The sequence below is a fragment of the Plecotus auritus genome, assembly GCF_963455305.1.
Source record: "Plecotus auritus genome assembly, chromosome: 1".
Lineage (NCBI taxonomy): Eukaryota > Metazoa > Chordata > Mammalia > Chiroptera > Vespertilionidae > Plecotus > Plecotus auritus.
In genome coordinates this window covers 39,142,880-39,203,827 of record NC_137770.1, presented here as the reverse complement: position 1 = coordinate 39,203,827, position 60,948 = coordinate 39,142,880, and the positions used below count along the sequence as shown (strand labels likewise).

The 60,948-nt window shown below is 43.1% G+C and overlaps 1 protein-coding gene across 2 annotated transcripts; it reads left to right on the top strand.

Moving 5' to 3' along the window:
- The first annotated feature begins 316 nt into the window (after positions 1-316).
- On the top strand, positions 317-10,520 carry DACT1 (dishevelled binding antagonist of beta catenin 1). Of its 2 annotated transcripts, none has more exons than XM_080663866.1 (4): positions 317-803; positions 2,928-3,060; positions 3,787-3,942; positions 7,604-10,520. In XM_080663866.1, exons 1-4 carry the CDS (start codon positions 462-464, stop codon positions 9,388-9,390), a joined length of 2,418 nt encoding a protein of 805 aa, XP_080519992.1. In that variant the 5' UTR covers positions 317-461; the 3' UTR covers positions 9,391-10,520. The 2 variants fall into 2 exon arrangements, with proteins under 2 accessions (XP_080519992.1, XP_080519991.1); XM_080663865.1 differs by having other exon boundaries at positions 7,493-10,520.
- Positions 10,521-60,948: the final 50,428 nt, after the last annotated feature.

The following is a 60,948-nucleotide window of genomic DNA, read 5'->3' as shown; positions in this document are numbered from 1 at the left end:
GGGTGCAGTCAACTCGAAAAAGGGGCGAAGAGACCCGCGGGAAGAGCGGGGGAGGAGAGAGGGCGGAGCGGGGGGGCGGAGCGGGGAGGAGGCCGGCGCTGAGCGCGCGGCGCCCCTGACAGACGAGGGGGAAGCCGGGGGGAGCGGGCCTCGGAGCCGAGGGGCCGGCGCGGGGAGGCGGGCGCCAGGCGGGGGTTCGCCCGGCCGCCGCGCGTGACGTAGCGCCGGGCAGGGCGTTATCAGCTGCGGGGCCGCGGCGGGCGACGCGCGGCGCAGCGGACGGCGCCGCTGGGGCCGGGACGGCTGCAGCCCGCGGGCCACGAGCGCTCCCGGCCGCCGCCCCCGCTGCTGTGTCCCGCCGCCCGGGCGGCATGAGCCCGCGGCCGCAGTTCTGAGCGCCCCGCTCCTCCGTCCGGACGTTCCGGCCGAGGTGACGGGTGTTCGCTGCAGGGCTGGGGGCCATGAAGCCGAGTCCGGCCGGAGTGGCGAGGGAGCTGGAGCCGCAGGCGCCGGCCCGGGGCGAGCAGCGCGCGGCGGAGCCCGAGGGGCGCTGGCGGGAGAAGGGCGAGGCGGACACGGAGCGGCAGCGCACCCGCGAGCGGCAGGAGGCCACGCTGGCCGGGCTGGCGGAGCTGGAGTACCTGCGCCAGCGCCAGGAGCTGCTGGTCCGGGGCGCACTGCGCGGCACTGGGGGTGCGGGCGCCGCGCCCCGAGCCGGGGAGCTGCCAGGGGAGGCGGCGCAGCGCAGCCGCCTGGAGGAGAAGTTCTTGGAGGAGAACATTTTGCTGCTGCGGAAGCAATTGGTAGGTCGTGCCCGGAGGTGGGGGCACGGCTGTCGGGCAAACGGGTGTGAGCCAGGCAGGTGACCTGGGGTGGCGCGGGAGTGCCTCTGGCTGGGGAAATTCTCGCAGTTCCCGGGACCCCCGCCTTCCTTGACCCCCGTTCCTGCCTGCGCCCTGCTTTGTGCCAGGTGAGGGGCTGGCGACCCCGCGCGATCTGCGGGGAAAGGATGGCCTCTCTCCCTTCGGGGTTCTTGGAGTGGCCTGGATGTAACCTCTCATCTCTCTAGTTAGACGAGTGAATGCACGCTCTCTCCCCGAAGGTTTGCAAAGCCCTCATTTAAAATGCCATCTCCTCTGGAGGCCGCCTTAGCTTCAGGTCGTCCCACCGAGAGGGGACAAAAGCCGAGGAGGGGGCCTGTGGCGAGGTTAACTGTCCGATGCTGCATTTTACGATCACACGGAAGCGCACGTAGGAGCCCTGCCCCTCCCGGGGCTCTCCTCAGCATGCCAGCTTTTGCTGGGGCTGCTGCTTAATTTCAAATAGAAGCCCTTTGTACCAGGCAGCTGAAACAGACGCAACGGATGGAAATTTGGCTGGGAAAAGTGCCCCTCCCCTTATATTTTATACGTACTGCTGGCTGTAACGGGTGGTGGAGGTAGGAGAAGAGAGGACCTGCTCGCAGGGAGCATTTATGTTATTGGAGTCCTGCCAGCGCCCCCGTCATTCTATGTCATCTTCATTAACGGGGAAGAAAAAGAACTTTGGCGCTTAATGTATCCGTGAACAGCTTTTGACCCCGCCTCGGAATGATGGCGGCAGCTTTGTTTCAGAGACCTCAAAAATGTAGTTTTGAAAGCAGCAGCAGGAAAAAAAACCCAAATCCTTATCTGACCATGTGATACGATCTGAAACTAGACACATGCCAGATAATGTCCCGTCTGCAGACAGGAACGCGGCGATGCTGTGTGGTTGTCTTGTATTATCTCTTTTCAGATAATTTCTATCTTTTTTGAGCCTCAAAGTGCTCTTACTCGTTAGGTTCATTTTTTTTTTTTTTCCCTGAAGAAACTCATCCTAGCAGACAAGCATATGGTTTATACCAACGCTTTTTAAGTCAAAGGACACAGGAGTAGCAATTCATGAATCTATTTTGTAAGGACGTATGCACATCATGGTTCGTGTAACACCTCTATTTTGGCATTTTACTGTGTTTCGCTGGGATTAGACCAGATATTAGGATGTAACATTGACTTGAGCCAGTGCTTGCCAGCGATGCCTGGTCGTTGACATTTCATGCATTGTCCTGTACAATAGCACCTTTTTGTCTTTATTAGTCTCGGGATTGTGAGTGGCACATTCCCGTTGTCCCTGGAGGGGAGCTAGGCAGCAGCGTGTCAGGAGAATTCCAGTCCAGTCAGTGTTTGTGGCACTATTTTCATTTGTAGACTTGGCATTTGTGATTTGAACCAGATGCCTTTTGAGTGTGTGTTTCCCCCCCTTTTCCAGCAGCAGGAAGCACTAGGTGGCGGTGTGAGTTAGCGCTACAGATCGGTCACCTTTGGAAACCCGAGTTGAGTTCAGATCTGGATGGACCTTCCCTCGAGGGTTTTGAATTCTGCCAGCTCACATTTTACTTGGCACTGGCTATTAGTATTAGTTTCTCACTTTCAAAGGCCCTAAGACCGATTAAACTCCACAAAGCAACTAATAGAAAACAAAGCTCTGCAGGACATTTGGCCCGCAAGTCTCACCTAAGTAAGATAGGAAATCTGTTATACTCCGACTTCAAATTAATTCAAATTAAGGTGTTGACTGTGAAGTGCTAGTTTGTAAAACATGGACGCCATGCAGATGTTATAAAATCTCAGTGCATGTTTTCATTCTTCCCTAATTTTGTATATACTAGTTGAAACTAAGAGCAAGTATTGTTTTTATGAAGAAACTTTGTATCACCATCAAGTGTGAGAAAGTGGAATTAAACATAGGACTTGAAGTTTTTCTTTATTTCAGGTCATGCAGTAAATTTTAGTTTTGGAAGATTTAGTGAACTCTCTAAATGGTCGTTCGAAGACTTAGAGCAGCCTTTCTGGTTCTTTGTCACCAGAATGTGTTCGTTTTTCCTTTCTCCATTTCTCCCTAATCAGAATTGTTTGAGGAGAAGAGATGCTGGTTTGTTGAATCAGTTGCAAGAACTTGACAAGCAGATAAGTGACCTGAGGCTCGATGTAGAAAAGACATCTGAAGAGCACCTGGAGACAGACAGCCGGCCCAGCTCAGGTGAGTGTGTGAACACAACCACAGCATCTCCACGCAGGCGTTCTACCTGGGCCCTGTGCTGAACATTCCCAGCCCTGCAAATGGCAATGGAGTGTGTTAACAGTGCAGAGAGAATCCACAGGCTGTCTGCCTGCCATTCGGTTGTAGGAGAGGGAACTAAAACCAGACTACAACATTTTTAATAATGCGCTTGATCTGACTGGAGTCCCCTGAGTTTAAAAATAAAAGGTTCTATTCAAATTTCTGGAAGAGCGGTCCTCCTTTGAAATTTGAGAAAGTCAGAACTGGGCTAGAAAATTAGTCACACTTCAACTTCCTGAGACCACTTTGAAAGTTTTTTTTCCTTTTAAACCATTTGGCTCCTTAAGTAGACTTGTTTTCTCTTCAAGTTATTCTTTCTGAAATTCTCATGATAATATTGGGGCTGTGATAGATCTAAGTCTCTTTCCTTGCACATCTTTAAAGGTTGGGTCAAGGGGGATCAATTTGACTGGGAGAGTAACTTTGAAATGTATCCATAGTTATGAGCTCTTTGCTTTTTCTAAGGATTGCTTGAAATAAAACCATAAAATCAGGACACTAAGTCCAGTGAGCCAAAATTGCCACCCCCTCACCCAAGTCTCCCATTCTTACCTTTTCTCGAAGATTATCCTTTTTTCCCTTTAAGCACAAATGTGTATGATTGCATGACATGATCCTAATTCCAAATGGTGTCTTTCTTTGTAGGGTTTTATGAGCTGAGTGATGGGGCTTCAGGATCCCTCTCCAATTCCTCTAACTCGGTCTTCAGTGAGTGTTTATCCAGTTGTCATTCCAGCACCTGCTTTTGCAGCCCCTTGGAGGCAACCTTGACTATCTCAGATAGCTGTCCCAAATCTGCAGGTAAGCCTTTTTAGAATTAATACACATTTTTTTTAATTGGAAGGAGTCAAAGATTCCCTAAAGGTTACGTAGCTTCAACCCCTTTTACTGATGAAAAACAAAGGCACCGAGAATTCCATCAGCTTGCTGCATTTAGTGCCCAGTTGCATCTAGATTAGAACCAAGATGCCCACTATTCTGGTCTTCGTAGGGTGCCACGCGGCTTTATATTCAGCTCATCTTTGGAAATCCTGTCCCGATGCAAGTTTTGAGCTCTGTTTCTGAGCCTTTGCTTAACAGGCTTTGTTAGGCTTTAACTTGTTTGTATTTTCTTTTGAAAACCATTTTGGATCTGTTTTCTTCTTTCTTGAATAATTTAAAGCTAAAGCTTACATTAAGTTAAATATATCTGTCGGCCTGGCCACGGGCTGCTTGGCACTTCAGGGAGCCGTGGCGCTTCCATGTTCTCCAGAACGCTTCGTCTGATGGCAGCGCTCCTTTTAGCGGGCGCGCGGGGTGACGTCCCCTTAGGCCATGTGCCCGTTTCTCATTCTGGGCTGTCCTTGCAGTTACTCTTTTTTTTTTGTTTTTAAATATATTTTATTGATATTTTACAGAGAGGAAGGGAGAGGGATAGAGAGCTAGAAACATCGATAAGAGAGAAACATCGATCAGCTGCCTCCTGCACACCTCCTACTGGGGATGTGCCCGCAACCAAGGTACATGCCCTTGACCGGAATCGAACCTGGGACCTTTCAGTCCGCAGGCCGACGCTCTATCCACTGAGCCAAACCGGTTTCGGCGCAGTTACTCTTTTTGAAAGACTCATGCTATGGTTGGTACTGGAAGAGTTTCTGCATTCCTGCTCTGCAGCACTGTCACTGTACTGGAGAGTCTGTGTACTTTTATCTCCTTTGGCTCCTCCCAGCAGTTGTGCAGGATGCAGGTGCTGTTAGCTCCACTTTATGTATCCGCAAATGAGGCCTCGTGAGGTTAGATTAGGTAAGTTGTTTAAGGCCAAATAGCTAGTGAGTGGCAAAGGCAGGATTCATGCTCTGGACTAACGGCCAGGTGCATGATTTTCCATCACATCACACCAAGGGAATTCAGACGTTGTTGGTGTTCCAACGTTTTCGTTGAAAAGGGGGGAAGTTTGGATTTAGATGCTGTTTGTCAGAGGCTCCTCATCTGCTGAATGGCAGAGTTGTTGCTGAAACTCGGGACTCCTTCCTTAGTTCTGCTTTGTTTTGATTCCTCAAAAGAGCAGAGGAAATATGGAGAGTAGAGGAGCTGTAGGTGCTGGCACAGGTCACGGCACTCTTGGTTTGTGTTCTCCACCTGGGTCTAAGGCGGAGTTCTTCAGTCCAGGCAATGCACACCTAACACCAACAACTGAAGCTGCTAATTGGCTGGTGTCTTTGTATTTGTACAGGGTGCGTTGTCAGCAGCAATCATTTGGGGAAGCAACAGATCAGTGTTATCTAGAAGGTCTGGACCTCAAGTTCATTGGTAATTGCTCCCCTTCACTCTACAGATCTGGTTTCAGAGGGAAACTTTAAAACCCATTAAAGGCACTTTGGTATAGGTTTTCCTCAAAGACAGACCCCTCTCCCAAATGCTACATCTTCACATAATTGAGACAGTTGGGCTGGGTCTTGGGGGCTGGGATGTCTGTCTTGTTCCTTAACTCTAAGTAGGGAAAAGGGAGAAATGGTGAAGTGTAGGTTAATGTGGATTTAAGCAAGGCAGATAGGCCTTAGGGTAGTAGAGGAGGAGGGATGGGCAAGGATATTAGCAAGAGATGGTTCTCCTTACAATAAGCTACTTATTGGGAGTGGAAGTGGAGGGGGGAGTGGACATGGCTCTTTTATAATGATAATTTCTTTAAAAATTAACCATGTTACTTCTGAGTCGAGACTATATTTTCCCCGAAACTGCTAATTATCATTAAGGTTCATGGAGCGTTCCCTTAAAATTAACATAGAATCTGGCACATAGTAGGTTTCCAACATTGAATGAATAAATATAATGGAGGACAAATTATATAATGATAAAAACTTTGATTTTTTATCTCTAACTCAAGGTCATTTAAAGGGACTTGAAAGTTATAATATTCACCAAGATAAGAGATCAAAATTGCTTAATTAAGCAAGAAAGCTCGATTTCATAGTATTTTGGCTTCTATATTTTTATGATGTGAACATTTATTCATTAATTCCACTACTTAATCTATTAAAGTGTTATCAAGAATTCCTTCTTGCTCTAGCCGGTTTGGCTCAGTGGATAGAGCGTCAGCCTGCAGACTGAAGGGTCCCAGGTTCGATTCCAGCCAAGGGCATGTACCTTTGTTGCGGGCATATTGATGTTTCTAACTCTCTATCCCTCTCCCTTCCTCTCTGTAAAAACATCAATAAAATATATTTTTTTAAAAAAAGAATTCCTTCTTATTTAAAAAATACTGTTTTTTATGTTAGTGTCACTATTAAAATATATTATTATTTAAATTTGATTAGTCTGTATTGAAACTTGATTAATTTCCCTGATCTTTCAATAGACAGTAATATTTGAACATATGTCATTAAGAATTAGGTCTAAAAAATACAATATGAGAAGAAAGTCCATAGAAAGTATAGTTTATCTGAAGTATTTTAAAGCAAAACCAGGAATAGAACACAGAGGGGAAAGTAGTCCAGAGGAAAAATGACTCAAAAATTTATTTTTCCAGTTATAATACAGTATATATATTTATTGAAAATTTAGAGAATAGAAAACAAAGGAGAAAGTTCATGCCACTTATTTTATTACCACACTAAGATGCTACAATTAGCAGCTGGGTGTGCTTCATTTCAGACTTTTTTTGCATCTATTCAATCTTAATAAAATTATAATCATAGTTTGGTATTATATCATGATTTTCACTATACTTTAAAGTGTTTCCCCATATTATTTGATAATTTGAAAGTATTTTTGGCTTTGGCCCAGATAGCTCATTTGGTTAGAGCCGTGGTCGGCAAACTGCGGCTCGCGAGCCACATGCAGCTTTTTGGCCCCTTGAGTGTGGCTCTTCCACAAAATACCATGGCCTGGGTGAGTCTGTTTTGAAGAAGGGGCGATAGAAGAAGTTTAAGTTTAAAAAATTTGGCTCTCAAAAGAAATTTCAATCGTTGTACTGTTGATATTTGGCTCTGTTGACTAATGAGTTTGCCGACTACTGGGTTAGAGCATTTGTCCCGATTTGCCAAAGGTCGCGGATCTCCAGTCAGGGCACATACAAGAATCAACCAATGAATGCATAATATATATAGATAGATATAGATATAGATACAGATAGATAAACATTTTTAATGGCTGAATATTTTTCCTTCAGAGGCTACATCATATATTAAAATTTTCTTTGTGAAATATTTTCCCCCTCCTCCAGTAGTCTGCACTGTATGTAAAGCTCATGGAGTATTTGTTGATTCTTGGCATTCTCTCTCTACCCATGAATTTGTCTTCCTAGGAGTTGGCCAGAGTCAAGCTGGTGCTGACCAGTTCATTTCTTCAGAGTGTACCTTTAAATGTTTTTCAGATCTCATAGGATGGTTGGACTATACAGAAGGCCACTGTGAAGACCAGGCCTCAGAGGCAGTTTGCTGTTTCCCCTCCACATCACAATTTAATTCCCTTGGTGTCATTGCAGATGTGAATCCCAAGTACCAGTGTGATCTGGTGTCTAAAAACGGGAATGATGTCTATCGCTATCCCAGTCCACTTCATGCTGTGGCCGTGCAGAGCCCAATGTTTCTCCTCTGCCTGACAGGCAGCCCTCTGAGGGAAGAGGAGAGGCTGGGTAACCACGCCAATGACATTTGTGTCGGATCTGAGCTGGACGCCATCAAGACGGAGGCGTCCTTACCGTCTCCAAGCAGTGTGTGGTCTGCTCCCCATCCCTCATCCAGCAAGAAAATGGATGGCTACATTCTGAGCCTGGTCCAGAAAAAAACACACCCTGTAAGGACCAACAAGCCAAGAACCAGTGTGAACGCGGACCCCACGAAGGGACTTCTGAGGAACGGGAGCGTTTGTGTCAGAGTGACTGGGGGTGTCTCCCAGGGCAATACTGGGAACCTTAAGAATTATAAACAGGCGCCTCTGCCCTCGGTCGGAGTTCCCTCTCTGGACAATGGGACATTCTCCCCACTGAAGCAGTGGTCGAAAGAATCGAAGGCAGAACAACTGGAAAGCAAGAGGTTGCCCTTGCCAGAGGGCTGCTCGCCTGGTGCCGCCCCTGAACTTCAAAGTAAGCATCCACCCAAAAATGCCAAGCTAGCCTCCCAGGAGCATGTGCGGTGCCCCACCACTGTGCTAGAGGAGGCCCCCAAGGAAAGCAGCCAGATCCCAGCTGCCTCTCCAAAAGAGAGCCCTGGGAGAGGCCTCGCCCCGCTGCAAGAGAACAAAGTTGTCCAGCCACTGAAAAAGACATCACAGAAAAACAGCCTGCAGGCCGTCCCTCCGGCCGCGCCCCCTCCTGCCCCGCCGGCACCCCCATCCTCAGCTTTCCCCGTGGAAGAGCGGCCTGCCCTGGATTTCAAAAGCGAGGGCTCTTCTTCTCAAAGCCTGGAAGAGGGGCCTCTGGTGAAGGCGCACTTCGTCCCTGCGCCACAGCCGGGCGTCAGGCCGCACCGGGGCACCCGGACCGCAGCTGCCCCCCGGGGCTCCGCCCTGAAGCACAGGGCCCAGGCCCTCCACGGCCCCGACGGCGCCTTGCCCACCGTGAGGGAGAAAACCCGGGCAGCCAGCAAGAAGTGTCGGTTCCCCGACGACATGGATACAAATAAGAAACTCAGGAAGGTCTCCGCCAAAGGGAGGAGGAGTGGGGGCGGCCATGCCGAAGCGGGTCTTCCCAGCCGGCCGCTGGGGGCTGCACACCGGCCGGGGAGCAGGGCGCACGGCCATGGGCGCGAGGCGGTGGTGGCCAAGCCCCGGCACAAGCGAACCGACTCGCGGCGGTGGAGGTCGGCCGCCGAGGTCTCCTACGAAGAAGCTCTGCGGCGCGCACGGCGGGGCCGGCGGGAGGGCGCGGGGCTGTGCGCGGCGGCCGTGGCACTGCCCTATGCCAGCCCCTACGCCTACGTGGCCAGCGACTCCGAGTACTCGGCCGAGTGCGAGTCCCTCTTCCACTCCACCGTGGTGGACACCAGCGAGGACGAGCAGAGCAACTACACCACCAACTGCTTCGGGGACAGCGAGTCCAGCGTGAGCGAGGGCGAGTTCGCGGGCGAGAGCACCAGCACCAGCGACTCGGAGGAGAGCGGGGGCCTCATTTGGTCCCAGTTCGTCCAGACGCTCCCGATTCAGGCGGTCACAGCCCCGGACCTGCACAGCAACCCCACCAAAACCTTTGTCAAAATCAAGGCTTCCCACAACCTCAAGAAGAAAATCCTCCGCTTCCGGTCTGGCTCTTTGAAGCTGATGACCACCGTTTGAGGACGTCTGTCGCGGGGGAAGGAGAGGTGGCGTCTTAGTTCGTGTGTGTAATGATTTCATGGAATGCTTTCCCTTTGTGAAGATTAAACCGAAGTAAATTAATGTCTCGTCTTCATTATGTATGGACACTAGTGCCTTGAATGGAAGGTGAAGAATGTTTTGCTGGTTAGAAGTAAATATTGAGGTTTTAAAGGGTGGTGAATAATGCATACATTTTTTGTGGTATCAGCTGACTTTCGTTTTAAATTTCCTGAGCATCTGTGATGGTTTCATTGGGATGAGACCTTTTGATCTGAAGGTCAGGTAGATGGAATTAGAGGACATACATTTGCTTCTTGGTTCTTTAGGGCAGTGTCTCCGGGAGGGCTTTCCTGTTGAGGGGCATCACATAATTGTGTGAAGTAGGTATGAGGGAGCGTGTTCGTTTTCTCTAATTTTTTATACAGTCTGCATTTCTCAGACAGTCAGACACTCCCATTCTGTCGTCTCAGAACTGTGTGGTTTACTCAGAACTTGAAGACCAGGCCCTAAATCCAGAGAGCTGGTGACTTGGATAGAGAGGCTGGTAATACCCTTGAAAGGATTCACTAAACTTGTGCCTAGGCCCTGGTTAGGGTAACCATTTTTAGGGCTGTTTATCCAACATTTTGATGCCTTTTTCCTCCCTAATTTGCAGCAAATCCAACCATTCCTCCCTCGGAGGACTTGCCTTTGGGATAAAGTTTTGGTCCGTGGGTGCAGAGAAATTCACTCCTAATGAAATGACCTTGGGCATGACTCCAAGCTCACTGAGCACTGTGCCACCTACGCCTTGGCCCACACGTGTCCGTGCAATCCAGTCCAGACTGGACCACTGACCCTGTCTGGAAGGAAGGGCTTTTTTTAAAAAAAAGAATTGTTTTTGGTAAACAGTATTGTGTAAAATTGCTTTTTTATACCGATACAAGCATGTTTTGTGCATGAGTAGTATTTGTTTTGATATTCCTGTTGATGTTAAATTACTGTGTGATATAAACAGTATGTGTTTTTATATATCATTGTGTAAATTTAATATAACATTATATGCTGTAATAAATGATTTGTTTTACTGCTGTTAAGTTTGTTATTTGGGCATAAAACCAGATGTTTACACCTATAACTCTCGTACTGATTATTGTGGGATTTATATTGGGCCTAGTCTAGCATTAGAATATTATTTGCAATAATTAAGGCAGGTTTTAGTACTTTTCTTCAAATGGATGGTAATAAGGAGGGAAAGCAAACCACTTCTTTAAAACAGTTAAGGTACTTCTTTAAAATTTAAGGTAAATTTGATAGATGCGGTTTAAGGAAAATATTTCTTAGAATTCCCTCCAACTTTTTACTATAAAATATTTATAACATGGAAACGTTAAAAGGATAGTACAATAAACACTTGTATAGAAACCACCTAGATTCAATAATTGCTAACATTATGCTGTTCTTGCTTTAACTCTTTAATGTATTTATTAGGTTAAACCATATTGCTGGTTTTGAAGGTCAAAGACAGATTTTGGCCATCCTCACCATACAGCTGTACTATTTTAAAGTAAATTTCAGGCATCATGATATTTCATTTCTAAAAATTTAAGCATTTATTTCCTAAGAATGGAAGAGTCTCTTATATAACTACAATATGATCTCACAAACCCAAGGAAAATTGTCAGTAATTCTTAATATCAAATATTGTTTGAAGAATTTTTAAAAAAAAAAATATATATATTTTATTTTTTACGGAGAGGAAGGGAAAGGGATAGAGAGTCAGAAACATCGATCAGCTGCCTCCTGCACACTCCCTACTGGGTATGTGCCTGTAACCAAGGTACAGGCCCTCGACCAGAATCGAACCTGGGACCCTTGAGTCCGCAGGCCGACACTCTATACACTGAGCCAAACCGGTTAGGGCTGTTTCAAGAATTTTTAAAAAATCTTCACCCAAGGATATGTTTTTTTATTGATTTTGAGAGAGAGAGAAACATCAATCAGTTTCCTCCCGTACGCCCCCAGACTGGGGAGTGCTCACCCAGACCAGAGATCAAACCTGCTAGGTGTGTGCCTGGACCGGGAGTCAAACCTGCAATCTTTGGTATACAGGAGGACGAACAAACCAACTGAGTCACCTGGCTGGGCTTGAGAATTTTTACTAGCCCCTTCTCCCTTTTTCCCAATGAGGATTTCAGTCAATGTTACTGTATTTGGTTATAGATCTCTAGTCTTTTATTCTAGAACTAAAGGCCCGGTGCATGAGATTCGTGAACTGGTGGGGGGCGTGGCCTGCAGGGATCAGCTGCTGCGGGCGCAGCTGCTCATCCCAGTCAGCCAAGCAGCTGTGGACCTGCCCTCTGAGTGACTGATTGAGCAGCCGCTCATCCCCATCAACCAAGCCACACTCCCACTGTGGGAGCCTCATCCCCATCAACCAAGCCACACTCCCACTGTGGGAGCGCACTGACCACCAGGGGGAAGCTCCTGCATTGAGCGTCTGACCCCTGGTGGTCAGTGCGTGTCATAACAACTGGTCGACCGGTCATTCTGGTGGTTCTGCTGTTAGGTCGCTGTGCTTTTATTATATAGGATAGTCTTCTCTTTTTAAAAAATGACATTGGGTTTTAAAGTCAGGACACTTAACCTTGTAGATGGTCCCACAGTCTGGATTTGGTTGTTTCCTTATATTGTCTTAACATCTAGTCCTGTTTCCTGTAAATTTTGTAAAGCTTGATTGGATTCAGTTTAACCATTCTTAGGAAGAAGATTTTACTAGTGATCTTGTGCACTTATGTTGCTTTACATCAAAAAACATAATATCAGGTTGCCCTACTATTACTGAATTTTAGAGTGGTCCCTGCCCTGACAGGTGTGGTTCAGTTGGTTGGAGCGTCATCCTGTGCACCAAAAGGTTGAGGTTCAATTCCAGTTGGGGCACATACCCAGGTTATGGGTTCAATACCCCTGGTTAAGGCCCTTATAGGATGTTTCTCTCCCCACCCTCCAAAATCAATTTTTGAAAGGGAGAAAGAGACCTTTAAAGGAATAAGGGTGATCCCTTGGCTAAATAGGTAAGTAGAGATTTCTTCACTATAAAGTTTGGTTTTCTTCCTCTTTGCAAATGTTTAGTATTTGTGGGTGATTATTTGGTGCTGTGTGGATACCCTATTTTTCATAAAGGGCTTTAGCTTATATTGCTGATCTTGCCTGAATCAGTTATTGCCTTGGGAATGCAAAATGGTAGTTTTCTAAGTATCTTTTCTACTTTTATTAACTGACATTCTACAAAAAAAGAGATTTTCTTATTATATTCCTTTTTTCTTTTGAATATCACTATGGACTCAAGGATTTTTGTTCATTTGATATGTTACCACCTATAGTTATTGTTCTTTTTGATGCTCAACATGTCTGAAATTTGGCATAGGAGGACAAATTTTGTTAAAAGTAATCTGTAGATCAGCTCAATCTCATATTTCATATGTATTCAATTAAGATGAAATTTTCAAATGCAAATTTAAATAAAACACAAATCTCTTAACTACCCATTTTTTAATTCTGCCCTGGAAAATGTCTTTTCCTATACTTTATAGAAACTCTTATCTCCAAGAAGGATTTTACCTGTAGAACACAGCAAATTAGTTCCTTATTGCTTATAAAGGTAAGACTTTTTTTTCCCAATAAGACATCCTTTTTTTCAAGTAGGCATCTTTTTACCAAGACATCTCAGATAACTCAGTTCTTCAAAATGTTGTAGAGTTGTGTTTTTTAGTATTTATATGTTTTATATGCAATCAGTCATCCTGCTTCAACTAGAATATCTTTGATTACCTGATTAAATCTAAGTCAAGTGCAAGTGAGGAATTATCTCACCATCTTTTTTAGTTCTGTGATCCAATCTCTTTGGGGGCAGGCTATAAAGTTTATTGTGTAAGGCAACTGTGACCTGCAGTCAGTTCTTGAATCATTTCCAAGTTGTTTTCAAAGAGCATTATTAGAAGGGGAAGCTTTCTGAAAACCAGCTTCTGAATAATTACATTTTTGGTGACAGAATGCCAAATGAAGAGAAGCGTGAAAAACAGGAATTTTTTTTTTCAAAGAACACAGGGTTTGTCCTTTTCTGTCTATTGCTTGACTTCCCTGGAGCTAGCAGTTGTACTGCACTTGGAAATTTGGGTTTTGTCCATTATTTTCAAATGACAAATAGCTGCTATTATTCTGACAAACAAAAGTGCTCTTTAAAATATTTCCCTTTATTTAAATAAATTACAAATGCTCATTGTCAAAGAGAAAAAATATATCTGAACAATGCACAGGTGTTTAAACTTTTGCTTCATCCTCCTTAAATTCTACTCTTCAATAAGTTTGGTGTATATATTTCCATACTCTGTTATATGCACATACAAATATATGGCCTTTGCATTTTCCCCTTCAAAATGAAGATTCAATCTACATATATTCTGTAACTTGCTTTCTTCATTTCATGGACCTGTATAGTGGGTATAATTCCCAATTCTTTTTAAAAAAAATATATTTTATTGATTTTTTTACAGAGAGGAAGGGAGAGGGATAGAGTTAGAAACATCGATCAGCTGCCTCCTGCACACCCCCTACTGGGGATGTGCCCGCAACCAAGGTACATGCCCTTGACCAGAATCGAACCCGGGACCCTTTAATCCGCAGGCTGAGGCTCTATCCACTGAGCCAAACCAGTTAGGGCCCAACTTTTTTTAATGGGGTTCCAAGTCTTTCCTCCCTGAGAAAAAAGGTACCAAATTTTATGGGCTACTTACTTGCCTTGCTTATAAAAATTCCAATATTTAACAACAAAAGTGTTACCCAAGTGCTATACATTTGCACACATATTGCCTTTCCAGTTTTCTTATGTTTTGTTACTTTCTTTGTATTAAGAGTCCACTTTAAGTGGATATTATTGTCAGAATCCTGTGAGGCTTGCCTAAGGATTTTGCCAAACCGAGAAGCTAGGTATTTGTTTCTGCCAGGTGCCTCAAGGGGACCTCCAGGTTGGACCACTTTTTAATTTATCTACTTTGGGTTTATCTGACCACAGAGGTAGTAGACATTCAAATCCTAAGCCCACATGAGGATAGGCTGTGGTTACATGTTTTTAAAGGAGATCATTTCCAAGGCAGAAGAGTTTCCTATTTTCATCCTGGGCCAGCAAGTGGATTTTTTTCCTGGACTAACCTTCCACTGAGCGTGTAGCCCTTCGGTGCTCTCAGCTATGTGGGAGTCTCAGTCCAGATCCTGCCCTGTGAAGGCCAAGTCCTTGTCCCTGAGTGCCTGTTGACGTCAAAGTGCCTAGCTTAAGGAAGGAACCAGCAACCTCTCCTCCTACTCTCCAAGGGTGGGCCAAACTTGGATGCCTTTCTTTCCAGTGGAGTCAATGTACACGTAAGCGAATGTTTGCTAATAGTTTATCCACCATTCCTGTTTTACAGTGAGATGATTTATCTAGTTCACCATATGACTGGTAACAGATACCACACAGCTACCCATTGCCTTTGCCAGGAAACTGGATTCTCCTCCCCTTGCCCCCTGGATTTTTGGTACAATTTTATTGAGGTACAATAAAATGCACATATTTGAAGTGTACAATTTGACCCGTTTTGACATGTATATACCTGTATAACCACCACATCAATATAACAAACATTTTCATCATTATCGAAAGTTTTCTTGAGACTCTTTGTAATCCATCTCTCCCTCCACTCCATTTCCCCCGGCCATCAGGGATCTGCTTTCTGTCACTATAGATTACTTTGTATTTTCTATTATTCTGTTTAAATGGAATTAAACAGTGTATGCTGTTTTTGCTTGAATTTTTTATTCTGTATATTGATGTTTAGGTTTGTCCATGTTGTTTAATGTCTCAATCATTCATCTCTTGATTGCTGAGTAATATTCCTTTGTATGGATATATAACAATTTGTTTATCCTATTCACTTGTTGATGGCCATTTGGGTTATTTCCAGCTTGGGGCTATTACAAATAAAGCTGTGAAGAACCTTCACGCACAGGTCTTTGTTTCTCTTGGGTAAATACTGAGGAGTGGAATGCCTTGGTCTGATGGTAGGTGTATGTTTAACTTTCTTTAGAAATCGTAAAAATATATCCCAAACTGGTTGTGCCATTTTACATTCCTACCAGCAATTATGAGAGTCTCAGTTGCTCCATGTCCTTGCTACCATTTGGTATGCTCATACTTTCTAATTTTAGCCTACCTAATGGATGTGTAATAAAATCTCATTGTGACTTTAATTTGAATTTCACTGATGAGTAATGATGTTGAACATCTTTGCATGTGCTTATTTGCCATCTGTGTATTGTTTTTGTGGTCAAACAGTTTGTACTTCAAAAAATTGGGTTTTTGGGCTTCTTATAAATGAATTGTAAGAGATTCTTTCATAAATTCCATGGAAGAGTCCTTTGATATATACTGTGAATATTTCCTCTCTGTGGCCTGCCTTTTCACTGTCTTTTTATAAAAAATATATTTTTTGACTGATTTCAGAGAGGAAGGGGGAGAAAGAGAGACTTAGAAGCATCAGTGATGAGAGAGAATCGTTGATTGGCTGCCTGACAGGGAATCGAACTGTGACCTCCTAGTTCAGAGGTTAACACAGAACCACTGAGCCACACTGCTGGGCCCTTTTCACTTTCTTAAAGGTACCTTCTGAGGAACAAAAGTTTTAAATTTTGATCAAGCCCAATTTTCTATTTTTTCTTTTAGGATTTGTAATTTTGATGTCCCATTTAGGAAACTTTATCTTATACTTTCTTCTAGATTTTATCTTATACTTTCTTCTAGAAGTTTTATGGTTACATATAGATTAATGACCTATTTTGAGTTAATTTTGGGCTATGATGTGAAATAGGGATAGATATTCAATTTTTCCAAACTGATATTTAATTTGCCTAGAACTATTTGTTGAAATGACTTTCCCTTCTGAATTGGCAGCTTTGTAAAGACAAACAAAACAGTTGATATAATCCATATGCCTATTTTTTTCACCAGTGTCAAACGCTTTATAGTAAGTCTTGACATCAGGTAGGGCAAGACCTTCAACTTTGCTTTTCTCTTCTTAATTGCGTTGATTATTTGAGATCCTTTGTATTATCATATAAATTTTTATGATCAGGTTGTCAATGTCTACAAAAACAACAACAGCAGCAACAAAACCCTGTTGAAATTTTTATTGGTATCATATGGAGTATAGTTCACCATAGAGATATTGTCATCTTAAAAATAATGTCTTTCAGTCCATGAGTATATTATATCTTCCCACTTATTTAAGTCTTCTTTAACTTTCTTCAGCAATATTTTATAGTTTTTAGTGTAGAAGTTTTGGTCTCCTTTTGTTAGATTTATTGCTAAATATTTTATGATTTTGGTGATACTATAAACAGAAATTTTGAAATTTTCATTTTCTAATTGTTTGCTAGGGATATGTAAGAATACAATTAATATTGTATATTAACCTTGAACCCTGCACCTTGCTAAATTCATTTATTAGTTATAATAATTGTTTTGTAGAATTCCAATCCTAGGCTTGTTGATATTGTCCTAAAGGTCTAGAAAAGTTTGTCTGTTTTTCCTTCCAATTGTTTCTTTCTGTTCTTCAGTTTGGATAATTTCTATTGCTCTATCTTCATTTTCTCTTATGTTCTGCTATTGAGCCTATCCAGTGAATTTATTAATAGACAAGGTCTACAGATTTATTTCTTAGATACATGCACTGTGCAGCCCCAATGGCCCATGATCTTGGTGTGTTGATCTAGAACTCGAAGACCCCAAAAGTGGTGCAGCCTTCTGTGGGTCCAGATTTTCTTCAGCTGCTTCAGGTCTTCAGGGAACTTGTCCAAACCATTGGCCACAACCTGGCTGTATTTTATATCCTTCATGTCCTTCTGTCCAAGCACTGAGCTGGGATTCTGCTTAATGGTGATCATGTGTTCCACCTCATCCTCTGTGAGCTCTCCTGCTCTCCTGGTGCAGTTGATGTCTGTTTTTCTCAACACCCCTGAGCATATATTTGCCCCCTACCCTTACCTGCGGTGAAGGCAAAGGCTGTTTCCACCATCCATGGATATTGGTGTTGAGTACTGGCAAAATGTGCTGGAACTTCTCAGGGACCACTAGAGTCAGGGCAGCAGTGGTGGGGAGTAGGTCTCCTGTGGAAGAGCATCCAGTGAATTAAAAAAAAAAAATTCAGTTTCTGTATTTTTCATTTCTAAACTTTCCCATTTGATTTGTTTTTGGCAGTTTCTATTTCTATGCTGAGAATTTCTATCTTTTCATTCATTTCCAATGTCTTTTTCCTTTACCTCAAGGATCATAATTATAATTATAATTTAAAAAGTCTTCGGTAGTTTCAACATTTAGGTCATCTTGAGGTTGGCATCTGTCTATTGTTTTCCTCTTGAGAATTGGTCCTATTTTCTTGTTTCTTTGGTTGTCAAGTAAGTTCAGATGGTATCCTGAACATTGTCAAAGTAACGTAGATTCAGAGTCCTTTCATAATCCTCCGGAGAATGTTATTTTGGCTTTAGCAGGCAGTTATCCCAATTAGGCTCTGTGACCCCAAGTTGTTCGGTGTTGGTTTGAGTCTGTACCTTGCATACTTGGCTCAGATGGTAGATTGAACCTAGAGTTCATACCCAAAATTAGGGACCCCTGTCTCTATTTCTTCTTCCTCTCATTTGGGATTTCTCCTACTCTCTCCACCCCACAGGGTCAATATTTCCTGGTTCCTCTGGCTAGAAAAACATATTCATATTGAAATTTTAACTGCCTATAGCAAACACTGCTCAGAAACTGGGGCCTGCCCTCAGGATAAAGCTGAATTAGAAGAGAGAGAGAGAGAGAGAGAGAGAGAGAGAAATCTCCCACCCCCACACCCCATAATCCACCAGCTTTTTTTGCTTTCACAATCTTTAGGTAGTTTATTTTTCCCATATTTTGGTCAGAGTTTTTAGTTGTAATCAGTAGGAGGGATAGGCTATAGTGGGCTCACACTGCTATGGCAGAACCCAAATTCACAGACTCATTTATTTTTAACATTTATTTTGAAGAGAATTCAAAGACCCAGCAGATTCCTGCAGGAGAGCCAGTCATGTGCTTCCCTGAAACTCCCCACCCTGCTCTGAAAAACACAGGCTTTCTGTGTTCTGGTTTCAAAATCTCATGCAACAGTAAGAGTCCTTACAAGCAAGGAAATCCTTTATCAATGTTGAAGAGGGTGTGTTTAAAATTGGCACAATTTTATTTTACTTCCTTCTAGGCGCAAACCTTTAATTTGGAGGGTAAAGGGGAGCTATATAATTATTTCTATACACTTCTTTCTTTTGGGGCAAAGAAAAAAAATAACATTCTCTACACATACGCATATTGCTTGAACGGTGGCCTAAAAGTGCCTTTTGTTTTCTTGGGAGTCATTTAGTTTAATTTTCAGACTTGTCACTTTTAATTATTTACCTGATGATGATGTCTCCGATTATAATATAAATATAGTATATACTAGTAATTACACTTTTGAAAATGGGTATTTACTTCTTGGCCCACAATGGTTTTTTGGAGCTGCTACAACCTATCTGTTAAACATAAGGAGTAGCAGCATGGAGCCCAGAGCTGACTCAGAGAATTATTCTAATTTGAGGACCGTTGCCCAGGTAAATAACAGCTGCTTTGGAATCATTACAGCTGAAGTGGCCAATGAATAATTTACCTTTATTCATCTGTTGAACTATAACAGATGAATATTTTAGGATTACCAAAATATAAAAAAAAAATGTCAAGTATCACTAGTTCAGCTAGTTGTTATATTTTAAAGGGAATGCTATAAACCGATAGGAGAATGTAGAGTGGCAGTCCCGAGATATTCCTTGGGAGATTGTAATTAATGATGGGTAACATCAAAATGATGAGAATGTGAATTTGGTTTTGGTAAACAACCTTAATATCTATTTATCCAAATCTTATGCAAAATGTGTTCAGCCTTTGCACTGGCAAACAAGGAATCTTGCAAGACCAACTTTTTCCCATGAGAGTTGCTTTTTGAATTTATTTTCCTTACTTAAGAGGAGGCTATTTCCAAATTTCTGGCTTTCTAGTGGGTTCTGGCATTTCATTCTGAACATCGTATGTAGCCAGCACCAGGAAATTGCACAGGTCTATTTTTAAATCCAAGGGGAGCTTTCTAAAAAAAAAAATATTGAAAATAATCTTTTATTATTACAAACACAGTATAATGTGTATTATAGAAAGTAAAAAAAATACAAATAAGCAAAAAATAAGATTATAAAAACACTATTTTTATTACCCAGAGGTGATTCCTGCAGCCCTTCATTGTGTTTGGTTCCAGAACTCTTTCAGTTATGCATATAAGTATTTTTGTTCCTAGAATGAGATCACACATTACTTACTGTTTTGTCACTTGATTTTTAAAGTCAAAGATCTCTGCCTTTCCATGTATTTTCATCTTATCTAATACCCAATCCACATTCACAGTTCCCCAACTATTTAGAGGAACTTAAAAAACATTTTTTATATTAAATTCAAAATCAATCCTTGACAACTAAGGATGACATTCTAAATATTTGCCTGCATTGATGTGATTCAGAGAATTCATGGGAGGTCTTTGGCAGGCCTAATAGTTGGTATTGATAATTATGTGGTCATTCTGTCAAATAGATTAATTGATTTTATCACCTGTAGAGTTCTCAAAATCAAAGATGAGCTTGTACTCTGGGAATTCAGGGACTGAAATGACAGCCAAGAAGTTCGTAATAAAAATGAAAAAGTATAATGTGAGGAATGTAATAGTACTTATAGTTGTAGCCTTTTACTTCCTTTTGTATTAGTTTACATAATGTGTGAGTAACGTTTACCCTGAGAGCAAGTTAGAACCTTTGGAAAGGACCACACTTAATTGCTAACCATTAAGTATGTATCCCATAAATACATTTTTTGAGTTTTGTCCCCTAAATGACATCTCATGTCAGCAAAGACTTATACTTATTCTCAAAGAGCCAAAACTAGTCCAAAAAAGGAACATTCCTTCTCTGGAATCTCATCAGTTGATATTTGGAGAAAAGGATTAGGAGACTGAAAATATGGCCCATTGCCTAAGACCCACATATTTTATTCTTAAGAAACAAATCTCTGGAAGAGAAGCACTATAACATTTAGATAAATATGCCTAATTTTCTTTTTGTCCTCACGCCTAAGTTTTTAAAACTTCACATTAAATAAAATTTAACAAATAGAGAAAAAAGGCAAATTACCATTATTTTACATTTCTAATCAAACAATTATTAGCATTTTGATGTTATTCCTCCAAGTATTTTTCTACACATATGCCATAGTTGCTATCATATACATATATATACAGATGTATGTATATACATATAATAGTGTATACTTACATAAAAGTACATACCACAAATATGTAAGTACATATGTACATTTACATATAAATATTGCATGTAGTTATATATTTGTATCTTATATAATAAAAGCCCAATATGCTAAGTGTCCGGTTGACCAATCAGCCATTCAACCAATTAAAGCATAATATGCTAATGATATGCTAAGGCTGCTCAACCATTTGCTATGACATGCACTGACCACCAGGGGCAGATGCTCCGACTGGTAGGTTAGCTTGCTGTTGGGGTCTAGCCAATTGAGACTGAGTGAGATGGGCCGAACATGCCCTGGAGTCCTTCTGCAGTCCCTCCCCAGCCCCGATTGTGCACCGGTGGTGTCCCTCGGCCTGGCCTGCACCCTCTTGCAATCCGAGACCCCTTGGGAGATGTCAGAGAACCAGTTTCAGCCCGATCCCGCAGGACAGGCCTAGGGACCCCACTGGTGCACAAATTCGTGTACCGGGCCTCTAGTATACATATAAGTATATAAGTATATAGTACATGCACTCTGTGTACCTAAGCCTATGTAGTTGGCAATAGTCAAGTATTTTTCCCGATTACCATAGTCTTTCTAATCACCATTTTGTAATGGTTCCATACTATTTTCTTGTGGTATTCAATCATTTATTTAGCCCTTCCTCTCATGATGGAAATTTGTTTTGTTTCTATTTAGGACCCAGCGTCTCCTGGCTACCCACCAACTGCGCTGAGATGCTCTGTAGGGGTTTCTTCCGTCCCTTTCCCACCCGTTCTCAGGGCATGTCTCCAGGATTCACATTTTAGAATGTTCCCTCCAGGAGGCTGATCTCAGGGGTCAAGCTTCATTTTGGCTCTCTTGCTTTGCTCTACCCTGATGTACTTGACAATTTGAACCAGTCCTTCTTGTAAGTCTGCCTTGCCAGGAAGTTGGGCTTAAGTTCTCCATTCTTCTCAGCCTCTTCCCAACCCTGTCTGCATCTTCCCATCTAGCCTGGGGTTTATAAATCTCAGCGTGGGCCAGCGTGCTAGGCCCCAGCTCACCACTGGATGGAAGTCCCAGTGGCAGGGAAAGGTCACTGAATCTTCAGTTCCTGTCCATTATAAATGACTCTGGGATCGTCATTTTTTTCTCCCCCATAAAATTTCCCCTCATACTTAGGATTATTTTCTTAGGATAGAATCCCAGAAATGGAATTACTGAAGTAAAGATGATGAATATTTTAAAAGCTGTTAATATTTATTGTCAACTGGATATAGCTAATATTTATTAACCATTTCTGAGACATTATCTCACTTAATTTTCACAATAGTCCTATCCATATCCCCATTACAGAGAAGGAAATGGAGGCATCAAGAGGTATATATGACACAATAATGCATTATTTGAGCTGACATCATGGCAGCATCATAGTCTCCTATGATTTAAAAGACAACAGTAGGCTTTGCTCATGTGTTACCTATTTTGTGGGGAGAATGGGGGTGTATAGTAACAGGAAAGGTTGGTTAAATATTTTATTTCTTTTAAATAGCAGTTATGATTTTTTTCTTTGAGCATTATTTGCACAGAGATTTTCAGACTTAGGAACACAAAAGCAGTTTTAAACCAAAAGATAATTTGCTCAGCACCTCCTAGATGCCTAACACTGTGCGAGGAGCTGTGTGGATGCTGAGCTAGGACGTAGGCCCAATGGGAGGAGAGGAGGGGGACTCTGCCTGCTTGGTTCACTGCTGTGTTTCTAGAGCCAGAACAGTGCTTGGCGCACAGTGGTGCTCAGGAAATATTTGTAGAATAAATGAAAATATGGTCACTGTTTTTTAAAAAAATATATTTTATTGATTTATTGCAGAGAGGAAGGGAGAGGGATAGAGAGTTAGAAACCAATCAGCTGCCTCCTGCACACCCCCCACTGGGGATGTGCCTGCAACCAAGGTACATGCCCTTGACTGGAATCAAACCTGGGTCCCTTCAGTCCGCAGGCCGACGCTCTATCCACTGAGCCAAACCGGTCAGGGCTGGTCCCTGTTTTTGCCGGTTAGGATTAGGTTCATCAGTGAGTGACAAAAACCCCCAAATAACAATGGCTTAAACTGGATGGAAGTTTACTTCTTGCGTAAGATACATCCAGAGAAAAGCAGTCCAGGCTGTTAGGGAAGATTTGTAGTATCATCAGGACCCAGTTTACCTGTGTCTATTGTTCTGTATTCCTCGGCACGTGGCATTTGCTTCAAGGTCCCAGCTGACTGCTTGAGCTGCAGCTGTCCATCAACATTTCCAAGAAAGAGGAGAAAAGGCGAGCAGGCTCCCTCTTTAAAGGCACTTCCTGTAAAGTCGCACAGAGCCCTTTGGCTTATGCCGCCTTGGCAGCATCTCAGTCACATTGCCAATTTTAGTGGCGAGGAGGCTAGAAAATGGTTATGGGTGGCTATGTACCCCAGGTAAAATCGGGAGCTCTATTACTAAGGAAGGAGCAAAGAATGTGTTTGGGGGTCAACTAGCAGGACCTCTTGGTAGTGAACTTAAATCTTCTTAGGAGTGAAGCTCTACACATCTTAAAATTTAAACAACCACATAAACCTTGTATATTCTTGAAAAGAACCAAGTCATATAGATGATATGCAGCACAGAGAGACCAACTGAAAGAATACTGTTAAGCAGGTGTCAGAGTTGAGGGGTGGGCCTGGATACACGGAGGTCAGTCCAAGGGCAGCAGATGTTTTATATTAGGTAGAGGTGGCAGAAGTACAAAAAAAATTCATGATGGTTAGGAATAAAATCCTACATACTTTTGATCATCAAGTAAAGGTCATAGTAATAGTTTTAAAATATATATATATATATATATATATATATATATATATATATATATATACTTTTACTTCCTTTAAACAACTCTTTAAAGCCTGTTACTTGGACTTCCCCCTTGAAGCCTCGTGTGGTTCTTCTGTGTTTAATCGGTGGTTCTCCAAAGCCTCCGTTTTCTTTACAAGGCTCTTCTCTTCCTTTGCAGGGCACAGAGCGCTCCAGGAACGCTTGTGGCCTGGAGATTCCCTCCAGTCAGGGAACTGGAATGCCCTGTTCACAATGGCTGTCTCATAAATCCCCAGCGTAGAACAGGAGCAAAAAATTGAGGCTGAATTTCTTGCTCTTATTATTTAAAGAGTTACTCATATAGTACACATTCGTCAAATAATTAGAAATCAAGAGAAGCGGGTGATAAGAAAAAGTAACCTGTAATTCCATTCTCCAGAAATGACCTCAGTAAATATTATTATTTTTTAAAGTATTGTAATTGTTTACTAGTGGCCCTCAAAATAATCAGATCTTTTCATTGAATAATTTTACTTCCAGAAATCTATTCTGAGGAAATGATGTAATATTTCTGTGGTAATTATACATAACATTTACTCTTTTTTTGTGTGTGTGATCTTAAAATTTTCTGGTAAATTACTCTATTACTGTTGACACACAATATTATATTAGTTTCAGGTGTACAACATCGTGATTAGATATTTATATGACATATAACAAAACACGAATAAGTGAACAAAGAAAACAGAAACAAACTCAGACACAGAGAACAAACCGATGGTGGCCAGATGGGAGGGGGTTAGAGGAATGGGTGAAAAAGGTGAAGGGATTAAGAAGTGCGAATTTCGAGTTATAAAAACAGTCATGAGGATGTAAAGAACAGCATAGGGAACACGGTCAATAATATTGTAATAACGACGTATGGTGCCAGGTGGGTACTGGACTTACCGGAGTGATCACAGTTAATATTTTAATGTAAGCCCTTGCAGACTTTTTAATGCCTTTTAAAACTTTGTCCACATAAACCTTTATTTAAAAACACTGTTAAATCAATGTCTTATAATCTGCATTTTCAATTTAATGATCTAGTGACAATTTTTTTTCTTTGGTCAGTAAATATAACCACACCATCATTTCAAATGGCAGTATAACATTTTATTAGGAGGATATGGAAGGACCAATTTTCAGGGACATGAAATATGTCTGTCCGCAATGCTTCTTTTTATCAGGGATTTGGGGGAACTACTAACTCTCAGGAGCTAAGTGGGAGCAGAAGGCTTGAGAGGAGGTCATTAGAAAAGGTTAGTTACACAGTTGCCTGAGGCTGAGAGAATCTAATACCTGGACAACTGGCTGCTACCGGAGGAGACTGTCTGGGAGGAGACTGTCTGGGGAGGTGGCCCTCAGTGGAGTCAGTATTGCTCATAGCCTGGGGCTCCCCAGGAAGCGGCCTAGAGCCCAGGTGAGGCCTCTTTGGAGGCAGATGGCTCTGGAGAAGTCACCTCAGGCCAGCTGGTGCTCTGTAAGCAGCCCTCATCTGCCACATTTTGGCCCTTTCCCCAGTTGGTGTTAGAGAGAAAGAGCTCTGTGAATTTGGGTGTAATTTTATTATTTCTTTAGCTGCTACCTCATTCCCCAGTTAGCTCACTCCCACCCCCCATTCCCCAGTTGCTCACATTCTGCTACCAATATCTGATGTACATTGAAAGCAATTACTTCATGAGTTAGGTATGTGCAGTGCTTAAGTCTTTCCACTCAGGAGCCTTTAGAAATAAAACTCAGATTAGGTAACAGCCAGGGCAGGATAACCGAGGGCATTTTTGAACAGTGACATAATGACTTTCCTCAGTTATTCCCTATTGTTTAAAGGGCATCATTATCTCTCTGTGAAACCACATCTGGCATGGAATCTGAAGTGAATTACTGAAATGCTGGTCCTTACCTCTGAATGGTAAGAGCCCACCTGCCTCCATCTAATGCGCTTTGCACCATAGGGCCCTGCATGGATGCTGGGCGCTCGCAGGCTGCCCTGATGTTGCCCATAAAGGGTACATGCCTTATGATGTGAGAACTACATCTGATACAGATTCTGCGCCACAAGAATAAACTTGTTCTTTCTTGAGGATAAATGACCTAGGGATCACTGGCTTTAAAGTGTTATAAATTTTTATGACATTATGAAAGAAACAGGAGCTACAGTAAGCCACTTAGTATTATATTTCCATTTTCTGGATAACGGATTAGATGTAATTTCCCAACAAATGTGAGTAGACTACAGAGGGGAGGCTAGGAACAGAATAAGATACAGAATATTTACAACAAAACTGCCCAAGAAAGTCAACTTAGCTCCCCCCAATCATTAAAATACAAGGTCAATGGTGGGAGTGGTAATGATAGATGGGGAATTACATAAAAATAAAACCTGATTCAGTTCTAAAATGGGAATTTGGAAAAGGTAAAGGTAGCCAGAATAATGGAGATTCAGATTATATATCAAACAGTAAACTGGGGAAATAAATGAAGGTAAAAACAGAGGAATTCAGAGGGGACTCATAATGAGAAGTGTGAAACTGGGTTGGGGTAGGGGGGCGGAGAAAAGGACGAAAAAAGCCCCCACATGAATGAAAGGTAAGGAGGAGGAAAATAATTGCAGATATGGTGTTGAAATAAAAATCTTTCAAAATGCTATGAAATGGTTTTCAGCTAGAAGAGCAGGGCTTTGAGTAGGGTTCACTACTTCTGCACGTTAAGAAGGACCTTTTCACCCTCTTTGATAAGGGAAAAATGAACAGATAAAAGATCCCTCCTGTTTCTAGGAGACAATCTATTTGAGATATGTTACCTGAAAACTATTTTTCCAGTTAATAGTCACAGAGTTAAAGTAAATAGCTCTTTAAAGGAAAACGGAAATCAGAGACTAGAGGCATCTTGTAATTTGACAGTCAGAGCCATTGGCCATTGGGCTACTTGTCCTCCACAGGGTTGGTGCCAGAGAAACAAAATACCCAAGAAGCAGGAGGAAACAGAGCTGGAGAACCATGAAATACTTTGCTGAAGGTCACGCTGTTCAATACTGGCCCAGCAAATTCCATCCTAGTGCAGATATTGCTAAGGAATTCATTGACTCCGGAGCCAGTGGTGGATTGATTGGCAGGAGTCAAGTGACCAGGATGTGTTAGGGCTGCACGTTGAGATATAGTTGATATTTTTCTCAACCTCTGATTCCACATCTGTGAAGTGATGGCGTTGGAATACATGGTTGTGACCCTAGCAAAGGCTGAGGAGGAGGCTAGGGCTGTGCAGTTAGGGGGGGTTGGTTGTAATCTAGATAATAATGGGTCAGTCAGTTAGGGAGGGCTAGCAAGGGGGTACTAAATCTGCAGGACTCAAGAAGCTTAAGTGGTGGGTCCAAGATGAAAGGGGGGACACAGTCTCCAGACAGGGTCAAATGGCCAATGCTTTAGTATTTTGCTGTTAAGACCTTGCTGCCTTGCCCTGTACCTGAGCCTTGTTAGTCTTAAAGCAGCGATGTGTGGGAGCAGCTGTTAAAGAGAGATGGTCAGTTTGTGAGAAAAAGTTGGTAAGTATCAGAAAACAGTGGAGTAAAAGAAGAGAACTTGTTCTGAGACGGGGTGCCTTGGGACCTTGGGAACAGACGAGAAGCAAAGGCTGGAAGCCTGTTGGGGCTTCACATCTCTAATCTTTGTTCCTCTCTGTCTCTGCTGGGTCTATTAGGCATAATTTTATTCCAGCCAGCACTGTCAGCGCACAGCTGGATGCAGCCTCCAGGCCTGGACGCTGCGTCCTAGGGGGCACATGAAGACTGTCCAGAGGAGAGCCGTAGGAATGATTTAAGCCGGAGAGGATATGCCGAAGGACTGGGATAATTCATCAAGAACAAGTCTGGCCCTTCATGGTGTGCTCAGTGGTTAGAGCGCCATCCTAAGCACTGAGGAGTCTTGGGTTCAACTCCCCATCAAGGGCATGCACCTGGGTTGCAGGTTCCATTCCAGACCCTAGTTGGGCATATATGGGAGGTAACCAATTGATGTGTCTCTCTCACATCCATATTTCTCTCTGTGTCTCTCTTTTTCTCTGTCTCCCTCTCCCTCCCTTCCATTCTTTAAAAAAAGAAAAGGTTTTCTTTTGGACATAACACAGTCTTAAATTTATGATGGATTGTAAGTATAAGAAGGTGACTATTCTTTGTCTTCACTAGGGATAAACCAAGAGGGAACAGACTTGAACCCCAGCAAAAGGGAATCAGGGTAGATGAGAGGTAGGGGGTGATGGCAGTGGAGACTGCAGTGTCTTGAGGCTTCCAGGAGAAAGCTGAGACCTCTCCTGTAGCTGCTGACAGATAGATGGTTCTTTTCTCTCTGGAATGGTGTTTGCTCTGTCTTGAGGCCGTGAGGTAGGGTAATGACCTGGAAAGGCATGTCAGCCCTTAATTTGGGGAACAGACATTTGTCTGGGTCACAGAAGCTCTTAGGTGTGTGTGTGTGTGTGTGTGTGTGTGTGTGTGTGTGTGTGTGTGTGTTTCCTGGAGAATCAGTGTCCAAAGGGACTTCCGTGGCTCTGTTATTTTCTCAGGCTTACAACAATATTGTGCCATGAAATAACTTTCCACCTTCTGTTCATTAGTCTCAAGTTTCAGTGTCCAGCTTACAAAAAGCATTTATGTTAGATTTGGAACACGTTGCTGGTTATTTAGAAAACGAATAAATAATGTGATTAAGTGATATGATGTCCAAGCTGCTTTTTGCTTTCAAAGCATCCAGTGGCCATTTCATGTCTTTTCAATCACATGCTTTGACTTTTGAAACAAAAATAACTAACATATTCCCTCCAATTGTAAAAGAAAAATCTTTCCTCCTCTTAATTGCTTTAAACTCAACATTTAGCAGGTACACGTGACTAGTAATGAAAGCTGCTCTGCTCATAGCACGAAGTGGGGCGTAACATTTTGTAATGAAAACCTCAAAAGCAAGTCTAAGTGGTGGCTGTCTTATGTATTAAATGCATTAAATGAAGACCTTCAGGTGATAGCAAAAAGTCAAGCAAAACTTTCATCTAGTATTTTTTTTGGAGGGGGGTGGGGGGTGAGGAATGGCTTCAGATGATTCCCAGCTAAATGCACTATGGCAGAAAAATGACAATGAAGAGAGGGAGTGTTGTTATGGGTTGGTTAGTGCCTAGAGCAGCCGTGGGCAAACTACGGCCCGCGGGCCGGATCCGGCTGTTCTATCTGGTTCTCTTGCTCTCCCCTCCGCTCCTTTACTTTGAATTTATATTAGTTCACACAAACACTCCATCCATGCTTTTGTTCTGGCCCTCCGGTCCAGTTTAAGAACCCATTGTGGCCCTCGAGTCAAAAAGTTTGCCCACCCCTGGCCTAGAGCGCCATTAGAATACAACTCACCCGCACCTACTGACTCCTCTCTCTGGTGCATCCATTGCTCAATTGCCTGTCCCTCTCTAGGGCGGGGTGGAGGTGGGCGGTGTTGTCCCTGACCAGCTGGAAGTAGTTTCGGTGGTGAACAGGACTCCTTTCTAATATAAATGAAGCTGATGCAAAAAACAAGGCCTCTCAATTACAGTAAACAATGTCTGTATCTGATCATTACACACACGATTTGTATGTGCCCCACATTTTGACATGAATAGGCTATTTCGCTTCCAGATGGATGTCAGTGAAAGTCATCCAATGACGCCTTCTCCCACACACTACTGATGTCCCACTATTATAGTCCCTGATGGTAGAAATTTCAGATCTGCCTCAGGTTATTCTCACCCCAATTGCTAGTATGGCTTTGCTTTACTTTTCTGTATTAGGTTTGGGTGAAATGACAAAGAATTGGGTTCACAGGTGTGCTAGCCTTGCACAGCACCCATCACTCAGGTGAGAGGTAACTTGGAAGAGAGGGTGCTGCCCAAACCCACTAGCTGCTGAAAGGGTCAGTGGCCAGTGGACCGGGAAGGGTTAAAGGCAGCCTGGGCTGCTGCCACAGGCGTGTGTGGTCCAGGAGAAGAGATGGTGCAGCAGCAGGAACGGAGGGCAGGGCGGAGAAGTGGCTTCTCCTTGAGGTGGGGCAGCAGGGAGAGGCCAGATCAAACGCCAAGGGCGCTGCGAGGCCTGCAGGAGTGGAATTCAGACATTCTTTTCCTGGATGAACAACTGATATGGGTGTTGGAGACTTGGCTGCTGCTGGAGTAATGTCCTACCCCACAGGCCTTCACCCCAATTTCCCCGGAAGTCCTTTCAGAAATGTTGGCGCTCTCATTAGACAGGGTGTTTCATCCTAATTTCAGATGGTCCCCCACAGCATCAGTCTGGAAACCATTAGGTTTTTCTTATTTTTCTTATGATACCATTCTTTACTCCAGCACAATGTTGTTTTAGCAAATAGCCCACGGCACAAACTGAGCGCCAGGCGTCCAGTGTTTATCCAGCCCAGCGGCGCTTGGGTGCAAGGCGAGCCTGGGAGTTATTTATCTCATTTTCCGTGATCACGCTTGGGCTTTGCTTCCCGTTAGACGGGCTTCCCAAAGCTAAGGGTGAAGGTCCTTTTAAAGCAACACCTATCTTGTGTAAAGCAACCAGGTTGGCTTAGGAGTCTTTATGTCACAGGTTCATACTCAGTGAGGGAAAAGCATACAGGTTCACTGAAGCAAAGCTCGCTCACCACGTAACACTTCAGCATTTATTCCCTTAACTGCTTAAAAGTGGAACACTCAAAGATGATTAACCTACTTTGTAGAGATTTTTCTTTTATGATACATGGAAATGTACATTTTTGTGGTGTTTCTCTTAGCAGGGAAAATGGGGCAGCTGCCGTGTAGCTGTTGAAGCGACAGCCCCTGTCCTGAGTCACCTGGCAAGAGTAGACAGTGCCCAAGTCCCACCATTGGTCAGCTCCAGGGGTGTGGAGCCCTGCAGACACAGAGTAGGATAGGATTGGGGGATGGTGAGCGAAAGATGATGAGCAAAATCTTGGAATAGATATGCTTACCTTTCATCTCTTCCAAACATCTGTTTTTAGATTTGCTAAAGATAGAGGCCCCACTCTGAGAGTGAAAACAGTGGTGGAGAGAGAGCATCTTGTTAAAGAGGTGTTGGGGTGATGGGGTCAGATGGCTTCAGGAGCTAGAGATTTGTTCCTGAAGGAAGGGGCATGTATTGGGCCCACGTGTGGGTGAGTGAGGAGCGCGCCAGCCAGCCCTGGGGCAAAGCAAAAGGAACTAAGCAGGATGAAGAGAATCCTCCGCGAATCGACTGACCCTGGCTGCCTGACCTCAGGGGCCAAGTCTTAGCACAGGGTGGCCTCATGTTCCAAGTAGCTGACAGCATGTGCTCCCGACTTGGAGCTGGGGAGAGAGGGTTTGCCAGAGAAGAGCCTGGGAAAGTCTCCACCCCAGACACTGGAATGAGCGGAAGAAAGTCTTGCTACCCTGCATAGTGACAGCTCGAAATCACGAGGGAGACGCCTGTCTGGGAGTCATGACCTTTCCTGTCACATCTCCACATTCTGGCCAACTGTTGGAGAGGAGATTTGTGTGACAGGCGCACCTTTCAGCACGTCTCAATCACACCACTTAGACTGCTGAAGGGAAGGGGCAGGAGAGACAAGGGAGCTGGCCCCCGCTTCCTGAACACCCTCACACCAGTCAGGACCAGGTTACAGAGGTCACCAGTCAAGTGGTAACATCCTGACGATAAGCTAGATGGCCTCTCCCCTAATCCCCTCTGAGTGTGGCTGGCGTTTGCATTGGTTACTAAAGAAGGGATGTTTATCTCACCTGGGCCATCAGCCACACACACATCCTGGCCCCCAGTCCAGCCCCCTTGGCAATGACACCCGCCTGCACTTAGAATCCCAGCATCCACAGTGAAGAACCCTTGACTTTTAATTATGCGGGAAACCACTTTCCCTCTCTCCCCTTTTAAAAATGATAAATGACTTTGGAGAAGCAGACACAACCATGTCTTTTCAGGATTGTTTAGGAGATTTGGAGGTAGAAATATGATGGATTGGGTTTGAATTCGCTTAGCTCTGACTAAGATAAATTGTCACTGAAATTATAAGGTTGCATATTTTCACCATCAAGCCCATTTCATTCTTGAAACTAGCTATTCTCTATAGGCTTTTTGTCAGCAACAGGAAAGGAATGGGATAATAATGATCAGATCAGAGGAATAGCATAAAAAGCACTGAGGCAGTCCATCTGCTTGGCTGAAATACTTGGTTAGGCTGCTGGTCTCCTTGCTTCCTGGCTCGTTGCTTGCCCCACAGCAGGAGGGATGAGAAAATGCTTGGTTCCTGGGGCCACCATTATAATGAAACATCGACATACTGGTCATAGCAAGCCCCATGATGTTCCAAAACTAAATTGAAAGTGATCTCTGTTCATATCACTAAGAAAATACATTTCAAATTCATTTTTATAGTACCCAGGTGAAAACAATGGATTTGTTTTGGGCAAAATTTTCTGTAATTATTTATATGCATAGGCCACCTCTGAAATCATACATAATAAACTGGCAACTTTGGCTGCCTCTGTAAAGGGGAACTGGATGACTGGGAAAGATTTAATAAGTGAAAAATTACCCATTATAATATTACCTATTATAATGAAAGATTAAAAAATTCCTTTTAAATATTTTCCTTTATTGAGAAGTGGACACCATGCTGGCTGGTTTGCCTTTTGTGGGTGATGGACTCATAATATGCATTCATCTGCCCTGCCTTGTGTTGAAGACAGATATAAAGACACAGCTCAGACATCGCAAAGGATAACAGAAAGCACAATCTATCAGAATAATTATTCCACCACATCTCCCTGGAAGGTGTATGATTATACTTGGCTAGAGAATGCTAATTGTGTTAATTTAATCATGAATTTAAGAGCCACCATCTTTCATTATTTATCTTATTCATGTGCTCTCTGTGTTGAGTGGGACATTTAGAAGTGTTGATAAGCAAAAGCCACCCATGATCTAACTACTCAAAGATCATTGTTCTTCTCCTTTCAAAATATATTAGCATGTCTCTGTGTAGGCCCTTTTCTATGTTTATCTGTTTCTGAATATGACTGAGCCTGTGGGCATGTGTGATAGTGCCAGACTAAATTCCCACAAAGGGTCAGGCAAATAACATAAGTGTGTGACATCAGCTGGATATAGGTAAATCAGAGAATGATGAGGGTTATGCTAAATTGGAGAGTTTATACTTCGCCTAAAGATACTTAAAGTTTAATAAATGTGTGGCCAAAATATAACAATCTGTAGGCTGGGTTTACCAGTTTATTTCCCTGGAGGTAACTAAGGTTATTATTTTCTTCTGTATCCTTTGTGTGTGTGTGTGTGTGTGTGTGTGTGTGTGTGTGTGTGTGTGTTATGTGCACAAACACGGGAATCCATCTTCCCTCCCTTTTTTTTTTGTTAAGCAAGTAATAGCATGTCAGTTGCAATTTTCACTCTACACACAATTGAACCTTTTGGCTGACAGTTTGTTGCCCTGTCTGCATGATCATTTGTTACCTCTCTTCTGATTAGTTTCTAGGTTCTTCTGGGTCATCTTCCTAAGACCAAGACAAAAGTGTAGGCGTTCTTCCCTGCTACAGTATATTTGCATGTCTTTTTTAGTGAAAAAAAAATCTCTTTACTTTAAACCTTATGCAATTCCTTGCCATCTTCTCTTCACTCGAAACTGTACACCATGTCAAGTTCCGTTTACTTTCCTTCCCCTGCCTTGGTAGTATTTTCATCACCTATCAGTTGTGATTACCTTCAGATCCTATTAGCATTCTGTTATGCATGCTGCAAGAATCACAAGAGATGTTAATAGGACTAAGCCTGAGCGCGACCCTTGGGTCACCCTGTTAGACTCAACCACCTCCCCCATATTGAATATTGTATCATCCATCATTGTAAATTCTAAATGTTCTTGCCAACAGCTTTTAGCTTTAAGGAGCTGCTTTCAATATCTACCATCTGCTACCAACCCCCATCTAACCATGTAACAAATTTAATGAAGGATCTTGCTCAACTAATAAGATTATTAGGCATGATTTTGTTGACAGTGCACACATTGGCAGCTTTCCTTGAGAGCTTTTTAAAAAATTGCTTGGCTGCAGATAATTTGTGTAAAGTAGCACTTTCTTCCCCAAGTGCTTAGAGTGAAAAAAAAGTGAAGCGAAAAGAACTGAGTTCTAATCTTGCTTTGACTGATATACAATCTTGGTAGGCATTTAACCACGGAGCCTTAATTTTCTCACGGACAAGACAGCGTTAGTAATATCCGTGGCAGTTATGTCACAGGGTTATTGTAATAAAGTTTATTAAACAAGTGCAAAAGCAACCTTATTAAATGCCCTATGCATCATCCATCCTTTTCTACTTTAGGGCTGCTCATCAACCCATTGAGAATATAGGGCAGCAGTGGTATTGCTATTTAAAAATTGCAATTTCCCCACAAACCTCTCTCCTGTCCTTCAGCATCTCCCCTAATACACCATTGACTCTGACTTTTCAGAGGCTCTAGGTAAGTTTATTGAGTGTCTCTCTTCTCTGCCTCCAAAATCTTCACTTTCAGTCTTTCTTTCACTGCTGCATTGAAAATAGTCGGTTCAGCTCTTCATCCTGGGCACTTTCCCACCTATAACCTATGTTCTCCCTCATCTCCTCCCTGGCTTTGCCCCATCTTTCTAGGGCATAATTTCTCTCCTCCATTGGTTTCTTCTCCTACAAATGTGCTCCTGTTTCTTTTTCTAAAATCCTTCCTTCACTGCATCGAGTCCCTCAAGGCTACTACTCATACCATCTTCCTCCTTCTCACCACTACATATCTGTCCCTTCCGATTCACTTCCCATCACTTTAGCCTTAGCTTCTGACCGCCCCATCCCCCCCATACTACGCTGCTGAATCTGATGCCTTGAAGAGTGCATTCTAATAACCAAATTTGCTGCTTTTTACTCAGTTCTCATCTTTCTTGAATTTCTTTCATCATTTAACACTATTGGTAACAAAGAGTAATCCTGTTTCCATTCACACCTTCCCAATAAAGCCTGGTTTCTCTTTTTCCTGCTCTTTAAATGTAGGTGTCTTTCAAAGGTTCATTCCCAAACCTTGGTGGTCTTATCAAGTCGCACATCTTCTGTGGATAATCCCCAAATACCCAGGTCATATTCTAACTGCGGTTTCAAATTCCAGACCTGCATTCCCAACGGCTGTCAGGGCATCTCCACAGGAGGGCCATGATGAAGCCATTCAAACTCAACATCTTAAAGCTGAGCTTATCATCTCCTCAAAGGTAGTCTGTACACTTGATTTCCCTGCTTCTGTTCAGATGATTTTTCCTATAAGTGGACAATTACTTCTAAAGCTGCAAAATAAATTGGACCCCAGACCTCTAAGTTGGTGAGGAATTAGGTGGAAAGCAAATCAGGAAAAATATTAAGAGTGGTAGCAATCTGAGTGAAATTAACATGAATCACAAGAGAACACCAGGCAGAACAGGAAATTAGCATAGAGTCAGAAGACCATGGCCACTCAATATGCCAGTGTTTGAATTTCTAATTTTTTTTTTTAATCAAAGCTCCTGACCGGCAAATGCAAAGCCTAGGCCCTTACCACAGTAACTTATTATTTAAAAATTGCCATGTGATAAAAATATCTCTTTAGACTATCTAATTCCCTATGCTCAGATTTCAAATTTACACATTCTTTATTCTTTCTCTCAGTATGAAATATTTCAAATATACAGGGAAGTATAGATAAGATAACAGAGTCTTCATTACCATTAATCACTTTGCCATTTTGTCAAGTTTGCTTCGGCTATTTGTAAAACATCTTATCTTGAAACAATTTTAGACTTAAAAAAATTGCAAAAATAATAGTCTGCATATATCCTTCACCTAGCTTCCTCAAACATTAACACTTTCCATTACCATAGTACGATGATCGAAACCACGAATTCCCATTGATACAGTATTCTTAACTAAGCTACAGGACTTATTCAGATGTCACCAATTTCCCCCACTAATGTCTGCTTTCTGAATCAAGACCCAACATTGCATCAGTTCCTCAGTCTTCTTTTGTCTTTTGTAATTGGATGCTTTATGAAAAATGTTGCCCAGTTATTTTTGTGGAATGTCTCTCAATTTGGATTTATCTGGTATCTTCTTATGTTTAAATTCATCATCTTATGCATTTTTAGCAAAAATACCACAGAAGTGACTTTGTGCCCTTTTCAATGCATCATATTGGGAAGTTCCATGATATGTTTCATTACTGGTGATGTTAGCTTTGATCACTTGGCTAAGGAGATGTTTTCCAGGTTTCTCCACTGTGAGGTTGATCTTTCCCCTTTTGTAATTAGTAACTTTTAATAAGTATCTTGGGTAGGAATATAGACCATGCAAATGTCCTGTTTTTCATCATATCTTTACTTACTAATTTTAGCATCCGTTGGCGTTTTTCTGCCTGCAACAATTACTACTTTGGTGTTTGCAAATGGTGATATTTAAAATAGTTTCATCATGCCTTCTCTTCCATTTACCTATTTAGTTAATTCTTTATATCACTATGGACTCATGAAATTTGCTTTATTCTGTAAACTATAATCCATTACTATCATTATTTTGTCACCCAAAATGTCCTAGGTTTGGCCACTGGTAGCTCCTTTAAGATGACTTTTACATTCTTTCCCACATACACATCTTTTTTGGGTACTTCCTTATTTCCTGGTACTGTAAGGTGTTCTAGACTCATCTTGTAATATCTTTACCCCATCCTTAGATAAGTTTTTAAAAATAAACAAAACATCATGGAAATACCCTGTGCCCTGTGAATACTCCCTTATTCAAATGTCCTTGTTTCCCTCATCAGATGCTTCTCTCCTGATAATGAACATAACCTTATAAAGATTCCCATCATGACTTTATACTTTGACTACATATATGTGTACCCATAAATAATATAATCTTATTGCATATTCTATAACACTGGATAAATGAAATAAAAATTATAAATATATGTAAATAGACGTTTATAAATTCATGTTGGTTCATATGGATGGAAAGCTTATTTATTTATTTATTTATTTTTAATATATTTTATTGATTTTTTACAGAGAGGAAGGGAGAGGAATAGAGAGTTAGAAACACCGATGAGAGAGAAACACCGATCAGCCGCCTCCTGCACACCTCCCACTGGGGATGTGCCTGTAACCAAGGTACATGCCCTTGACCGGAATCGAACCTGGGACCCTTCAGTCCGCAGGCCGATGCTCTGTCCACTGAGCCAAACCAGTCAGGGCAAGCTTATTTATTTTGATGGCTGTATAATATCCCATTGTAAGATTATACTACATTTATTTATTTTTATTACCTGATAGACATTTTGATTGTACCTAATTTTTGCTATTATAAGCATATTCTTGTAAACTATCTGCTTGAATTACTTTGTTAGAGTTTCATTGGATTATATACTTAGAAGAATAATTTCTAGGCCTGATGGTATAATATCTTCAACTTCCTTAGATTTTGCCTCCCAAATGTTGTTTTTATTTATTTTACTATCAGCCATGTGTGTTCCTATGTCTATATACCTTCACCAACCTTCGGCATTGTCAGTCATGAAATGGTGTTAGTGTTTTCACCTCCATTTTCCTGATTATTAGTGGAGCTGAGCATGTTTTTAATGCTTACTGGCCATTTTTCTTCTATAAACTGTTTTCAATCTTCTGCCCATTTTTCCTGTTGAATTGTTGTTCTCTTATTGATTTGCAGTTTTGGTATTTTGCTGGTTATCTATGATGCAAGTATCTTCTCTCAGTCACTGGCTTGTTTTTTAACATTGCTTCAAGTGTCTTTTCATCCTTCTAATTTCAATTCAGTCATCCAAGTGGTTTTTCTAATTGGACATATTAATGAAGTGGCCTTTGGTGTGCTACTCATTAATCAATTTCTTTCAACTAAATTTGTTCACCAGGAGTTTGAAACAACTGGGTGAGTTAAAAATGAATTTTTAGACTCAAAGCTTAAAGATGAGATGTTAAAAAAAAAATAAATCAGAGATGTTAAAAAAAAATAAATCAAAAAGCAACTTTGATCCTTTCACAAGTGAGGTGTAGCCTTCATCTGTTTCTTTGTAATAGAATCTGAGTCTGGGAAGGGGGCTCTTTGATATCTGTAATATCCAATTTAAAATTCACTGCATTCTAGAAATAAAGAACTAGAAGGAACCACAGGGACCATCTGGTTCAGCTTCCTCATTTTACAGGAAATGGAGGCTCAGAGAGATGAAATAAAATATTCTTGGTTGAGATCTAATTTCTTTCCCTCCAAAGAGTCCAGTTTTTAGAAGGATGGATTTAGCCCTTTATTCTCCCAAAGGAATGGGATTCTCTCAATTTGACTTGGGCACACATAAAATCCTGGAAGTTGCCTCATCATTTGAAGCATTACATACCCCTCACCCTATTTACTATCCCTCCTGGAACTGAATATAAGTCCTGGTCAAATGCTTTGGACACATAGCAATTCATATTCCCTTGAACCTAACGGGTATTATAAATCAGTGTGCAGAATGAGTGGGAGCCTTCCGTTTTCTCTTTGTTCATTTCTTTCTCCTCCTCCTCCTTTCTTCCTCCTCTTCCTCCTCCTCCTCCTCCTCCTCCTCCTCCTCCTCCTCCTCCTCCTCTTCTATTAAGATCTATTTTCTTTCTCTAGTGAGAGAATATAGAATATTCTTTCTTGGATTTAGGAAAATTTTGTTAGAAATAACTCCAAATGATTAGATGAATCCCTTGAGCAAGACTAAAATGACTCAGTATTTTCCCCCACTTACTTTTCCTATGCAGGGGTCTGCATCTAAATGGCCTAGAAGTTTATTTTGGTTAAATCAATTTTCTTTTCTAAATAAAGTGCTAAACGAGGGGTTATATTTCTAGTTAGAGTCCTTTTTTTAAAGCTCTAAATATCTATGAATCTAGGATAAGACATGTTAAAAGGGCCCTGAGAAAAAGCAGAGCAAGCAACTGAATGTAAAAATCCTTTGGGACCCCTAGTAATGACCATCGATCTTAACAGGCCAGTGTTGTTAAATCACCCCTGGATTTCTCCTAAGCTACTTTTTGTAGCAATTGTCAGATTTGTCTGGGACTTTTCTTTAGAAAACATCTCTCCACCAACAGCCCAACATGCTGGAAACTACCTGGTTAACCCCGGGAGGACAGTAGCCATGTCATCTTTGTCTACTAGTGATGCCTAATGATGACAATGGTGGTGATGATGGCGATGAAAATAAAATAATTATGCTTACTACATGCCAGGCATTGTTCTAAATATTCCATGAATGTTCATAACTCACTTAACCCTCACGAGCCTAGGAAGCAAGTTACTATTATTACCTCCATTTTCTAGATAGAGAATTGAGAGGTTAAGTAATTGATTCAGAGTCACGCTGTTTATCAGTCAGGGTCCAAACAGAACATCCATGACACACAAAAATCGTTAACTTGGGAGGATTTATTTACAAAATAGGCTAATTACAAACGTGGGTTTAGGGGAAGCATTGATGGAACTGGGAGCAGGCAAGCTCTTACTACCTCTTGGTCTGAATGAAGCAGACAGGGAGCAGTCGGCAATACTCAGAGGAGAGGGAGGTGCGTGAAGCCAATTGCAACTTGCAGGAAGAAGTGACCTCTGGCTAAGGGCACTGTTAGTCCAGGACAGCCTTGCAGAGAAGGAGCCAAGCAAGGGAAAAAACACCCCAACTGCTCTCTCCCTCTGGGCTGCTTCCAGGAGACTTCAATGGTAGACTAAGGCAGAACTTTAAGTTTATTGAAACCTGTTGATGTCATCCATACAGTCCAGCACTAGGGCTGAGAACAGGGTCCATCTGCCATAGATCAGATGGTAAGTAGCAGAGCCCAGATTTGAACCCAGTCAGTTTAACTCCAAATTCTCTATTTCTGTCTACTGTGCCATATAGTGCCTTGTAGACTGAGGAGGCAATACAGCACACAGCGACCAGCACATAATTGGAATGTATGAGATAATTCATCTGAGAACTAGTGACTGGTTCAGTAAGTCACTGGACAGGTTCACATACTACTAATATTTGTCATTGATGTTTCTATCGCTCTCTCCCTCTCCCTTCCTCTCTCAAATAAATTAAAAAAATAAATAAAGGAACTCACCACATGAGAAAATAATAGCTAAGGTGTTAGACTTTAAGATCTTTCCTCTCAATTACAGTATCATGTTAATTTCATTATTTATTGATGCAGAAAGGATTCCAAAGCTGTTTGGCTCACCTTCCTACCTATCAGTAATTATATATTGATCTTTGCTTTTTTAAGTTGAGCAAAAATCTACTGATTTCCCTCCAATGACATATTCTTTCCTTCTATAGTTGTATTCTCTCATTGATTATTTCAGAATAATTGGATTACAGTTGATCTATAGTAGTTGAAAGTTGCTACCACCCTCCAACCTCTTTAACTTGTGCACACTACCAGCATTTGCCCAGCTGCTCCAGAGGGAAAACCCCGGCACCCAGAGGGCAGGTAGTTCTGTTTAAATAAAGGAACTCATGCCCGGCGGGTGTGGCTCAGTGGTTGAGTGTCGCGGTATGAATCAGGAGGTCATAGTTCCATTCCAGGTCAGGGCACATGCTGGGGTTGAAGGTTCTACCCCGCAGGAGTCAGCCAATCAATGATTCTCTCTCATCATTGATGTTTCTATCTCTCTCTCCCTTCCTCTTTTAAATAAATTTAAAATGTAAAAAAATAATAATAATAATAAAGGAACTGACTACATGATAAAATAATAGCTAAGGACTTGAAGATCTTTCCTCTCAGTTACAGAAACACCAAGCATGGTGTGGAAGCATGATTCACTCTCCTTTTTTGGGAGGTGTATATGTGCAAACTACACTAATTTGCCGAAGAATGTGGATAACAGTTTCAGCATCAGAGACTATGAGAACTGGTGTGCTGCGTGGGTGGCGTCCTGTCCACGGGATCAGGCAACGGGAGCGCCGGCTCTGTGGGGTGCAGCGGGCTGCCAGACCAGAGCTTACAGCTCTGTGTTCCCACCCCTTCCGCTTCCTACAGGAAGAGGATGTTGCCAGCCGCTTCGCAGACAGGTGAAGACAGAAAAGAGTTTTGAAGCACATTTTTCTTGCTCTTTCAAAGCATCACTTGCGTGGCTTCCCTCAGTTGTGTGTGTGAATGTGCAGGTGTCATGGCCTGGAGAGAGGATGGTGGATGCTGGAGCTGCCCGCACCCAGCCTTCCTGGGGTCGGCTTGCTCGCTTGGAAATGGCTGTTTATGTGATCTGAAAGACCTGATCAGGAAGAAGCTAACAGCTGGGGCTCTGGCCTTTTGAGGAGGAAGTCTGGTGGGAGGAGGTGGGGTGGCCACGCCTGGAAGAACTACCACGAGGAATTCTCTTTGGCATCCTTGGTGGCAGCTAGAACTCAGGCCTCACCTTGCTTTCGACCTAGCGTTCTGGTAGCTTTGCAGGTGCAGGTAGCACTTCCCCTCCCTCTGGCCTCTGTCTTTCTGATTGACACAGCCTGCGTTTCCATTTTCTCGCACCTGTGAGAACTGTCCTACAAGGGCTCCTTACCTGACTCACCTGGAGGAGTTGGTTCCCCGTGAAAGGAGCAGAGTAAGAAAATGAAAAAAGCCCGAATCCAAAGGGTCCTGGCTGACTTGTCGGGAATCCTCTTTCTTGACCTTAAACATGGGGCGTAGACAGCCCAGCCCGGAAGAGCTGCTGCCACCTTAGCCCCTGGGGCTCCTATGGGAACTAGAGACATCACCCAGCATCTGTGTAGTTGGGAAATGATTTGTCAACCCCACCAGCAGCCCTCAGCTTCCGTCTGTGCCTTGTGATGGACCCCTGCTGGGCTGGACTCGCTCTCCAGACAACTGAAAGACCAGAGCAATTCCAGGGCAGGACACAGAGTGAAGGCGTGTTGGTCCCTGGATAGATCGGAAGCCCTGCTATTTCCCGCCACATGGATGTTTCAGCCTCACGCCAGGAATTATTGGTGAGTGTTATATGCACCCCAAACTGTATTGGTTGTTCGTGGTTTATAGAGCATATAATTCCATGCCCACAAAAGGTTCTCTATTTGTAAAACTGTTTGTGAAAAATATAAAAGATAGTTAGACATTTTATCCTGTGCCAAGTTATTTGAATACCTGTGTGCAATTCACTGGATGAGTTCGTTTCTAATATATTGTTTTACCTTGAGCATCTATAGGACGGGGGTGCTGTCTTTGCAAACATTTGTTTGAATTTGGATTCCAAAGCTGCCAGGTTTCTCTTGGAAAGGCTTGTGCTGGTCCTGAATTTCTTCCGCCAGCATTTGTGGGGAGCATTGGTGTTGCCTGGTGCAGATTCCCGAGACAGACATTGCAGAGAGCATAGTCCTACTTGAGCAAGTGGCTTAAGCACGCGGCGTTAGGCAGGTGTGGTGGGGACACCCACATTGAAATAGAGCTCTGCTTTATGCTTTGGAGCTGAGCAGCACAATCAGAACAGGACTCAGGGAGAGGTTCCCACATCTTCAGCACTACTGCTCTTTTCTATGAGATGGTGAAAGATCAAAGAGAAAGTTTGAGCATTAGGACTTAGGGGCAATGGAATTGGGCCGAACTGTACATTTCCACATTGGGCTAGCGAAAAAGAAATCGCCAGATATGCTCTGAACGAATGAGAGAAAATCACTTTTCCTGTCACTTAGAAGGGAGTGGGTCTGAGCCCCATGGCTCCTTCTTTTGTTTCCTTAAGTTGAGACGGCAAGTTGTAATCTTTTCTGAGGTGACTCAGAGGCTCTATTTCTGGACCTTTAAATGGAAGCTCTTGGGTGAGATCCAAGATGGTGGCGTAGGTAAACACCTAAACTGCTGCCTTGCACAACAATTTCAAAACTACAACTAAAAGACAAAACGTCTATCACCCAGAACCACAGGAAAGCTGGCTGAGTGGAAGTTCTACAACTAGAAGGAAAGAGCAAACAGCATTGAGGGGTGCACAAGCGCTGAAAAGCTGAGGTACGGAGACGCGTGAATCGGGCTGGCGACGGGTGACTGGGAGCGCTGCTGTTTTCAACCCGAAGGGAGATAAGCTCCCGATTACTCCGAACTCGTTTCTGGGGAGACGTGGGGGACCCAAACTCCTACGGGGAGAAGCTGGACTGTCTGCCGTGGGGTCAGAAAGTGAGAGAGGCTTGCTTGCAGGGCTGCGTGCAGGAACAATTGTTTATTGTGCTGGGGCGCAGGACGTGGTCAGAGCCGCAGAGCCGGCTTACTGGCAGCCATCGCTGTTTGCCAAGGGCAAAAGACAGAGAGAATCTTGAAAGCAGCAAGAGAAAAACGGTTAGTTACCTACAAGGGAGCACCCATACGACTGTCAGCTGATTTCTCGGCAGAAACTATGCAGGCCAGAAGGGAGTGGCAAGAAATATTCAAAGTGATGAACAGCAAGAACCTACAACCAAGATTACTCTACCCAGCAAAGCTATCATTCAGAGTTGAAGGTCAGATAAAGAGCTTCACAGACAAGAAAAAGCTAAAGGAGTTCATCACCACCAAACCAGGATTACATGAAATGCTGAAGGGTGTTCTTTAAGAAGAGGAAGAAGAAGAAAAAGGTAAAGATAAAAATTATGAACAACAAAATGACATCAAATACATACCTACCAACAAGTGAATCTAAAAATCAAGTGAATAAAAAATCTGAAGAACAGAATGGACTGGTGAATATAATAGAATCAGGGACATAGAAAGGGAGTGGACTGACAATTCTCAGGGGGGAGGGGGTGTGAGGGGTGCAGGAAGAGATTGGACAAAAAGCTTACACCTATGGATGAAGACAGTGGCGGGGGGTAAGGGCATGGGGTGGGGTGGGGAATCAGGTGGAGGGGAGCTAGGGGGAAAAAAAGAGGAACACCTGTAATAATCTGAACAATAAAGATTTATTTAAAAAAAAATAAATGGAAGCTCTTCTAAATCAGGTCACTCACCTAGACTTCGGCCTGGGTCCTCTTTCTTTTGTAAAGTGGAGGTCTTAGGAGGGACTACAGGAGAGAAAGTGGGAAGTCAGAGTGGGTCTGGTGAATACCTAACCTATGCTAGGTCCCAATTCAGTGAGCAGGTACTGGCCCTCTGTGTGCCAGACACATCCATGTGTCTGTACATCCATGTGCAGATTATAATAGACTGCCCTTGCCCTCAAGGGACCTACAACTTTTTGCTCCCTCCTTACAAGTTTTTTTAGAGACAGAAGCCAGAGGAGCTACAATTAGATGATATCAGGACTCAGTTACACTTAAAGTATTCATTGGATATCTGCCTTGTACCTAACTCCACGCTAACAATCTTCAGGAACTTCATTAGAAGTTATCCTGGCCTTCCAGAGACCTGAACTTGAGCCAAGAAAGGCTCAGAAAACAATAGGGGAGTAAATGTTATTGAATGCTCTAGTCATCAGGTGTCCAAAGGCCACTCTGCCTAGGGATTTTGTCCCCAAGGAAGGCAAGGCCATACTCTGTGAAGGAAAAAGCAAATCTCCTTCACCTTCCCTTCCTCGCTTTGTTCCTCACTTGCAGAGTCGCTTTGGTGTCTTCCTTTGTAATTGGTATTGGTTAGTAATTGGTTCTGAATACTTTCCATTTTTTCGTTAATTCATTTATTCTTGTTCAACAACTATCTGGTGTCTCCCACGTGTGAGGTACGGTGGTAGGCATGGGAAAGGGAGCGGAGAGCCAGACAACGTTTCCCGGGCTCATGGAGCTTACTTTCATGCAGGAGAGACAGCTGTTAAACACATAATTACATATTGAGTTAATTGTATGTGCTAAATGGAAAAGGCAAAATACATGTTATAGAAACATATAACAAAGGACTCGCCCTGGTTTGGAGAATCAGGGAAGGTTTTTAAAGTGAGAATGTTTGAAATGAGCTTTGAAGGATGAGTAGGAATTAATTAGACAAAGGAAAAGGGAGAAACATTTGAGTCACAAAGAATAGCATGTGCAGAGGTCTGGGGCCAGCAAGGTCATAAAGGGGCTTGATGGATGTTAGTCCTTATCACTGCTTTTGCAATGAGAAGCTTTTGAAGGATTTTAAATGTATCACAGCAACATGAGCTAATGTGCATTTTGAAGCTATGGGTTGGAGCAGTGGTCGGCAAACTCATTAGTCAACAGAGCCAAATATCAACAGTACAATGATTGAAATTTCTTTTGAGAGCCAAATTTTTTAAACTTAAACTTCTTCTAACGCCACTTCTTCAAAATAGACTCGCCCAGGCCGTGGTATTTTGTGGAAGAGCCACACTCAAGGGGCCAAAGAGCCCCGTGTGGCTCGCAAACCGCAGTTTGCCGACCACGGGGTTGGAGGAAGGAGAGAGTGGAGCCAATTGTGTCAGTGCAGGGAGGAGATGAAGGTTTCTTAAACAGTGTGGTGGAGATGGAAAAAAGTGAACAGATTCAAGAGGTGCTTAGGAGGTAAAATAGGAGTTGGAAATTGATTAAGTCCAAGGGTGAGGGGAAGAAAGGCATCAAGGAAGCCAGGCTGTGATGGAGATGGACCAGGTTTGGTGGGAGGGAGGGACTGATAAAGTGAGAGTGGGACATGATGATTTGGAAATGCCTTAATCCTTAATCCTGACATTAATTGCATATTGATTGGGCAACATGGCTCTATTTGCTTCAAGTTTCATTCCCTTTCCCTTCTCAGGCATCCAGAAGAGCATTTTTAGAATCTAGTGCTTCCACATCCAAGACGTGAGAAGTGAGCTCAGCTCCCGGGAGCTGAATGCTTTCTCAGTTATGCCCATTGACTTGTTTCTTAGTTTAGCTTTCACATATTTAAAGCCAGACACTTGTTGACCTGCTACTTTCACATTGTGTCAGCCTGGATGCTAATTTCAGGATTCTGTGCGATAAAGAAGAGAAAATAATTTTGATTCCCTTTTTGGTGGCTGTAGCCCATTCCTTAGACACTGTTTTAGTAACTTCCCAGGGGTATCGAGTGTCGTGGTTTACAGGTAAGCATGGTTTGTTTTAGAAACAGGATTGCACATCTCTTTAGGTGGTGTTTACAGTGTAAAAGCCCTGGTCAATTGCTTAATTAGTGAGTGGCCAGTAAATCCTGCTGGGTTTTACACATTCTCACAGGATTAGAATGAAACTCAAGGTCACTGACCAAAGTGAGGTGTTTAACTGTCAGTTGGTTGTGTCTAATCAATAACCAGAGCAAACACACACACAATTTGCACACATATAACTGGGTATGGTTGTCAGACATTTATTGAGCATTTAGTGGGAATCATGATAGGTCCTGGGGCTATAAAGTGATGCAAAACATGACTCTGCCTCTGACAGGCTCACAGTCTCTTTGGAGACGTGGAACCTGTGTACAGAGAGAGGGCAATGCAGGGAATGTATCTGAGTTTGTAGGAGTCGGTATCACCTGGGTTCACCCGAGCTTCTGTTTCTAAGATCCCGGGCCATAGGAGAAGACGTCATGAAAGAAGGCGTTTGTGACATCTTTCAAGCAAGTGTGGGGTTTGGGAAGGTTAAGTTTGAGGTGGAAGTGGGAGAATACCGTAGAGCTAGGGGAGTGCGCTGGCATTTTGAGGGAGAACGAGGAAATGTGTTTGTCTGGGTTCTGGGTTCATAAAGGGTGTTATGAACGAGGGAGCGGGAGAAGAGATTAGTCCATCTAAAAAAGTGGTGCTACCTAATTACAACGGAATATTACTTGGCCATAAAAAGAAATGAAATCTTACCATTTGCTTATTTCACTGAACATAATAGCCTTAGGAGGTAAAATAGTTATGCTCAGTGAATTAAGTCAGTCAGAGAAAGACAAATGCCATATGGTTTCAATTATATGTGGAATCCAAAGAACAAAATAAACGGAATTGAAACAGAGCCATAGACTAAGAGAGTGGACCGGTGGTTGCCAGAGGGGAGGGGGGTTGGGGACTAGGAGAAAGAGGTGAAAAAATCAAGAAGTACAAATTGGTAGTCACAAAATAGTCACAGGGATATAAAGTACAGTATAGGGAATAGAGTCAATATTGCGATACCTTTGTAAGGTGCCAGTTGGGTACTAGAAATATTGGGGGGGAACATTATGTAAAGTATATGGTTGTCTAGCCACTATGCTGTACACCTGAAATCAATACAAAATAATAGTGAGGGTAGACTGTAATTGAAATAAAAAAAAAAAAAAGATTAACCTATCAGTATTGTGTGGTAGGAACTGGAGTGCTGGAGAGGCTAGAGGTAGGGGAACTATTTAAGAGACATTTAGCTACAATTTTAGTTGCAAGATTTTAAAAAATTAAATCAAATGGACAAGGAAACAAGTTGATTGTCACTAAGCAGCTGGGGTGAAGCAAAAGCCAGGCAGCCAAGAATTTATCCCTGTGAAGAGAAGTTTTCTTTTTGATTTACTGTTGTGGAAAATAAGGAAGGGTTGGATCTGGACTGGGATAGTCTTGCACATCCACAGACCATGTCTGGTTGCAAGTGGGTGTTACTATTAAACAAGAGACGTTCTTATTTGCTCCAAGGTGAGTTCTTCAGTGAGAGTGTGTGCTGTGTCCACCTCCGCACCCTCCATACTGCAGAGGGCAGTGCCTGGTGAACTTGAGGTGCTCAGCAATCTTCCGTGAATAATTGAAAGCCATTGAAGAGAAAAGTGGATAAATGTCAGAGGAAAGGTAAAGGAAGAGAATAAAGAGGCAACCCAAAGAATCAGGAAGTTTTTTGAAGTTTGCTTCCAGTGGGGGAAACTGGAGAATGAAGTGATGTAACATGTCAAGGTCATTGTGTTGCAAGTGGCAAGGACAGAGCCAGATCTGCCCACCTTAGTGAAAAAGGGTTTATGATAAGACTTGAAGGGAGAAGCAAGGAAGACAGGAAATGCATTTGCAAAGGCATGAAGGCATGAAAGTATAAGTATTTGGGAATTGCTAGGGCAACTGGTAGCTGACAGAAGTGTAGTATTTGGCTGGAAAGTGTTTTCTTTTGTATTTTAAACTTATATTAATTGTCCATGCTGTAATTGGAGGATTTCACACAAAAATACCTGTTTTGTTTATCTGTTACTGTGAAAGAAATCATCCCAGACTCAGTGGTGTAAAATTTAACCCTTATTTTCGCAACTCTCATGGTTCTGGGAATTGACTGGGCTCAACTAGGAGATTTTCCTCTGGGGCAGTGGTCGGTAAACTCATTAGTCAACAGAGCCAAATATCAACAGTACAACGAATGAAATTTCTTTTGAGAGCCAAAAACCGACTTCTGTGCATGGGCCACGAAGTTTCAATCGCACTATACGTGCGCGCCCGCACGTGGTATTTTATGGAAGAGCCACACTCAAGGAGCCAAAGAGCCGCATATGGCTCGTGAGCCGCAGTTTGCCGACCACTGCTCTGGGGTCTTTCACGTGGTGCAGTCAGAGGTGGCTGGAATTGGAGTCATCTGGAAATCTTCTCACCCACATTGCTGGTGGTTGATAGGACTTGAGCTGTCCACCGCAACTCCTACATATGGCTTCCCCGAATGGCCTGGGCTTCCTCAGAGCACGACTGGTGGGTTCTAAGAGCAAGCGTCACAGAGACTGGAAGTGGAAGCTCCCAGTTTCTTAAAGGTTGGGCCTGGAAACGGACCCAGCAGCACTTGCACCGTATTCGATTGGTCAAACAGTATTATGGGCTGAATTGTTGAAGTTCTAATTCCCAGTGCTTCAGAATATAAGTGCCTTTGGAGACTTTAAAGAGATGATTACATTAAAATGGGGTCATTTGGGTCAGCCTTAATCCAATATGACTGGTATCCTTACACGAAGAGGAGGTTAGGACACAGACAGAGATACCAGACATGGGCACACACAGTCTGATGAGTGACCATGTGAGGACACAGAAAGAAGGCAGGCATCTGAAGGCCAAGGAAAAAGACCTCAAAAGAAACCACACCTGCCGACACCTTGATCCTTAGACTTCCAACCTCCAAAACTGTGAGAAAATTACTTTTTGTCATTTAAGCCATCCAGTCTATGGTATTTTGTTATAGCAGCCTGAGTGAACTAATGAATACCACTGAAGGGTTTCGGGTCATAGGGTGACATGACAGTTGCTCTCCATTCACTCACCCATCCATGTCTCTCTCTGGTGGCATTGTGAAGGTTGTGCTGAAGGCTAGTGGTCAGAGGCAGGGAGTTCTTTCAATAGTCAGATGGGTGGCAGGTGATGAAGAAGCATATTGGGAATGGGAGATGCAGACAAAGCAGATGTAACAAGGTGTACAATTGGCACTATTTAGTGATTAGATATTTCAGGTGGGGGATTCATCAGAGGGAGACACCAATGAATACCAGATGGGGAGTAACACCAGATAGGGGTCCTATGGAGGGGGAGATTTGATTGGCAACATTCCAATAGCACCATTCATTGGTAGAAATTTATAACGGCATGAAATAGTGTAAGATGTGTATGTCTGTGCTGCAGAAATTAGAGCCCCTTATTTCATACTAGTGACCCGGTGCACGGATTTGTGCACACTGAAAGGAAATTAATTAGAAGGTGGCCGGCAGGGCGGGACCGGGTGAGATGGGGCTGGACACGCCTTGGACCAACCTCCCGTGGTCCCTCCCTGGCCGGCCACATCTGGGGTGGCACCATGGCTTGAAGGTTGCCTGCGAAGTTTGCAGGGTTGCTCCGGCAGGTGGGGTCCCTCAGCCTGGCCTGCGGGGACCTGGCTGAAACCAGCTCTCTGACATCCCCTGAGGGGTCTCAGAGTGGGAGAGGGCACTCTGCAAAGTTGCTGTCGTACAGGGTGTGGAACACAAATGCAAGTGTGCAGTAAACCAGATTTGGGGCCAACAGTGCCCCAGCAGCAATATAACCCATGGCCGAAGGTGGAATCGCGTGGCCCTGTGAGGAATCGGGCTCCCTCCTCTCTGGTTTCAGGGTGCATCACCTGAGAACCGCTGCTGCCAAGTCACTGCAGCTTGGCAGCTCCTGTGTTAAGCATTTGCCCCCTGGTGGTCAGTGTGCATCATAGCAACCGGTTGGACAGTCGGACACCTAGCATATTAGCCTTTTATATATATAGATTCTCTCTAGGCAAGGTGGCTAAGGCTCTGTGTTGTGGAGGGGGAGGGTAAGAGGATGGGCAGGGGAGGGTTATTGGCAAAGGGCATTCTTTCCTTTTCCCAGGGGGACCCTGAGGACACTCACACCCCACCTGGGGTGCAACCAGCCTATGAGAGTAGCACTGTGTCCAGCTGGGCTGGGCTGGGCTCTGGCAGCACAGACATGTCCAGACCAGGGGCAGGGATGGAACCTCCTTGGCCTCATGGCAGCTGCCACCAAGACAGCCCTGAGGATTGCGACATCCTTATTCTCTTCGTTCCCTGGCTGACTTTGTTCCCAGGAGAGCTTGTTAATGAGTCACCACTATAAAACAGCTAGGCTGCTAACACCATACGTGTGGGGCTATAGTGAAAATAGATTAATTTGGAATTTGTGATCATTTGTAATAGGAGCTCAAGTTGACAATTTCTTTAGAAATATCAGGGGAGAAAAAGGAAAAAAAGAACCAAATGAAGAGAATAGACAAGGTACCAAGACAAGGTGCCAAGAGGGTGTTTACCTCCTTGAGGAAAGGAAGTGTTTTCTAGTGCTTTAGAAAAAGTCATTTGCATATAAACAAAGCCCTTTGGAGCCGAGGCCAGCCCAGCTCAAGCTGCCCTCTCAGAGTTAATTGTAAGTCATTTTTCTTCTTTAACTAAAGCCAAGTCTCTTCTACTCCACCTTCTCTGCTTTGATGACGCCTGCATTTGACAGGAAGAAAATCACATTTCCTTATTCACAAACACCATTTCAGACTCTCTTAATTTAAGCAGGTCCTCTTTTTCAAATACTGGCATACCTTGTAGGGAGGAGAAAAAATAGATGAAAAGAATTTACAGAAGTTTAATACAAATGAATGTTGTTTGATCTGTTCTTCCACCACCCCACCCTAACCCCCCTTAATTTACTATTTGCTGCTGGAAGCCGGCGCTGGGAGCAACTTGTTCACAGCCAGCCAGAGGGGCCCTCTTCCCAAATTGTATCTTTAGCAAGTTGCAAACCTCCATGTCTTATATGGCAGCTGTCCTGGGAATTTTCCCTGTGAGCAAGATGCACAGAGATTATTTTGATTACAAGAAAAAAAAAAAAAGTCTAGATAGTTTCACTTAAGATCTCAGCATCCTCGTTCATGTCATGCACATCCACAATGCCACTGCTGTTTTCTTTCCCTGACCTTTGGATTCCTGGTCTGGCACTTCATTTGAAGGCTTGAACGTGAACACAATGACTTCTTGAATCACCACTCTGGGCACACACTGCCCTCAAGTTCTCTCTGTGTATTGTTTTCTTCTCATATCTGTTTAAATATTTCAGCTCAGCATGCAATGTGTTTGAAAGTGGCTCAGATGTAATTACTAACAGTGTTACCTCTCTGCTGAAGCCTGTAATTCCCTCTTGATTAAGATGGCGATATTGATTTGGCTGAGATTGCATGCAAATACACTGACATCAGGAGACGTGTAGTTTTTCAGTGTGTCTGTGATTTCAGTCTAGTAGTCAGGTTTCCCCCACCCATATGGTTTGGCTACAGCATGTATGTGGATTAATACCTGTCTCCTGGGCTCAGATGGAAACTATAGCCAACAGAAGTTCTCATCTGGAGCCTTTGTTTAGTTGTGCCTATCAACCACAGCCATCTCTGTTCTTACATTCATCAGAGTAATTGAAGAGGAATGGGTGCTCTGAGTTGGGCTGGCTGTCAAAAGGTCATGGTACTACAGGAGGAGACAGGTGGAGGAGGGGGTTGGGAAAATATTGTAAGGCTATGAAGTGATTTGTTAATTCACCACCACAAAAAAGTCTGTGCTATATTCTGCAGCCAGGCATTGAAGGCTTCAGATTCTTCAAAGTAAATGGTCACCAGCTCATATTTATTTGGAACACAGTTTGCAGCCATGAGTCCTTTTAAGGCCAAGGAAAAAAATGCTTTTGGAGGACATAACTATACCTGCCACCCGAACAGACTTTGTGTTGCCTGGAGTTCCGGTGCAAGAGGGCTCAGAAGGGATGAGGGCTGTGGAGGGCAACTCTGGGGCAATTGGTTGGCAGGGATTCCTTGGCAAAATTTATTTAGAAAGTGTATAATTCAAATGCATTGTCTGAATCAAGAGGAATGCCTTTTTGAGTGTGTGTGTGTGTATGTGTGTGTAATTACAATGTGGAATTAATTTGTTCCAAATAAAGGAGACCAAAGAGACATGATAACTAAATGCAATACCTGACACTAGACTGGATCTTATATTAGAGGAGAAAAATGATATGAAGGACATTATGAGGTCAACAGGCAAAATTGGGATATGGACAATAGATGAGATAACATTATTTCATCCATGTTAAAATGACTGATGTTGATGACGGTAGTGTGGTTACATAAGAGAATATCCTAATTTTAGGAAACGTGATGTGCACAACTTACTCTTAAATGATTAAAAAACTATATATATAGACACATATACACACATAATATATTATATATATATATACACACAGATATATATATATATACACACACATAATATATTATATATATATATATATATATATATATACACACACATATATACACACATATACACACACACACTAGAGGCCCAATGCATGAAATTTGTTCAAGAGTAGGCCTTAGCAGCCACAGTGGTTGCCTCGATCCCATTGCTGCAGCCCCGGCTTTGTCTGGAAGGTTGTCTGGAAGGACATCTGGAAGGTCATTCGGTTGTCCAGTCTAATTAGCATATTATGCTTTTATTATTATAGATATGAAAGGGAAAGAGAGAGAACAAATGGTAAAATAAATAGATAAAATAGTAGGTGAATTTGGGTAAAGGGAAATGGGTATTCTTTTTTCTATTCTTAGATTTGCAACTTTTCTGTAAGTTTGAAATTATTTCTAAATAAAAAGTAAAGAAAGAGGAAGGCATTGCTTTAGATGTCTGACTCAAAGCTTGTCTAATCTGAAGGTCTTTTGCCAGAAGGTAAGTAAAAATTCTGACCTTGCTTCTTTGGTGTCATTGAACAAGTATTAGTGTGCTACTTCTTTTCTGTTTCCTCTTTTCTACACAGACCCTTACCTGGGAGAAGATTTCAGAGCCTCATTTGTTGATGAGATAGATGTTGAATTATCAGGATGCATGACAAGAGCAGACATATTTTGCTAAAGTCAAAATCCCGACAGGGTGAGAGAAACATAAATCATGGGTGTGTGTACATGTACCTGTTGACTTGGCTGCCAGGGATATTGTATGAGAACAGAAGCTCTCTAGCTAGTCTCTCTTTCTCCCTAACTCCCTCCTAGCAGTTAGAACTACCTGCATCCAGCATTGGTTTCCCCTCATGATTTCCTTGTTCAATCACTTAGAATTCCTTCTGTTCATGCCTTGCCCATTCTCATAGTCAAGGTCCTATAGTTCCCCATACTCCATCTCAAACTAGAACTTTCCTTTATTTCTGTTAATCATTTCAAGTCAAACATCATACAATTCAACCAACCAAATCTCTCTGATTTTCTTTCTTTTCTATAATGTGACTTTCTTCGATAACTTAAGAAAATAATGCATGTTTGTCATAGATGATTTGGAAAACATAGGAAACTGCATAAAGTAAATAAGTCACTGATAATACCGCCAGTTAAGACTGATAATCCCATCACTCAAGACAAGCACTATATTTTGATATATTTGCTTTCCTTTTTTGTATGAATATGTATATGTGTATAGATTTTATATTACATAAGGTATTTTCTCTTTTTTTTCCCACTTTCTACTGTAATATCATTAAACATTATTTCAAAACATAGTTTTTAACAGTTGTATGATTTTCAACTACATGGAGGAATCTCTAGGCTGACATCCAGCTGTTATACAACATGGTAACTACAGGTAGGGTTATTTGCATCTCCAGTCTAGTTGATTTATTGGTTTTAATTGGTTGATGTATTGGTTATAATTAAAACCAGAGGCCCAGACCATGGATTCGTGTACCAGTGGGGTCCCTTGGCCAGGCCTGCACCCTCTCGCAATTCGGGACTCCTCGGGGGGTGTCGGACTGCTGGTTTTGGCCTGGGCCCCACAGGCCAGGCTGAGGGACCCCACCAGTGTACAGATCCATGCACTGGGCCTCTAGTATGCATATAAGATCTTTGGTTAATCTCTTCCCGCCCTCCCCCACCCCCCTTCCCTCTGAGATTCATCAGTCTGTTCCATGTTTCCATGCCTATGTGTTGAGCATCTGCCCCCTTGTGGTCAGTGCACATCGTAGCTACTGGTTGAATAGTCGAATGGTTGAGCGGTCACTTAGGCTTTTTTATATATATATACTAGAGGCCCGGTGCACGAAATTCATGCACCAGGGGAAGGTGTGTGTCCCTCAGCCAAGCCTGCACCCTCTCCAATCTGGGACCCCTTGGGGGATGCCCGACTGTCGTTTTAGGCCCACAGGGATCAGGCCTAAACTAGCAGTTGGACATTCCTCTCACAATCCAGGACTACTGGCTCCCAACCGCTTGCCTGCCTGATTGCCCCTAACTGCTTCTGCCTGCCAGCCTGATCACCCCCTAACCAATCCCCTGCCAGCCTGATTGATGCCTAACTGCCCTCCCCTGCCAGCCTGGTCGCCCCCAACTGCCCTGCCCTGCCACCCTGGTCACCCCCAACTGCCCTCCCCTGCCAGCCTGGTTGCCCCCAACTGCCCTTTCCTGCTGGCCTGGTTGCCCCTAACTGCCCTCCCCTGCTGGCTTGGTTCCCCCCCAACTGCCTTCCCCTACTGGCCCAGTCACCCCCAACTGCCCTCCCCTGCTGACCTGGTTGCCCCCAACTGCCCTCCCCTGCTGGCCTGATCGTCCACAACTGCCCTCCCCTGCTTGCCATCTTGTGGTGGCCATCTTGTGACCACATGGAGGCGGCCATTTTATAAACACATGGGGTGGCCATCTTGTGACCACATGGGGGCGGCCATCTTGTGCAAGGCATGATGGTCAATTTGGATATTACCTCTTTGTTATATAGGATACTAGAGGCCCGGTGCATGAAATTTGTGCATGGGTGGGGGTGTTCCTGCCTCTCCATTCTGGGACATCCCTCTCACAATCTGGAACCTCTGGCTCCTAATCGCTTGCCTGCCTGCCTGCCTGATTGCCCCTAACCACTTCTGCCTGCCAGCCTGATCGCCCCCTAACCACTCCCCTGCCAGCCTGATTGATGCCTAACTGCTCCCCTGCTGGCCTGTCACCCCCAACTGCCCTCCTCTGCTATCCCGATCACCCCCAACTACCCTCCCCTGCTGGCCTGATCACCCACAACTGCCTCCCTTGTGCCACGACCTGCCTCCTTCGCTGGGCCCTGCCTCCACTGTGCACGTGGCCATCTTGTGGCGGCCATCCTGTGGCAGCCATCTTATGGTGGCCATCTTGTGACAAGGTCACACACAAGGGTGCAAGGACCACCTAGGCTTTAATTAGTATAGATATAGATTTGTGGTACCTGTGCCATTATAGTTTAATATTTTGAACATCATCTGTAGTTATAGAGTTAATTCTTCTCCTACCATTGGACATTTAGTTTGTATTTAATTCATGCTATTAAAAGGAATTCTATAAAAAGCCTTACATGATATATATATATATATATATATATATATATATATATATATATATATATTTTTTTGTAAATGGTTGCTGAGAATTTGGTTAAATTTCTAGAAATTCAGTAACAGGACAATGATACGATTATTTTAAAGGCTTTGATGCATGCTGCCCTGCAGAAAGATTAGATTCATTTGCAGTATACTCCTGCCAGAAGGACACATGGGTTTCACTGAACCTGAAATCCTAAAGATTATCATTTAAAAAACATCTTTGCCAATCTGATAGCTGAAAAATAGTGTCTTGCTTTAATCTGATTTCTTTTGGTTATATTCTTAAAGTGAACATTTGAATATTTTTTACAATGTGTTTTGCCATTTTCCTCTGCTCACTTTTCTGCTCTGTCTTACTCTTTTAGTGGATGTGACAGCTGTCCCCTTACGGATTGCCAGGATCCTTTTGGCTATTCTCCTTGGCAAGGCTGGTGCCACTTTCTTCCTTGACAAACCCAGTTGCAGGCCTCCTAAAGCACTTCCTCAGTTGGAAAAAATTGTTTTTGTATTTGGGGATGAGTTATGTTGTAGGTAATTATGTTGTTTTCTGTGGGCATGTTGCTGCCTCTCCTGTAATCTAAATTCTCCAAGGGCAAGGCCTTTGCCTTGTAATAAAAATAAAATATTTCTTTGGAACTGGTTTGATTATCTATGGCAGTGTAACAAACCACACAAAAACTTAGAGGTTTACAACAACTTATCTCTCACGGTGTGTGTGTGTGTGTGTGTGTGTGTGTGTGTGTGTGTGTGTGTGTGCTGGGCTGTTCTTGCTTAAGGTCTCTCTTGCAGTTATAATCAGACCGTGGAAGAGACTAGAGTCATCTGAAGGCTTGACTGGGTTGGACATACAGGATAGCTTCTTGTCTCACATGTATGACTCCTCATATGAGATAGCTGGAATAGTTAAGGGCTGTTTGGGCATCTCCTCTTTCCTTTCTCCCTTCCTCCCTTCCTTCTTTACTTCCTTCCTCCCTTCCTCCCTCCTTCCCTTCCTTCCTTCTTTCCTTCCTTCCTCTTTTATTTCCTTCCTTCCTCTTTCTATTTTCTTCCTTCCTTCCTTCCTCTTTCTATTTCTTCCTTCCTTCCTTCTTTCCTTCCTTCCTCTTTCTCTCTATTTTCTTCCTTCCTTCCTCTTTCTATTTCCTTCCTTCCTTCCTTCCTTCCTTCCTTCCTTCCTTCCTTACTTCCTTCCATCCTTCCTTCTTTCCTTCCTTCCTCTTTCTATTTTCTTCCTTCCTCCCTTCCTTCTTTCCTTCCTTCCTTCCTTCCTTCCTTCCTTCCTTCCTTCCTTCCTCTCTATTTCCTTCCTTCCTTCCTTCCTTCCTTCCTTCCTTCCTTCCTTCCTTCCTTCCTTCCTCTTTCTATTTCCTTCCTTCATCCCTCCCTACCTCCCTCCCTCTCTCTCTAAGTTTGGAAGTCTTTCACCTTCTTACCTGGTGGCTGGCTTCTCCCAGAGCAAGCACTCCAAAGAGATCAAGATGGAAGCTGCACAGTTTCTGATGATGATGTCTTAGACATCATGCAGCCTCACTGCAGCCACAACCTATTGTTCAAAAGCAGTCACAAGGTCTCAAAGATGAGAGCCCTGATTAAAGAGGAGGGAGCCCCATAGGGGAGTGAACACCAGGAGGCAAGGCTGGAGGGTGTCTTTGGAGACAACCTACCACAGGTGCTTAGTGTTGATTATGTTAGGTCCGCACTTAGCATTCAATAAATTCTTATTAAATGAAAACCTAGAAACTAGAGATAAATTGTTTTCTGAAAATGCCATTTGACCTTTAATTTCCTTTGCTGATGGGGTGGGCCCAGGGAGTGAGCCATGAAAAATGAGGCTTTGGCATAGCTGCAATCTAATCTCCGAAGAGCAAATAACCTCGGAGGAATTCACTTATGGGTGTAATTATATCCTACTGACAACTGGATATTTTATTCCAAGATTCTATTATCCTTAGTTATCTAACCAATATTTTCCTATTTATCCTCATTTTCTTCCTCTGAATAGGGAGGCAGCTGAACGGATGCCAAAGCTCCTATTACACACGCTGTTGTTAAACATTATGAAGCTACTTCAATGCCATTGCATATCCTTCCTAATTCATAACATTAGAAGTTTGGTGTTGGTTACAGTGACAGCCCATCTTCTCACACGAGACCTAGAGCTCAAGGTTTGTTTCTGAATATGGGGAGGGGAGAGGGGGCAACCATTGTATCCCTGCCTGACTCAGTCAGGGATGCTTTTGTTCAACTCTGCTTTGGCCTAAACTGTAAAATCGATCCATTCATTTCCCACACAATAACAACGTCTGATAGCCTTCAAATAGGAAACACACGCTGCTTTAAGATTTTGTTAATTCAGTTTAAGGTGATTTCTCATGAACTCTATTTAAGCTTAGACCACATGCCTTCCAGGGACAGATAGCAGAGAAGGAGGTCAGAAGTACATACCCAGATGCAAAACTGGGCTGCCCGCATGGAAGGCTGTATAGACGATACAGATGTGAAATGCCACAGGGATTCAGCATAGGAAGAAATTACTCAGACTGACTTCTGAACAGGGTTTGGATAAATAAATTTCAGAGTTAAAAACAGTCTCAACACAGAATCCAACACAACTGGGAAAGGGAGGGAGCTTTGTTTCTCTGTTTTCCAAACGTGCTTAGGTGGCGAGGGGAGACCAAGTGGGTTAACCCCCTCTGTGCCCTCTCAACAGAAACCAGACACCCAGAGGAGCCTCTGTGTAGCCCAGGAAGGCGGCCTCACCCTCTCAATTTGTGCCTCTCAATAGGTGTGGCAGGTTCTCCGCTGTAGGTTCGCAGGTCTCCTGCTGGGTGGGGAGGCCTGGCAGACGAACAATCCCAGCTCACATTCGGAAACAAATGTTCAAACGTGCACGTGGGGACCTTGAACAGCATAGGTCGGTTTTAGCTCTGAAGCCTGCGGACCTTCCTTGCAGGGAAGCGGTTAACGTGCCACAGCACTTTCTAGGCCAGAAGAATCTCGCCGCCCCCTCCCCTATCTGGGGCTGGCTTCTGACTGAGTTTAGGGGATTTGGAGGGTTTGGAGGTGGGTGTGGTTCTGGTGGTTCAGTTTCTAGGAAATAAAACAATGCTTCCCTTTGACCTGTCATGTGATTCAGATCAGCGTCTCCTTGGCACTCGGCCTGTTCTGTGCAGCCCGTTTGCTGTGAGTGCAGCCACTCAGCCTCGGTTTTGTGCTGCTTCTGTCGCCAGCAGCCTGGGTTCTGAGTGGGAAGCCCGGGGATTCAGAGCTGAACCTCCGACTCTGGTATTGGCTGATGCCAGAGAAGTTCAAAACCTGGCTTAAAGCCTGACTCCTCAGATAATTGCTTCTCCTCCCTTATCTGTAAATGAGGCAGGGGAATAGGCCTCCTTTAACAGTTGGTGGATGGCAAAATTGCAGGGGCTTAAGGAAGGACTTACAACTGGTGATTGGATGGTCTGGAGCCACACTTTGGAATTATCACCTGATCCCAAATGGCATGCATTATACTCTCCGGAGGGAAGTTGAAAAGCAAGAATCAAAGAAATTAAGGACAAAGGAATGTACAATAAACCGCCTCACAAACCAGGGATTTGATTAATCTCAATGGAGTCATGAATCTGAGGGGAGTTTTGTTTTGCGTGTTCTCTATGAAGCACGGTGCCCCTCTGTAGAAACAGAAATCTCAACACAGATTGGGTGGTGCCTTTTCCCCTCTGATCGGATGTTATAATACGTTCCGGCTGTGCAATTTGTAACTAAGAAAAAACACATTTTTACATAGCGCCCACAATAAAGTCCACAGTAGGTTATCAGGTAGCTTTTGAAGTCTGTAAAAACTCAATATAAGAAAGATAATGGTGGTTTTTATTTTATTTTATTGTTAAGGAAACATAGATTTTATTTAAGCCACAGAGATAAACAGGTTTACCTACAAAGTCAACAGAATTGGAGACAGACAATCCATACTAAGTGATAAAGATGAACCGTGCAAACGAAGCCAATACGCAGAGGCGCACTGTAGAAGCAGGAAGGCGGTGGCAGGTCCCAGCCATCCGTGGGCATGAGAGCCTTCCTGGGGCTTTGTTAGAGATGGAAGTTCCCAGAGGTTCTGATTCAGCAAAACCATTTTGAGGGCAAAGAGCCAGAATTTTTAATAAGTGAATATCCCAGGTAATTCTGATACTCTGGGGTCCACGCTGAGAAATGGACTAGAATTCTAAAGTGGATTTTGATCTGTGCAAAAAGCCAAAACAGATATTTAAAACCCAGGTATTTTAAACTATCCTCAGGATCCATTCCTGAAATCCTCTTATTGTCCTCACTGAGTTAACTATTCTCTTTGTTAGGGAATCTATTTGACTGCGAGTTCCAAGAACCTGGACAACAGTGGCTTACACTAAGAAGGATTTTTACTTTTTTGGAGGGGAGCGGGTAAATTAGAAGTGTTGAGGTAGGCAATCCAGGTGTGGTGGACCCTCAAAGGATATGTCTGTGTCCAAACCCCTGAAACTGTGAATATTGCTTTATTTGGAAAAAAGAGTCTTTGCAGGTATAATTAAGTTAAATATCTTGAGATCATGCTGGATTAGCCTGGTCGGCCCTAAATCCAATGACAAGTGTCCTTCTAAGAGTGAAGCAGAGGATGATTATGTTCGATAGGACAGGGTCTCAAGGTCTAGGTAATTCTTACTAAATGTTATTTCTTGTTGAATGTTACAATGTAGCATAGTATTTTGTAGATGCAGCTATAAATAGCATGAGCGAAAAGGAACTCAACTGGATGAAAGTAATTAACTGCCCCCCCCCCCAAAAAAAATCAACATGTAATTAACCAAATAGTGCATATAAGCAATGGATAAGCCTCCCTTCCGGAAGGCAGAGCTTTGGATCTGAATAAAAATACATTGCGACAAACATGTCTCATTCTTAAATAGAGCACGTGAAGCTGGAAACCCCTTGAGTTCAGTAACAATTAGATGGAAGAGGAGGCAGCAATGTGACTGCAGAGCAGAGATTGGAGTGATGTGGCCAAAAGTCCAGGAGCAGCTGCCAGAAGTGGGAAGAGGCAGAGAATGGATTCTCCCCTAAAGACCCTGGAAAGTGGCCCAACATGATTTCCCACTTCTAGCCTCCAGAACTGTGAAAGGATCCATCTCTGCTGTTTTAAGCCACGGAGTGTAGGATAATTTGTTACAGCAGCCTATGGAAACCAGTACAGCAGTGTTGGTATAGAGGCCTACCAGGCACACGCTTCCTTCTTTCTGCTAAACCATCCTTAGCTTGTTGACTCATGGTCCTGAGATGGCTGTTCCATCTCCTGCATGCTGTCTGTGTTCCAGGCCAGAGGAGTAAGAAAGAGCAAAGGGAAAGACTCAGGGAGTGCATCTGCCTCCATTTTAAGGAGATTTTTGGAAGCCCCCACCTAGTAAGTTCCTATTATCTCTCATTGGCCAGAACTGGGTCAAATAGCCACCCTACAAGGGAAGCTTAGGAAAGTACCTTTAAAAAAAATCAG

Excerpts from the sequence above, each read along its gene's own strand:
- DACT1 (XM_080663865.1), top strand. The coding sequence starts at position 462 with ATGAAGCCGAGTCCGGCCGGAGTGGCGAGGGAGCTGGAGCCGCAGGCG. Across the intron at positions 3,061-3,786 it reads AGACAGCCGGCCCAGCTCAG|GGTTTTATGAGCTGAGTGAT; the intron begins GTGAGTGTGTGA and ends CTTTCTTTGTAG. Across the intron at positions 3,943-7,492 it reads TAGCTGTCCCAAATCTGCAG|ATCTCATAGGATGGTTGGAC; the intron begins GTAAGCCTTTTT and ends AATGTTTTTCAG.